The sequence below is a fragment of the Gopherus evgoodei genome, chromosome 8 (assembly GCF_007399415.2).
Source record: "Gopherus evgoodei ecotype Sinaloan lineage chromosome 8, rGopEvg1_v1.p, whole genome shotgun sequence".
In the NCBI taxonomy this organism is placed as follows: Eukaryota; Metazoa; Chordata; order Testudines; family Testudinidae; genus Gopherus; species Gopherus evgoodei.
The window spans coordinates 107,040,147-107,102,684 of NC_044329.1; the positions used below are offsets into that span (position 1 = coordinate 107,040,147).

At 44.1% G+C, this 62,538-nt stretch overlaps 2 protein-coding genes and 1 pseudogene across 2 annotated transcripts in view; all 3 read right to left on the bottom strand.

Moving 5' to 3' along the window:
• The window catches only part of LOC115656665 (cytochrome P450 4B1-like), a 21,882-nt gene extending 21,613 nt beyond the window's left edge, over positions 1–269 (bottom strand). Inside the window, exon 1 of the mRNA XM_030573702.1 lies at positions 84–269. Coding sequence (XP_030429562.1) covers positions 84–269 — 186 coding nt within the window. The remainder of the gene's footprint in view (positions 1–83) is intronic.
• An 8,418-nt stretch (positions 270–8,687) lies between these two features.
• LOC115656677 (cytochrome P450 4B1-like) lies at positions 8,688–27,540 on the bottom strand. Its single transcript, XM_030573719.1, has 12 exons — positions 27,317–27,540; positions 24,593–24,734; positions 23,014–23,058; positions 20,869–20,996; positions 20,286–20,410; positions 18,993–19,144; positions 17,247–17,353; positions 15,310–15,500; positions 13,665–13,798; positions 11,834–11,898; positions 11,065–11,147; positions 8,688–9,129 (listed from the first exon to the last, which is right to left on the bottom strand). Exons 1-12 carry the CDS (start codon positions 27,524–27,526, stop codon positions 8,961–8,963), a joined length of 1,551 nt encoding a protein of 516 aa, XP_030429579.1. The 5' UTR covers positions 27,527–27,540; the 3' UTR covers positions 8,688–8,960.
• Positions 27,541–35,534: 7,994 nt separating this feature from the next.
• LOC115656797 lies at positions 35,535–56,430 on the bottom strand (annotated as a pseudogene).
• Between the last annotated feature and the right edge of the window lie 6,108 nt (positions 56,431–62,538).

A 62,538-nucleotide genomic window follows, 5' to 3' on the forward strand; every position in this document is an offset into this window, starting at 1 on the left:
ATTTACCTTTCCTCTGCCTATTCTCTGTTGAAACTAATCGAGATGGTGTGTATATAGCTGCATAACCCCACATCTTTCCCTACCTGAGAGCTGTGGCCGTACAGCCAGTGGCTGGGGGGACCTGGGAAACTCTCAAAAGCTTTGAGGAGCTGTTGTCTCTTGTGATAGAGCTGGATTGCTTTCAGCAGCACGTAGATGAGGCAAAATACAGCAGCCGGGTACAGAAGCAGAGAGGAAGGGGTCGCTATTTTCTCCAGCGCAAAGGCCATGGTCGTGCAGCTTCTGTGGCAGTGACAGGCTCTGAATCTCTCAGTGTGCTCACATTCCTTTTGGGTCTGGATTAGCCAATAGTCAAAGCAATATAGCGCCCTCCCCTTTCCCACACAAGCTTGTGTGCAATGCTGTATGCCGAATAACCTAGTGGAAGGTACAGGAGAAAGTTCTGAAGTTCTCACCAGCACTTGGTCAGACTTTGCTCTGCAGGAGAAGACCCAACTGTCCTGTTTGTTAGTTCATCTGTCTTTTCCCCCTACTACAGACATTTAGCAGTGCCCTAAAGAAACTTACTACAGAGGATTAAGAAGAAACTTCCCATGTGGACAGGTTATCCTATCACGGCAGGATTTCTTGCACCCTTTCTCTGAAGTCACTGGTGCTAGCCAGGATTGCCAGAGGAGGATGCTGAACTAAATGGACCTCTGGCCTGATCCAGTCCATATTCCATCCAGTCTAATCTTGCACGGTAGAAGGTGCACAAATGTCCACAGTGCCACCTAGTGGTCAGGTGGGGGTCAGCAGGCAGTCTTCCCATTGAAAAAGTGGTCCTGCCTTTCAGCGCCCTGCCCCAAGGACTACCTATCCTCTCTGTCAGCACAGTGATTTGGGGAATGAGCCCTTGGCCAGTCAAGGTCTATTTCGGAAGCACTATCGCCTTAGATCAGTGGTCCCCAAACAGTGGGGCATGCCCCCCTAGGGGTCCTGCAGGAACATTCCGAGGGGCATGGTGAGGTCTGGGCTAGCCCCCAGCTCCACTCTGGCCTACTCCTTGCTGCAGCTCCAGCCTCAACTGTGGGCTCACTCCTGGCCCTGACCACAGCCCCACTCCCAGCCACGGCCCCAGCTGCAGCGCTGCCCCTGCTTCCAGCTAGAGCCCTCGGCTCCCGGACCTACTCCTGGGCCCAGCTCCTGACCTTGGCTTCTAGGGGAGGCATGGACCAGGTAAGGGGGTGAGGGTGACAAAGTTTGGGGAGCACTGCCTTAAGTGAAGGTCCCTGGTGCTGTAATGTTCTCTGGGAGTGGATAGGAGAGCCCAGGCCTGTGCTCTCCACTGGGCTCTGGATCAGGGCCAAATGGTGGGCAGCTACACTGGACACCTTGGGGTGTCAAGCCGCTTCTCCTTCCTATCCCTTTAGCTTCATGGAGTAAGTCACTTCAGCCAAGTCTCTGACCTGCACACTCTGTCATTTCTCTCTCCTTTGCAGGTTTCCACTGGTTAGTGCAGTCAGGCCTCAGGCAAGGAGCTCCTGGGCAGTATTTTCCCCTCAGAGCACCAGTCTGCTCCCTTCCACTATCTGCCACATCTGAGCCGCTCTGCTCTGCTTCTCCATTTAAGCTCTGCCTCCATCTGTGCAGGCTTTGCATGTGTGGCTGGTTAGGGCCGCTTGGCCTTACATTAGCTTCATGGAATGTTAGCGCTTTATGCAACAACCCTTCCACCAGTCAACCTAAGAGAGGCACAGCTCTTGTTGCAAGAGAACTGGCCAGGCATCGGGTTGACATTGCTTTGCTCAGTGAACGAAGGTCAATTGGCAGAGATGGGTGCAGGATACACATTCTTCTGGGGAGGTTGCCCAGCCTCACAGCCAGGACAACTGGGTGTTGGCTTTGCCATTAGCAACTGCATTGCTTGCAAGCTTAAAAGTCTACCTAAAGACATAAGTGATCATCCAATGGTTTTGTAGTTGCCATTGAAACATAAGCGGTACGTTACCACCATCAGCGCCTATGCTCCTACCATCACAAATAATGAAAACGAGAAAGAAAAGTTCTCTGGCGACTTAGACAAACTCATTGTGCTTACATTGGCATCAGATAAATTTATTATCCTAGGGAGACTTTAATGCAAGGGTTGGCAATAATATCTGCTGGCCTGCCATTGGACAGCATGAGCCTGGGAAAAAGAATAGCAATGGAAGACTGCTACTTTGTGAGTACATCAAGTGTCAATTAGCAGTCGTGTGTACCTTTTCCTGCCTACCAAACAAAAGGAAAATATCATGGATGCACCCAATATCCAAACAATGACCTCTTATCTGCTACATCATTGTCCAGTGGCAAGGTCTACACACAGGATGTACAAACCACTGCAAGCATGGATGGGCAGACTTCTGGAAAGACCATCACGTGATCTCTCCAAACTGTTATTAGTCATTCAATCAGAGCATCGCAAGTCATCATCTAAATCAATCAGATGGCTCAACATAAAGTGATTACAAGATGAAGTGGAGCTCTGTAATAACATTACAGCAGCTATGTCTGACCCTGCTGGACTGACAACCAGTGTTAATGTAAACAGTGAGTGGGCAATTTTTCTAAACATGGTATATCAAGTCACTTTTTCTATCCCGAGTACAGCAAAACAATATCGTCAAGATTGGTTTGATGAGAATGGTGGAACACTATGGTAGATGAAGTCCAAGGCTATGCCAACCACCAGGAGACCAAAGATTTCTCTGCTGCTTTTAAAGACATGTATGGTCTGACACATACCCTTACGGTGTCCTTGAAGAGCGTGGATGGCCTAATGCTGATCACTGACAAAGGAGAAACATTTCAGAGGTGGCAACAGCATTTCAGTGATGTTTTGAACACGCTGTCTAACATTACAGACAAGGCACTAATAAGAGTAGTAGATCATCCAATGTGTAATGACAACAAGGACACAGCCACATCTCTTGACGAAGTCAGCCCTTCAATCCGTGCCATGTACATCTGCAGGGCTCCCAGATCTGATGGCATTCCTGCAGAAATATTGGAATATGAAGATGAGATCCTGCTGAGGAGACTTCATTAATTCATACTCAATATATGGAGTACTGAAGACATATGTAGAGTATGACTTCCAAGTTACCACCATTGGTTTGTTAACCCAGAGTTTGAGTGTCCACAGTCATTTATAACCCTAGGTTGGGAATTGTAGAACCCTGTGTCCCAAACTGGGACTCCAGTGTCTACACTGATTTATTCAGGCTTGAGTCCAACCACTCATAGCCCAGACTTCCTAGTGCCTTTCCAGAATGTGGCCATTCTAGACCTTTGTTCATGGTGCACTGTGGGAAAACTTGACCGTCCACCAAACTTGACTGCCCAGAGGACAAAGAAAGTCAGCCCAAGGGATACTTCTGGGGGACTCCTGGAGCACAAATCCAGTAGGGCTGTGTCTACACTGCAAAGCAATATGGCCTGAAACCTGGGTCCTATCTTGATTTAGGCTCTGGACCTCCACCCCCATGGGGTGCTCATATCCTGAGTCTGAGCGTGATTTGTGTATAGATGGAAGGAGGGTTAGGCTTGAGCCTGAGTTCAAACACTGAGCTTACATGTCAGTGTAGACATACACTAAAACAACATTAATTAACTCTCACACCCATGGTGAGGCTTAAACATACATTCCTGGGTTTGGGGGAGTGTTTGAAACAGGGGTTTTGGTTTTGGCCCACTGTAAAAATAAGGTCCATTGGTGCATGGTGGACCCTGATCAAGTTACAGATCTGCGGCTTGTCTGTTTTATTGATGGGTAAATTGAGGCACTCAGACACTGGATTCAGCTATATTAAGGCCAGAAGGGGTGTTGGATCATTTGCTCTGATCTCCTGTATAAGACAGGGGGGAGAGATAGCTCAGTGGTTTGAACATTGGCCTGCTAAACCTAGGATTGTGAGTTCAGCCCTTGAGGGGGCCACTTAGGGATCTAGGGCAAAAACTGGTCCTGCTAGTGAAGGCAGGGGGCTGGACTCAATGACCTTTTAAGGTCCCTTCCAGTTCTAGGAGATTGGTATATCTCCTACTGCTATTATTATATATTATACAGGCCATAGCATTTTATCCAGGGATTCCTGCAGTGGAGGGAACCGATCTCCCCAGCTATGTACATAGACACTAGTGAGGATGATAGGCTTGCAGTTGAACAGGGGTGACTTTGATAAGATTGCTTACACAATGGGAAAAAAAATCTCTGACCTTGCCTTCTGGTACCCCCAGTGCTCTGATGGCTTATTGAAGCAAATCAGTCACATTCCTCAATGAGTGTGTTTTACCAGAGCAGCTACTTCTCTGACCTCTTGCATTAAAGCCCCAGGTCAGTATCCTGAAATTCTACAGACATACAGAGCCAAATTTGGTGTACGCACCCTGTTTGTACCAGGGCGGAATTGGGCCTGTAGTGCAAAGAGCATTGAAATATTTTGCTGTTACTTGTGTTCTGTTCTTGTTTCAATAGAAACTGTGAGGTTATCAGCATGAATATTTCTATATCGTTGCAGATATAGAGGGCCAAAAACTGAGCTGAAGATCTGACTCAGAATGTGCCTGCATTTACAGCTCTTAGCCCCCATAAGGGAGAGAAATGTACTTCTAATTGGAAAAGGACATGTTTTTCAAAACATACAGAAAAATCCACACTAAACCCAGAGCCTTGGAGTGACCAGGAAAACTGATCCATCAGTTACTGAACATAGCAGCTTTCCACCTAGTTGGCTTCTTTGTTTGTTATGTAACTAGTGATAGTTTATGTAGAAGCTAAGACAAACAGAGATAATTTGTATTAAAGTCCAAGGGTGATTTAAATGGTCTTTTCAAGAAGCAGAAGGAATGACGGAGACTGAAGCCAGTCTGTTCCAGAAAGTGTTATTAGGAGCTTAATATTTGCTAGGTATCTCTATGGTATGTTACTCATTTTGTATCTGCCAACTAATTGGTAGCTTATGCTGTATGTTCTAGTTAAATAATACCATACACTTGAGTTTAAATGATTAAAGAATCACTGCCCCTTAACGTAACCACAGATGCACTGGCATGTGACTGTTCCTTGGTAGTCACATTTCTTGAATGAATTCATAGAATCATAGACTTTAAGGTCAGAAGGGACCATTATGATCATTTAGTCTGACCTTGTGCACAACACAGGCCACACAATCTCACTCCTGTATCAAACCTGTGTCTGAGCCACTGAAGTCCTCAAATCATGGTTTAAAGACTTCAAGGTGCACAGAAACTTTCAGCAAGTGACCCATGCCCCACGCTGCAGAGGAAGGCGAACCCCCCCACCCCAGGGCTTCTGCCAATCTGCCCTGGAGGAAATTTCCTTCTCTACTCCCAAAATGGCGATCAGCTAAACCCTGAGCATGTGGGCAAGACTCACCAGCCAGCACCCAGGAAAGAATTCTCTGTAGTAACGCAGATCCCACCCCATCTAACATCCCATCAGGGAGCATTGGGCATATTTACAGCTAGTAATCAAAGATGAATTAATTCCCAAAATTAGGTAATCCCCTTATACCATCCCCTCCATAAACTTATCAAGCTTAGTCTTGAAGCCAGATATGTCTTTTGCCCCCACTACTCCCCTTGGAAGGCTGTTCCAGAACTTCACTCCTCTAATGGCTAAGAAACCTTAGTCTAATTTCAAGTCTAAACTTCCTGATAGCCAGTTTATATCCATTTGTTCTTGTGTCCACATTGGTACTGATCTTAAATAATTCCTCTCCCTTCCTGGTATTTATTCCTCTGATATATTTATAGAAAGCAATCATATCTCCCCTTAGCCTTCTTTTGGTTAGGCTAAACGAGCCAAGCTCTTTGAATCACCTTTCATAAGACAGGTTTTCCATTCCTCTGATCATCCTAGTAGCCCTTCTCTTTAAGGCACTTTACAGAGTCCCAAAGAATCCAACCTGTTCCAGCGCACTTTACTGTCGCGGAAAATTGTGTGTGTGAGACAGTAATGATTTACAATGAGTGTATTTGGAAGGTAGGTATAACTTGATGGCTAGATGTAGTGTATATTCCTTGGATGATACAGCCATCTCTCCTTTCTTGTAGTGTTCTTTTGTAAGAGGCACCCTTGCTCACAACTCCAGTTGAGCACCTTCTCTTGGTTACTCACCAGACTGCTGTGAGTGGATCAAGCCGTGGAATCCCCTGGGTGTCCTAAGCATCCAGAGTCTGAACAGAGTCCAGCACTGTCCTTATCTTAGGGTCTGGAGTCCTTTTTGTCTCAGTGCCTGACTAGCATCTCGAAACATGGAGTCTTCTCCACCCAGCTCTCTATTCTGCCCTTGGCCGCTCCATCCTCTCTCCCTTTCCTGCCCATAACTATTCTGTGGCTCTCAGTCATCCCCCTGTGAGTCCTTTTCTAACCTTTCAGGTCCTTGGTCAAGTGACTCCTAGAACAGCCTTAACAAATGATAGACCTCTACTAGAAAACTTCATTGCCAGACATCCTCTGTTCTGAAAAACCAGTTTTCCTGGTTGAGATCTAGACTATTGTTTAATATGTTTGTATTTGACTAGAGGACCATCCCAAATTAACAACCCTCTGTTGTCAGCCCTGTTAGACTTTCAGTTCAACCTGGAGGTAAAGAGGGAACAGAGAACAGAGCACTCAAAGATCACACATTCAAAATGGAGATTGCTGCTGATAAAGATATGCCCAGCGAGTCCATAATCTCACACTGAATCCACAAATCGCACAGATTTCCCAAACAGTCATACCCCGACAATCAGCGCAGTCCCTTGTTGGGGTGGCAGTGTTGTCTAGAGGCTAGAACACTACATTGGGAGACTTGGGTTCTACTCCAAGTTCTGATGCTGCATGACCTTGGGTAAGTTGTTTCTCGCCCCATCCTTTATCTGTCTTGTCTATTTAGACTCATCGGGACAGGGACTGTCTCTCACCATGTATTTATACAGTGCCTGGCAAAAGGGGCTCCAATCTTTGTTTGGTTCTCCAGGCATTAGAGGGATATGGACAGGGCCAGCTCTAGGCACCAGCATTCCAAGCATGAGCTTGGGGCAGCACTTTTCAAGGGGCAGCACTCAAGGGGTTTTTGTTGTGTGTTTTTTTTTCGGCAGCACTCTCCGTTTGTTGTTGTTGTTGTTGTTGTTGTTTTTGCTTTGGTGGCGGCACTCTGCTCTCCACCTCCGTTTAATTTATTTTTTTTTTTTGCTTGGGGCAGCAAGAAACCTGGAGCCGGCCCTGGATGTGGACATTGCATAAGGCCACAGCAAGAGACACAATCGGCCATGGGGTGAGAGGCGGGGATCTGAGAGCGTGAATCCGGATACATTTATATTTGGAAGCCTAATGTGCTAATAGGATGGCATGAAAATATTTTTAATGCTATTTAATTTATGCATCATTGACACAGCTGTGAAATCTCAAGATAATTTAGATACAAACAAGTTGATAAAAGGGGTTACACATGAATTTAATCCTTACAAACATTGATTAATTTGCTTGCTGGGTTGTTGGGATGCCTGATCTGCTGCACACAATTTTGCTCTACGGTGTACAGTTGAAAGTTGTGCCGCTTTGACTATGCCACTAATGGTAAAGTGGGACAACTCCCCTCCCTTGTGTGGATGCAGCTATATGGGTATAAGTGTGCTCTGTACCAGTATAGCTGTTTCTGTATGGCACGGGAATAACTATATGGCTATAAGACACCTTAATAATGGTGTCAATGCACCCACATTAGGGATAACACCAACAGTGGAAAATCACACCCCTCACCGACATGGTTATACCTGTAGAACTTTTCAGTGTAGGCCAGGATTTGCACTCTCCTTAATTTAGTTAGCTGAAGGGCTGAATCAGGCCGTCCCATGGCAACAGATAAGCCTTTGCATTGCCCTGAATGGAAGGCAGGGAAAGATTAAAGAGAGAGGCAACTTTTGTGCAACAAACCTGCCATTGATTTATGTCCTATCTAGAAGCATGTGGAGGGTCCAGTGCCCAAACAGCCCACCTGGGTCCCAATCCCTGATTAGGGTTCTAAGCACTCATGTAAATAAACAATAATTGTCATTACCACTATGTAAGGCTTCTTCCTATTAAGCATAGCATTGCCCTGGGGCGCAGTGGCACTCCCTTCCCTTGGTGGACTTCTGCAGTACCCTTTCTGGGGTAAACCAGTACAACTTCCTACCTACTCGTCTCGCTCCCTCAGAGGAAGTGGTCCCTACACAAGGGCTGGAAATCTGGCAGGCTTGTGTACAGAGCGTACAAGGGGACAGGAAGAGGAAGTCTGCTTACTCACTCCCGTCCATCCTTCACCCTTTGTGTCAGAATCTGGGCCCTCTGCAAATCTCCCAGAGCTGGGACGCTGTCCTCTTTCTCTTCTGTACAACGCTAAGCCCTTGTTAAACTATTATGATGATAAATAAAAATACACTGCTGCATCTCCATGGCCCTTCCCCCTGCCAATAACGTTTTAGTTAATCACAAAGAAGAGTTAGCAGGGAAACATCTGCAGAGATGAAACACAGCCTTTGTTTTCACTAGAACCAACTGGGAAAATTTTGACAGGAATTGTTGCTTTGGAAAGAATTTTGTTTTGAAAAAAAATCTATCAATGTTTTTTGACACCGGTACAAGTTTAGATTTGTTGATTTCAGAACGACTTTTTGTTTTGTCTTTTATATAAAAGTCAAAATCAGAGTAAAAAGTTTTGATGATCTTGGAAGAATTTTTGAAATTTTATTTAAATGATTTTTAAAAATTCATTTTGTGGGAAATTTTGAAATTCTGTTGTTTCCTTTGCAATTCTGAATGAAACCAATTTGAAATCACAGAATTTCCCATGAAAAGGAAATTTCAGTTCCCACCCAGATCTAGTTATTCAATCAAATTTAGATTAAACTCTGCCATGTATCACACTCCCGTCTCAGTGATCTAAGTGTCACTGAAGTTTCTTCAGGTGCAGGTGAATCCCATTCTTGGAGCGCAAAACGAGCTGAGGTATTTTGATGGGGGGCTTGGCTGGATCAGGGGAGAGTTCAAAGCGCAGCAGAGTCTGCACAAGAGCCACCTTCAATTCGTTCATGGCAAACTGCTGCCCGATGCAGTTCCTGAGCAGAGAGAAGTGACAAATATTTCATCTCTAAAGTTACCAAAGACACTTAATATAGTAAACAGAGCACAAGGGACGACCACTGAAATAGTTAACGGGATTCATTTCTAGCCAGTGGTTAGTAGAAAGGGTTGGAAAATGGAAATTCCTTCCCACAACAAAATTTTGCATTTTTGTCATTTTTTTTTCCATCTCAAATAAGCCTGGAAATGTGACAGCCTGGGGAGCCAACCAGCCCCAAATTCCCTGAGTAGAGTGTGGTGCAGAGAAGCAGCTGGCAGCTGCTCTTTCTTCACCAAGTAGACAAGAGATAGCAACAGAGCTGTAAACATAATTCTTATCTGATGTTAAACATCTTCCCCAGCTAATGCCTGCAGCCAAAGAACATACCTGTTTAATTTAACTATGTCGGGCAAGAAAAATACCCAAGTGCTGCACTTTCGTCTCTCCAGTCACAGTATAAATTGATTAGTCTCTAAGGTGCCACAAGGACTCCTCATTGGTTTTTATAGTATAAAGACCAGGTCTGAAGCCAGTTTAAAGTGGCAAAGAGCCATCAACTTTTCTATGTGGATTTAGATTGGCTAAGCATTAGCTTTGTATGGGTATTTGTTTTGGATAAACTGAGTGGTGAAGCTGGTTGGGATTTTTCCACTGGAATGATTTTCCAACAGAAAATGCAGTCTTAGCAAAAATGAAATTTTTCTAAAGAACATTTCCAATTTTTGTTGGAAAACTTTGAGGGAAATCTAAATGAAAACTTCTGTAAGCCAGGCAGGCAGCTTGGGATAACTGGGGAACATTCATTTAGATATTCCAAAGAAAAATGTCAGTTTTGAAGAAATTGCCCCTTCTGCCAGAAAATTATTCCAACAGAAAATTCTTCACCAGCTCTACTGGATAGTTTATCAGAAACAAACATAGGCAGAGGTCTGGTGTGAATCAGCATAGATTCAGTGAAGCTGACGAAACTATGCCATCTATACTGGCTGAGAATCTGGTCCCTCTGGTGGAACAGGAGAGAACAATTATCAGCACCTAACGGCGTTTCTCTTGGCTGATTTGTAATTAAGCAAAAGGTTTGCTCTTTTGTTGCAGGCACTTGTCAGGGAAGAAGGATTCTAGACACAAGTGACAATTACATGTATAGTTCTGCTGTGAATACAGCAGGAAAGCTGCCACCTCCTCTCTCCATAGTGAAGAATATGTACAGGGTAGTTCTTCACAAGTCTTGCCCAAGGTCCCACAGCACATCAGTGGGTAAGCCAGGCATAGATGCCAAGTCTCTAGACTTACCTGTCCACTAGACCACCCCATGTCCTAATTGTGCAATAGAGCCTACAATGTGCTAGACACTTGGCAAGATAGACAACAAAGGACAGTCCCTTCCCCCAAAGAGTTGACAAACAAACAAGCAGACAAAGGCCAGGGCAGGAAAATAACAAAATAATTTTCTATACCAATCAACCAGGTTCCCTACAGGCAGCACAGCAAAAAGTGGGACATAACATTGGAGAGAAGCAGGGGCCTTGCCGATGAGTTCAAGGTCAAACCACGTATAGGAGACCACACGGAAGATGGTATGGAGGTATTGTTCTGACATGCTGTGGATTTAAACAGACATAAGCCTGAGCTGGATCCAAGTCTAAGAGTTTCCTAAGTTAGAGGATGTTTGAATTTGGAGTTTTGCTTCAGTCCCAAATGTTCCTTTTTAAGCGCACACTGTTGAATACCTTGAGAGCACATGTAAAACAAGAGCACACTGATATGGCACATGGCAAAGACAAAAGGTGAAATTCTATTCCCCAATGACAAAACTCCCACTAACTTCACTGGAACTGGAATGTCACCCCAAGGTGGGTGTGATTCATCAGTGTCCAAGGAAAATTATTTTATTTAACTAAAGCAACAGATAGAATTAAATATACTCCACCTGGGTCCAGCTGCAAAAGGCAGAAAAGCATAGGAATGGCGTCCAGCTGAGTTCTCTGGTGAGAATCTCAAAGGGTCGAAGACCTGTAAAGAATAATAAAGACACATAGTTATGAAACTATCGCTTAGTTTGGCAACCGAGGTTAGCTAGTAAGGGCCAGATTCCACTCTCAGTTACCCTTGCACAAGCCCACTAAAGGCAAGTAAACAGCCTTATCTTAATGACAGGGGACAATGTGTACCAATGGTTTGGGTAGGGAAAAGGGACACAATTTCCATCACAATCTCTCTCCATAGCTAACACCATGTATTAGTATATGGCTCCCAGCCTACAGCAGAGAAAAGGCCCGATGCAGAAGATCCTTGAGACATCTACAAACTTCCCAAAATGAAAACGGGTGAGTGTGGCCCAAACAAATATGGGAGGTGTCAGGGCAATGAAAGGTATTTTGTCAGCTTTAGGATTTGGCCTAATGCATGGGTGAACCTGGTTTTCTCTCCACTCTTAATTAAAAATTCACATAGAAACAAAATTTAGTTTTCTCTGGACCTTCCATATCCCACATATCCCCTAAAATCTACAGTTAAGTGGAGTCTTCATACAGCATGAACATTGTGTTATCTACGTACTCCTAGTGAAAAATGGTCATCTACCCAAGGAAAGGGCCTACTTGCTGCTTCCTGTGCACATAGGAACTTCTCATTGATCAGACATATAGCTATCCCATATCCAAAAATATCTTATCAGTCTCAAGTAAAAACAGAAGTACCTCTGGATCGTGCCAGACTGTGGGGTTTCTGTGAAGACCATAAATATTCAGTGAAACCAGGGATCCTATTAAGAATCACAGAAATAAATCATCATAAGACAGGAAAAACGTGTCCTAGACCATAGTGTTCTGTCCACCGACACTTGTGGAATCCTGCAAAACTAGATTAGTATCAAATCCCCTTTTGAAGTCCTATTTTCTTCTGCCACCCATGTGTTTATTGAGTAATAGAGTTCCATCAGGGGACCACCTCATTCTTTACTGACTAATAAAACAAAAATTGTCCAAAAATGTTAAAGAATTTCTACAGACGGTGAAAAAAGTCACTTCAGGTAAGCATCAGGAGAAGGGGAAATGTTGAGGTGGGTTGGGGGAAAATCCAAATGATGTTAGAGATGAAAGAGTCCTGGTGGACGTGCTCCATGTCCTTATCAATGCAAAGTTTTTCCTTGTGGTTTATTCTCCTGCTCTTTGTCTTATCTGCTTTAAATAAGTCTACACCTTTTACCTTTGAAGATTTTGGAACAACTTATACATCACACCATTAGGAATTGACTCTTGGTATTTAATTGTATAGCTGCCACGTTGAGGAGCCCCAACCATAGCCCAGGACCCCACTGTGCTAGGTGCTGTCCAAACACAGAACAAAAAGACAGTCCCTGCCCCCAATGAACTTACAGTCTAAGTATAAGACAAGAGACAACAGATGGAATCAGACAGACTGATGGAGGAGTTCGCAGAAGTAACATTCATCATCATGACAGGCAGCTGTCTCAGCACATTAGCAGCCTAGTTGTGATTTTTTTGTAGGGTTTATGGCAAAGGGAGAGTTTTAATGATGGTTCCTCCCAAGTGTGAGGAGCAGCATGGCAGAAAGCATGAAGATGCTTCTTGGAAAATTTAACAAGTGGGCAATGGAGGCTGATATCATGGCCTGGCTGGAGGTGGGAGTTGACCTTTTGATACAGAAGGAGGGATGATAGGTAAGGGTGAGGAATGCGATAGGTCATGAAGGCCCTACCAAGTGAAGACAAGTAGCTTATGTTTGATACAATAGAGAAGAGGAAGCCAGTGGAGGAATGCAAAAAGGGATGACAAGGTCAAAGTGACTTTGGTCACAGGCTGGGAAAATAACCTTTGGAGCAGCATTTTGAATGCACATCAGTGGGGCAAGATTGCATTGTTCAAGGCCAGAGAAAAGGATGTTGTCATGACATGTGAGATAATGAGAGCAGGGCTACAGTTTTAGCTGTGTGGCTGGATAGGAAAGTCCAGATTTTAGAGCCATTATGCAGAAACAACCTCAAGACTTAGACATAGATCTATCTCTAGGTTCTCACATCCAGGCTGAGTAAAGATGATGTCCAAGTTACAGGCCTCAGTGATGGGTAACAGGGTGGTCAAGAAAGGAGGTAGCAAAGATGGTTTTGGAGGGAAGAGTAAGAGTTCTGTTTTGTCTATGTTAAGCTTGAGCTGATGGCTAGATATCCACAAGGAGATGTCAGAGACAGGCTGAGATTTTTTTTGGACAGAAGGAGACGGGTCTAGAGTAGAGAGACAGATCTGTGAATCGTCCACACGCAGATGGTAGTTGAATTTGCGTTTGTGGATGTTCTTGATATTTAGCCTAAATCAAGTATCACACTATTACTCCAAATAATAGTCCGTGTGTCTCCCTAAACAATTCCCCTCTCTCCTTTCATTCTCTGTATATAAAATGCTTTTGGAATGAGAGGCAAAATACAAATAAGAGACATGAGCATCACTGCCATTGATGTACAGGCACACAACAGCCTAATAAGCATTTAAAAAGGAGACAGACTAGGCAGACCTTTTGGTAAGGTACGTCCATCAACAAATGTTACAGGTGCACTGAGTTCTCGTCCTACGAGAGGCACTGGAGGGTAAAGACGAAGAGCCTCTTTGATGCACATGGTGGTGTAGGTCATCTTCCCAAAGTCATCCCTGAAAGGAACCAGAGGCAGAAATTAGGGACAACTGACAATGGCCAAAAAGATATTGTTCGTATTTTTTACAGAGATTCACCCAAAGGCAGAGCTGTGACCTGGAAAACAGAAAACTGAAAGGTGAACGTTATAACCTGTAAGTCAAGCAAATTGCAAGCGGATGAGAGTTCTCAGTGCGAGAGCCATGGAGGAGGGAGAGCGGTGCGGAGGTACTGCTTATGCAAGCCAAGTAGAGGAGGGAGAGTTCTCCCTCTGGTTTTATAAGAAAAGGGAGAGCTGTACTCTGCCCAGCTCCCTTAGTTTAAAAGGAGCTGAAAGGGGAAGGGTGATTAGAATGGACACACTTAGGCAACCTTCTCTACCTCTCCATCTATAATATATAGAGTTATTAGGGCTTTAGGCAAGAAGGAACGATTAGATCATCTAGTCTGACCTATATATCACAGACCATTAAATTTCACCCAGATCCCTCTGAACTGAGCCCAGTTGTGCCCAATATCTTATGTCCGACTAAAGCATATTTTCCAAAAACATACCCAACCTTGATATGAAGATATCTAGAGATAGAGACTCCACCGCTTCCTCTCATTCTTTGTTCCAATGGTCAATCGCCCTCACTTTTAAAAATATGTCCATTTTCTAATTGCAGGATGTCTGGCTTCAGCTTCTAGCCACTGGCTCTTGTTATGTCTTTCCCCACTAGATTAAAGAGCTCTTTAGTACCTAGTATTTTCTTCCCATGAAACACACTGTTGTCAGATGACCTTTCAATCCTCTTTTTGATAAGCTAAATAGACTGTGCTCTTTAAGTCTCTCATTTCAAGGCATTTTCTCCAGCCGCTGAAGCTGTAGTACAGGACTCGACGGGAGAGCGCTTGGGGATTGATTTATCACGTCTAGATTAGACGCGATAAATCGACCCCCGCTAGATTGATTGCTGCCTGCCAGTCTGGCGGGTAGTGTAGACATACTGTAAGTCTCTCATTGTAAGGCAGTTTCTCCAGCCCTTGAAGTGTTTTGATGTTTCTTTTTAGCACCCTTTCCAACTTTTCAACAACCTTTTTAAAACATGGACACTAGAACTGGATAAAATATTCCAGAATCTGTCTCACCAATGTTCTATGCAGAGATGGGACAGTTGACTCATGTCAAGCAGCAAATGCCATTCTATTTTTTGAATGCTATTTTGACTATAAACTGCTATATGCCCTCTGGGTTGTACTGTGGCCTCCATCTTGAGCTGGACTACCCAGGAAGTGTTGGGAAAAATCTTTACATCTAGCACAGGGGCTAAAAATGAGAAACCATCAAGAACCATCAACCTTGATGGTCCTGCATTCAAGTAAGTTCACCCCCAGAACAAAAGGCTGCCTGCAGTCCAGGAGAACTAGCTTTCCCAATTGGGAACTGGGTGGTAGGGCGAGAGACAACTGGGGTTAATAAACTGATCACCTGAGAGGGGTTTCAAGTTATTTGGGAGATCACTTGTAAGGAATATTAAGTTCTCACCATTGAACAGTTTCTCTGTCTCCCAGAATCTCTTTGATCTCTTCCCTGCATCTCTGCTGGTGCTCTGGGTGCAGGGCCATACAGTACAAGAGCCAGGAGATCCCACTGGCCGTGGTATCGTGACCTTCAAACATAAACGTATCCACCTCGGCACGTAGGTCTTCATCGGATAATCCAGCTCCATTTTCATCCTAACAACACACGGCTTCTATCAGGTTTCATGGGTTTTCCCAGGAAAGAGATATGAGGCTTCCTGCTGCTCAGAGTTTAAGTGACAAATGTGTTAGAAAGGAAACCCTGGAACATTGATCCCAGTGGGTCAGACCTTCCCTTTAGGTTGGGGAGAAATGTAAGAATCCCCGCATGTGAGATGAACTCCTGTGACGCAGAAAGGTACAACTGCCGTCCTTGCTGTCCCTCGAATGCAGATACTGCTTCCTGCTTGCTCACTCTGGAGGACAAGAAACCTCCTGGAGGGATGGTGAGTAGTAAGGAGGAAGCTGGGACATACTTGTCCCCTCCCCCTTCACTAGCCCATGGAAAGGCTGAGATGCACCAAGGGAAACACATTGCATCCCTTAGAAGGGATATAGCAGTGGACTTACTAGTACCCCCATGTACAGTGCAGCAGCGGGCGGAGATTTCTCTCTCCTCTCAGTGCTTCCCCAGCCTAACACAAAGCTGAGCTTAAATCAAGGGTGGGCAAACTATGGCCCACTGGCCTCATCCAGCCCATAGGACCGTCCTGCCTGGCCTCTAAGCTCCTGGCCCAGGAGGCTTGCCCACAACCCCTCCCCTGCTGTCGCCCCTCCCTTGCAGCCTCAGCTCGCTCATAATGCTCTGGTCTGCGGGGTTGTGAGCTCCTGGGACAGTGGAGCTGCAGAGCCCGGCCTGACCTATGGTGGGTGGTGGCGGTGGTGGTGGCATGGCCTGGCTCCAGCCGGGTGGCATGACTGTAGCGCCACAAGGTAGCTGTGCTCCAGGCAGCGCGGTAAGGGGGCAGGGAGCGGGGGGGGAGGGGTTTGGATAGAGGGCAGGGGAGTTCGTGGTGCTGATCAGGAGTGAGGGTGTGGATGGTGGTCAGGGAGGAAATAGGGGGTTGAATGGGGGCAGGGGTCCCAGGGGGAAGTCAGGAAGGAGGGGGGATGGATGGAGTGGCAGGCAGTAGTCAGAGGCGGGGAGTCCGGGGGCAGTCAGGGGAGAGGGAGAAGGGGTGGTTGGATGGGGTTAGGGTCCTGAGCGGGCCATCAGGAATGAGAGGATGGGTTGGATGGGGCAGCAGGGGTGCAGGGGCAGTCAAGGGACATGGAGCAGGGGTGTGAGGATGGGGCAGGGGTCCCAGAGGGGCTGTCAGGAAATGGGGGGGGTTGGATGGGGCAAAAGCTTTTGAGGGAGAGGGCAGATAGGAGGTGTGGGCCGCGCCATGACCCCCTCCTATAACCGGCCCTCCATACAATATACAAAACCCGATGCGGCCCACAGGCCAAAAAGTTTGCCCTCCCTGGCTTAAATGGTACACACAGTCCTGCATAATTACATTGCCACCCAGTCACTGCTGAGTTAAAATGATCATTTCTATAAAACGATCACTCTTTCGATCTACAGGAGTCTGCTTATGTCTTGCCAGTGACTATACTTTGTAAAAATGAGACTAAGTGTGGTTTATAACCTGGACTGCACATGAACAAGCCTACAGCGTTTGTGTGGCTTTAACTATGCACACAGGACTCTGCAGTCACAGAGTTGGGGCAGAACCCATCCCTTGTGTCAAAACTATGCTTCTGAACATTGATGAATCCGGCCAATCAATTTTAACCTTTTCCCTGAACAAAAAATATGTTTTTTGGAAGCTGCTGTCCACAATGCCCAGGCCTCTCTCAGTGCTGCTACTCGAAATGCTCACATACTTGGCTCCAAACAGTTCTTGCAACACTCACTTTAGCACTCAGAAGGATGTCCAGAAAGTCCGGTTGGCGCCTCCTCTGGATCTTTTCATGCTCTTGCTCATCTTTAAGGGACTCCTTTCTTTCTCTGATCACTTTATCTGCATCAGGAAAACATTAAAGTAATTATATCCCATTCGGAGCCATATGTGCACTGTGATTTTCCAGCAGCAAAGAATCCTGTGGCACCTTATAGACTAACAGATGTTTTGGAGCATGAGCTTTCGTGGGTGAATACCCACTTCCTCAGATGCATGTAGTGGAAATTTCCAGGGGCAGGTATATATATGCTAGCAAGCAAGCTAGAGATAACGAGGTCAATTCAATCAGGGAGGATGAGGTCCTGTTCTAGCAGTTGAGGTGTGAAAACCAAGAGAGGAGAAACTGGTTCTGTAGTTGGCAAGCCATTCACAGTCTTTGTTCAATCCTGAGCTGATGGTGTCAAATTTGCAGATAAACTGAAGCTCAGCAGTTTCTCTTTGAAGTCTGGTCCTGAAGTTTTTTTGCTGCAGGATGGCCACCTTAAGGTCTGCTATAGTGTGGCCAGGGAGGTTGAAGTGCTCTCCTACAGGTTTTTGTATATTGCCATTCCTAATGTCTGATTTGTGTCCATTTATCCTTTTCCGCAGAGACTGTCCAGTTTGGCCAATGTACATAGCAGAGGGGCATTGCTGGCATATGATGGCGTATATTACATTGGTGGATGTGCAGGTGAATGAACCAGTGATGGTGTGGCTGATCTGGTTAGGTCCTGTGATGGTGTCGCTGGTGTAGATATGTGGACAGAGCTGGCATCGAGGTTTGTTGCATGGATTGGTTCCTGAGCTAGAGTTATTTGGTGCGGTGTGCAGTTACTGGTGAGAATATGTTTCAGGTTGGCAGGTTGTCTGTGGGCAAGGACTGGCCTGCCACCCAAGGCCTGTGAAAGTGTGGGATCATTGTCCAGGATGGGTTGTAGATATTTGATGATGCGTTGGAGGGGTTTTAGCTGGGGGCTGTATGTGATGGCTAGTGGAGTCCTGTCAGGATTGAACAAAGACTGTGAATGGCTTGCCAACTACAGAACCAGTTTCTCCTCTCTTGGTTTTCACACCTCAACTGCTAGAACAGGGCCTCATCCTCCCTGATTGAACTGACCTCGTTATCTCTAGCTTGCTTGCTAGCATATATATACCTGCCCCTGGAAATTTCCACTACATGCATCTGAGGAAGTGGGTATTCACCCACGAAAGCTCATGCTCCAAAACGTCTGTTAGTCTATAAGGTGCCACAGGAGTCTTTGCTACTTTTACAGATCCAGACTAACACGGCTACTCCTCTGATGTGTGATTTTCCAGAACCCTAATGGATCCCAAAATACCCAGGAACCAGAATTCTTTGATTCTCATAATTTCTGAAATGAGATGGATCACTCTGCATGGCTTCTGGGGGACGTAAAGAATCTGGGCCACTGCGGAGGTGCCTGAACTAACTACACCGATGGGTGCTTCTCTTGTTGGTGTAGGTACTCCACCTTCCTGAAAGGCAGTAGTTATATCAATGGGAGAAGACCTCCCATTGACTTAGGGCTGTCCACATCACAAGTTAGGTCGGTATAACTACTTTGCTCAGGGATGTGGATTTTCCACATTGCTGAGTGACGTAGTTATACCGACATAAGTCTGTAGTGTAGAATAGGTCTTATCTTGGAGCCTGGTACAAATCCTGAATGAGAGGTGAGAAGAGGATAGCAGGAAATACCTGTATGCTTATGTGCTAATCTGCAGGCCTTGCGGAATTGACGCCCTTGAGAACTGAGCCAGTAAACGAGATGGTTGTGATGCAGGGGTGTCTGGATTCTCTGTTGCACCATCAAGCTGAGGTCCATGACTGTTTGGATATATAAGTTCTCACTACAGAGAGAGAGTCAAGAGAGAGATGGATAAAGACTGGGCAGCGAGTTTGAGTGTATTGGGGGAGAGATTGCAAAGATTTCAGAGTTGTTGATTTTAATGGCAAGTGTGTGGTTAGTGCAAGACTAAGGTCACCCAGCATGACAGCAATGTGAACAAGCGGTAACGTAGTAAAACTGCCTCAGAGAATGGCCTTTTCCTTCCAAAGCATTCAGGCCAGCCTGCACAAGGCAAAGCAGTGTTCCCGGGGAGTAACTTGAGTGCTTGTAGTTGAATGTCTTGGTTTGCAGCACTTCTTCCTGGCCTTCCACCCCCAGTATAAGTGTCTGATAAGCCATGTGCCCAGTCCTATGAGGTGCCAAGTGCCCTCAGCTCTCCTTTATTGCAATAGGTGTGGCAGGCACTCTGCGCCTTCCCAGTTCAGGCTTTTGGGTTGTGACACTGAGGAACCAAAAGTCACTAGTCACGTGAAAACTTAGGGCTAATCTCGAGCCCATTGAATTCCATAGCAACCCCCCCACTAACTTCACCAGAGCAAAATCAGACCGAGGTGCTGGAACAATTTGTACAGTGGGGGTACTGAGAGCCATTGAACCAAACTGTAAACCCTGCATATAATGGAAACCACTTCAAGCCAGTGTGTGCAGGACCACCTCCAGAACCCCTAGTTCCAGCACCTCCGGATCAGACTCATTATGATTTTAGCTACTCTTAGATTCGAATAGCTGTATAATATGATTGACTGTATAGGAAGCAGCTTTCTTGGTTTGCCTTGAAACAATGCTGCTTGTCTCAGTTAAACAACAACAATCTCACTTTTGTTACCACCCCCATCAAACCACACCGAATTCTCATAAAGATCAGCTGATGGCATCAATATATTAGTAGCTTCTGCATTTAAAAGACACCAGCACATCTAGCTCCTGAGGCAGGCTGTAAGAGGAGGTAAAGTGGGTCCCGGCACCCCAGATCCCAATACTCCCCTGTATTAGTGACATGAAGATCAATAGGCTAATGCATCCACTACTTCTATCACATCTGTGTAGTTCCCAGTTCGGACATAATTGCACCACACTGAATTTAAAGTCATTTAAGGCCAACAAGGACTTTTCATCAGGATTTGACACCAGCCTGTACTGACCTGTCAGTCTGGCAGTTGCTCTGGTAACTAAAGGCACATTTCATGATGCTGTCAAGAGACATCAAGCTGACATGTTCAAAGAGCTCCACTGACTTATCCTGTGTGATCAGCTGTTCCCACTTATCCTATTGGAAAAGAGTAATGAGAAGGGAGACATTTTCTTGGGAGTACAGAATCCTGGTTACAGCCATTCACTTGGGTCTGGGCCACCTCTTGCATCTGGGGATGTTGGACCTGTGGGCAGGTGGCTGTGATTTTTAACAGTCCAGCCAGTTTCACTGACAGTCTTGAGATTAAACCCTGGGTTGCATGGGAGGCTGAGAAATGGCAGGAGCGCCTTTAACAGGGCTCATTGTCTGCCAAGTCATCACAGGTCACTCTCTGGAGATGTGCAATGAGTTAGCATGGGCTCTCTTCTGCTCACTGTGCTACACTGCTGCAGCGCTGGCAGCCGATCCAACATGCACCAAGGAGAACACTCTCAATGTTTTTAAATCTTTCTAATCTACTAGGTAAAGGTTCTTAAAACAGGAAGGGGCACTAGGAGGTTTGAACTCATGACGGTGCCAACAGCCATTCCTACCAGCATCACGCGGACAGAATCTGCCATCATGGTCACGTAAGGTTTCAAAAGATCATAGTGAAACCCTGGTGTCAGCAGCCTCCGATGCTGGAACCACTTTGGCCCATTTAAGATCAACAATCCTTGCCCTGTGAAGGAGCACAGTGCAAAAGAGTTGGTTAGATCACTTCCTACTAAGCAATGGACCATTTCAGGTGCCATAATACAATCCAGCCAGAATATGAATGAATATCTGCTCAGTTCTATCCAGTGTATTCATCAGGAGGAAGAGAGTTTTTCTTTAGAACATAAGAACATCCATACTGGGTCAGACCACTGGTCCATCTAGCCCAGTGGTTCTCAACCAGGGATACGCAGAGGTCTCATCAACTCATCTAGATATTTGCCTAGTTTTACAACAGGCTACATAAAAAGCACTAGTGAAGTCAGTACAAACTAAAATTTCATACGACTCATTTATAGTGCTTTATATACTATACACTGAAATGCAAGTACAATATTTATATTCCAAATGATTTATTTTATAATTATATGGTAAAAATATGAAAGTCAGCAATTTTTCAGTAAGTGCTGTGACACTTGTATTTTTATGTCTAATTTTGTAAGCAAGTAGTTTTAAAATGAGGTGAAATTTGGGGCTACTCAAGAGAAATCAAATTCTTAAAAGAGGTACAGTCTGGAAATGTTGAGAGCCACTAATTTAGCCCAGTACCCTGTCTTCCAACAGTGGTCAATGCCAGGTGCTTCAAAGGCTATGACCAGAACAGGGCAATTATGCAATGACAATGTCATCTGCTCCTGCCTTCTGGCAGTCAGAGGTGAGGGACACCAAGAACATGGGGTTGCATCCCTGAGCCTCTTTGTTATTAGCCATTGATGGACTTATCCTCCATGAGCTTATCTATTTCTTTTTTGAACCCAGTTAGACTTTTAGCCTTCACAACTTATCCTGGCAATGAGTTCCACAGGTTGACACTGTGTACTTCTTTTGCTGAGTAACATCATTAAACATCTTTGATTTCATTTAGAGCTTTTTGGAGAACCAATATTTTTTTTTCCCTGTCAGAAATTTCAAAAGAAAAATCTTTGTTTGAAAATTTTTAATCAACAATTTTCAGTTTTCCTGAGGGAACCAAACCAAAATTCATTTTGAATCAACCTTTCTGTAATTAAATGCAAGCTTTCAATTTGTTTAGACTTAAAATGTCATTTTGTTTCAACTAAAACAACCAAAAGAAAATGATATTTTAAGACAAAATAGAACATTTTTCATCGAGAAATTTCCTACTGAAAGCTGAACAGTTGTGTCAGAATTGATATTTTTCCATACACATTTCAGTTTCAACAAAGCCATATTTTTTTGAGGAGAAAACGTTATGTACCAAAACGTCTAATTTCAATCCAGACAAGGAAATGCAAGGTTAAGGCTCAAAGATGACCTGATACTTGTTTATGTATTACCACTTAATATCACATGTAAAATATTGTATCTAATGTGCTCTCAGCTAAACCTCCGAAATATCTAGTTACAATGATGACATGAGTAAAAGGATGGAGCTTAACCTCCATTTCTCAATCTGAACTCTGATTTCTCCACTTTCCTGCATTTCATTCACACCTTCCAGTTACTGTCACAGTCATTTTTGTCAGGGCCGGCACTACCATTTAGGCAGCCTAGGCAATCGCCTAGTGCGCCAGAATTATTGGTGGGCGGCATTTTGCCAGAGGGGGCAGCAGGCAACTCCAGTGGAGCTGCCGCAGTGGTGCCTGAGGAGGGTCCGGTGGTCCGCGGCTCCGGTGGAGCTGCCGCAGTCGTGCCTGCGGACGGTCTGCTCCTCGCGCGGCTCCGGTGGACCTCCCGCAGGCATGGCTGTGGCAGCTCCACTGGAGTTGTGGACCACCGGACCCTCCGCAGGCACCACTGCGGCAGCTCCACTGGAGCTGTGGGACCAGTGCGTGGGGCGCCGAAATTGCCGTCTGCCTAGCGCGCTCAAACCCCCAGCGCCGGTCCTGGTTTTTATGTTAGCTATTAAATGCTATCGCTCTGTATCTATGTGGTACAAGAAATGGTGCTGCTTCCCTCATGAATATCACCAGCAATATTGTTACATGAGGTAAATGAGAATGAAATATGATAATACAAACCAATCCAGGGAACCAGGAAACTGTATATCACAAGAGACTTAGGGTCTGTAGAATTCAATAGAGAAGAGAAATATATTATTAGGGTAAAATGATACTGAAGATGAATAAGGTGCTACTCATGGTGAGTAAGGCATTAAAATCTGGTCCTATGTTAGTCAAACATTATTAGAATAACTTCTAAGCTTTAATCATGCTCTCGTTAGTAGCAAAATCTGTATTGGGAAGGACAATCTCCATACAGGAAAACTCTTTCATTTTATATCAAGGTTCCATTGATAGATTCTAAAGGGTTAATAAATGTCTGACAGACATTGTAAGCGTGTAACAGAGAGGAGTAATAGGTGTTGTTATAGGGGGTTATAGCCACATCAGAAAAAGGCACAACAGATGGCTCTAAGCAATCTACTGACCTCTTGGACTCCTCTATAGCAATTGACAAGCCATTTGTTAATACATCAATTCTTTCTAATCATTGAATATTAATAAATAGACCCTTACTAAAAAAAAGGTGACCACAATTCTCTCTATTTAGAGCATGCTTTTCTCCTCATTCATCCTTCTATCCAGATTCATTCCCATCACCATAGTATCAGAGCACTGGGGAAAGACCAAATTGGTTTAGTTAAGCTTAAAACTCCTTCCAATAAATACATCACCTCCCAGTCTGCATTTTTCAGTTTGCGCCTGCTTAGACTTGCTCTTTTGCTTAGGAATATTGACTCATTAGCCTCTGATTCTCATTATGTGTAAAAAGTACAGAGATTTTTTAATACCATTATTTAATTCAGGTTTTTTCTTCAGTGCGGCCTTAGCTTGGGTTATAACGAGTGTTGCCCCTAACTCAGGTCCCATCTGCACTGAAAAAAACATAAGTCAAGTGTAGTGGTGCTTTCATCTGAGCAGGCTTGGCCCATTGAGGAAGAGGCTACAGCTCTAGTGAACACAACCTGTCATTTTCCAGGTATGTGCAATGAGCAAACCTTTCTGGAGCGTGGGCAATACAGATTGAAATTGACATTAATGGCTGCCTTTTCAGATTGGTCTAAATAGGTCTACCTTTTTCCACTCACAAAGTTGCAGGCATAAGTAATTGCAGGCCCTGTGTAGCTGGTGTAAATTGCATTCAGTGCTTGGGCTTCAGCACTTATTAATTGCTCTTCAGATGGAGAGTGATCATTTTCTGTGTGAGTATTGAAAACAATTGATCAAAATGCTCACAAAATACACTGATTTCATTCTGTGCCAGTTTCCATCTTAAAACAATGGCATTTTCTTTGAATAGGTGCTTTTCATGTCCATTTCTGAGACCTCTGCTTTACAGATAATAGCATTCAGTGGCATTTGCAGTATGGAATGATATCACTAGCACTCAGATATAAGAGGTGTTATATTTTTGGACCCAGCAGAGAAGGAGATAGACACAGTGGGAGCTGCTAGAAACACAGCTTTGTGCTGTGCTTGCTTTATTGTTCTAGCTGAAAAACTGAAACTAACAAGAAAGTGAGGGGCATAGCACTGGGAAGGAGGGAGTACTTAAACATTTAGAGGGACAGGACATCACAAGACGCAGTATCTTTACCTCCTCTGCTGTAGACTGCCTTAGCATATTCAGGGTGGTTGATGGACAAAAATCCTAAGAAACCGCCATACCACATGTGGTGACAGTGTGGATATTGTTCTGCCCAGGATGCTGTATTGTCTAGTTCATCCTCTTGTTGAAGCTGTGTTGTAAATTAAAGGTAGATATAGTTCATTACAGATATTTAGCAGCACTATCTGAATGAGAAACAGTCTGGGGAGTTAGATAAGACAATAGTTAATAGGCCAAGTATGTGTACATGTCTGCATTTTAGTAGTGCTATTGATTAGGCTTTTAACATCACTAGAAGTGCAGAGATTCCTTGTTTGTTAGAAAGGCAGATTAAGGTGAGTAAATGTGGGTAAGGCCAGGGGAAATCATAAGAAGTAGCCCAGACAGTTTTTATTTAAGCAATTCCTCTTTCAGCCTAGTCCCTTTCTCCTTGTTCTGCCTTCAGATACCCATCTGGACCCTGACCTCCACCTCCCATTATGTTTCCTCATCCCATCCCCACAGAACACCTGGCCGAGTCTGTCCTGGGCCTTTGAGCTTTCTGTCTGAGTTCTCCCATATAGCACATCTAGAATCTAGTTCAAATGGGCATTGAGGGCCAGAACCTCAGCGGATGGAAACCAGAATAACTCGACTGAAGGCACTGGAGAGATGCCCATTTACACCAGCACCTGGGATTTAAGCGCAGACCCAGCTGTGACTGACAACTTGTGTGAGGGTTGTCTAGGTTTTCCTCTTGTTGAAGCTGCATTGTTAGTTAAAGGGAGATGTAGTTCAAGGGAGATCTTTAGCAGCACACTCCGAAAGGGGAAGAGCCTTGCTACAGTCAGGGGACTGGATGAGTCAGATGAGGCAATAGCTAACAGGCCTAGGCAGGAATGCATGTTTGTATTTTTGTAAAGCTGCCTTTGTACAAGTTTTTGAAGCCACTCCAAGTGCAGAGATTCCCCCTGTTCATTAGAAAGGCCAGTAGAGGTGAATGAATGAGGACAAAGCCATGGGAAACCATAAGAAGTAGCCCACACAGTTAAGTGTTGCTTAAGGAATCCCTCCTTCAACCGGTCCACTCACTCCGAAAAGGAGAACTCTGAATGCCAACAGTTCTCCCACTTTTAAATTGGATTCTAGGTTACAGCACCTTGTGGATCAGCCATGCAGATCCAGGGCCGGCTCCAGGCCACAGCGCGCCAAACGCGCGCTTGGGGTGGCACACCTCGGGGGGCGCTCTGCCAGTTGTTGGGAGGGCGGCAGGCGGCTCCGGTGGACCTCCTGCAGGCATTTCTGCAGCTTCGGTAGACCTGCCGCAGGCGTTTCTGTGGACAGTCCGCTGGTCCTGCGGCTCCGGTGGACCTCCCGCAGACACGCCTGCCTGCAGCTCCACAGGAGCCACGGGATCGGCGAGCGGCAGAGCGCCCCCCGTGGCGTGCCGCCGTGCTTGGGGTGGCAACATTGCTAGAGCTGGCCCTGTGCAGATCCCACTGGTTTTGGCAACCGCAAGTTCTTCCATCTGAGAGCTAGTGACCAGACAGCCTGCTTAAACCAATGTATAGTTTAATTTTAACAGCAGGAATGAAGCATAGCATAACATGGCCAGGATTTTAAAACAATAGTCTATGTGAATGTCTAGCCTACCTAAACGCTTCCCATCCTATGATGGAAGCCTTAACTTCCTCAAGACTCCTCCAGCTCAGGCATTGTCCCTCAGCCACCCAGAAGTGAGTACTGGACGGCAGTGTTTAATTTGTGCCTCTAGGCTTGGCAGTTCATAGCCCTGGCACCTCTGGGCTTGCTGCACCAGTTATGAACATAAAAAGGTTGCTTGAGCCCTGGCACCTCTTTCATTACAAATTAAGCACTGTTGGGAGGTGTCATATCTCCAGTTGTTGTTTTGCCTTCCTGGCTGTTTCCCAAAGAGCCTGATGAGATATTCTGATGTTCTTAATGCACCCATGAAAAACTTCACAGGTGTGCCTTTTCCTACCTCACAGGACCTAGAACTCATTGGAAGCGGCCCAGGACAAGCTGTTCTTATGGCTTGGGAGAATTTTCAAAACATTGCCAGACGCCTCTCTTTGTTCTTAGCCGTGTGCTGGTAACTTGAAAGAGAGTGACAATCCCTCTACAGGCCACAGAGCACGCATGCAGAATCTGAAGTGGCCTTTTCTGGAGGGTTTAATAGGAGAAAACAAGTCTCTGCCTTAACCGCAGAAAGCCTGTGACCTCTCTCTAGCAAACCTGACAATAGACTCCTATTAGTGGGAGGGTAGAGGAAAGTAAAGAAACTTTGTACTTATGTAAACAAGGAAGCCAAGTGCCCAGGAGCAGCGCCAGGGTTTTTGGCGATCTAGGCGCAGGGCCAGCTCCCCAGTCCCACGGCTCCGGTGGACCTGCCGCAGGCATCCCTGCGGACGGTCCACTGGTCCCGCGGCTCTGGTGGATCTGCCGCAGGCATGCCTGCGGATGCTCCACGGGAGCCGCGGGACCAGCAGACCCTCCGCAGGCACGCCTGCGGGAGGTCCACAGGAGCAGTCTGCTGCCCTCCCAAATCCTGGCACCCTAGGAGACCGCCTAGGTCGCCTAAATGGAAGCGCTGGCCCTGCAAGTGCCCATTAGTCTAATAGTTGAGGTAGGTCTATGACATAGTACAATCCCAATTGCTATCTTACTGTTCACACACACACACACACGCTACAGTCCCAGTTACTACTTTACCATTTGAAGGTGGCCATACAGCCAGTGGGTGGGAGGTCCTGGGAAACTTTTAAAGATTTTGAGCAGTTTTTGCTTCCTCCAGTACAGCTGGATTGCTTTCAGAACCACACAGGCAAGGCACACCACAGCCATCAGGTGAAACATCTGGGAGACAGCTCTGTTCAGCCATGCCCCAGAAGGGTTCATTACTGTCTGCAGTACAGATTTCATGCTGCTGCCCTCATTGGCAGGTACTGTATAAAAAAGCCCCAACCCTGTCAGCTTCTGCTGCACTCTGTACTTCCTGTATGCACAGAGTCAGACACACTCTTATCACACCGGAGTGCAAAGATTAGACTTTCAGCTGCTTTTCAAATGGATTACAAGCACCGCCCAAATCAGAATAGCCGTGGGTGAAGTTTGCTGAAAGAATAGCCCTAGAAGGCAATGAGCATGTTGTGGGAAGCTTGTGTCTGACTCTAATTCATGCAAAACAGGCTGGATAATTGTATAGCCAATAAAGCTCTGGGTAGGTGAGGTAGGAGTAACCATTTATCTCTGCCTCAGAACATAAACATATCAAAAAACGCCCCCATATAGCTCTGCATGGCAGCGTAAATCTTGCATGCAGAGTGTAGCTGTGTTGGTCCCAGGATTTTTAGTGTTTAGGAAAGTTAGAGTAGTATGGACTGAATAGAGATACTGGATTTATGACTTATTATAACACTCTATAACCCATTAAGTCCCTGCCCCCAGCTTTTTTGCCCTTATAACTGGAGAGGTGTTAAAGGGCCACATCACCTTGAAATAGTGTTAACTCCTTATGCTGAACCATCTGTTCTACCTTGTATTTAGCTGTGATACTTGGAGTGCATTTCCCACACCTGAAGGAGAGCTTTGTATAAGCTTGAAAGCTTGTCTCTCTCTCACCAACAGAAGTTGATCCAATAAAAGAGATTACCTCCCCCACCTTGTCTCTATAGTAAACACTATGAACTAGATCCTCCACTGCAGCTATGCTGATTCACAAATGGAGCAGATTTACAAAATGGTAGAACCATTAGCAGCCCCAGTGAGTTCAGCTCTTAAAAATCAGGTGACAGACAGGGTAGATTAGGAGATTCTAAGGGCAGCAGGGACCATTAGATCATCTAGTCTGCCTTGGGTGCCCACATGTCCCAATTTTATGGGGACAGTCCCGATTTTGGAGACTTTTTCTTATATAGGTACCTATTACCCCCTACCCCCCGTCCCAATTTTTTGCACTTGCTGTCTGGTCACCCTAAGTCTTCCCTCCTGTATGTAGCCCCTGCAAGTTTGGGAGCTTTAGAGGTGCTGCTCCTACAAAAAGTAGCACAGAGGCATAAACTGGAACTGTCTCTGAGACTGCCTGGTTTGGCTGTGCTGGAGGGAGACACCCGGCCTGTGGCAGGAAGACAAGCCTGATTGGCAATGCTGGGTGACCAACGGCAGGTCCCCGAAGAGGCTTCATAGGGCTCGGAGGGGACTGTGTGACTGGGGGGAAGGAGCAGAGAGCCTGAGGGAGAAACCGTTGGTTGTTTCTCTCCACAGCCACCAGAGAGGCAGCCATTTTTATTCTCTTGGTGACAAGGTCTGAAGCCGACCCAGAGCCCCCCGATCCACAAGAAAGGCCGAGTCCCCAGAAGATGCAGGAACTGTGGAAGTGGAAACCCCACAGAGACCCCAGGGCACTGGCCACCAGGACTCGATCCTGCCTGGGACACCATTCAGCTCTTTCTTTATATAGCTCCCTGTTCCGAGCTACAGTTTCCTGACTCGCAGGTGCTCAGAATTCTGATTGACAGCTCTGCCCTTTAAAACAAGTTGTGACCGGTCTGAGCGGGTTCTGACCAGCTGGAGGTTTAACTGACTCTCCCCTCAGTCACTCCTTACTGCCTATGCTCAGTGGTGGCCAATCTTGCACATGCTCACCGATGACCTTCACCTCAGAGCATGCTCAGGGTCTGCAGCGTCCATCTCAGATTGGAGAGATTTTTGCTTATTCAGTAGAAACTGGAGACTTTTCTCTGGTAATAACACAGGAAAAGAAGAGGTTAAAAGCAGCCAATGAGAGAGCGGCTGCATGGAGCAGCCAATCAGGGCCCGGAGGGCTCACATATAAGAAGAGCCGCAGGGCAGAGCCCAACCCTAGTCAGTTGCTGCAGGGAGCCCAAGGAGAGAGGACTGTGTTCCTAGCAGGCAGTAAGAAGGTAGCACCTTGGATAGAGCAGTTGCTGGCAGGGACCGGGGAGCTGGCTGGCTGGCTGCTGGGAAGTGCTGGCTGGAGGTCCTGAGAAGAGGGTAAAGAAGGTGCTGTGGCTGCAGGGAAGTGGCCAGGAGAATTGAAGTGTTATTGTCGGAGAAGTTAAGGAGAGGCAGCAGGAGGCTGCTATCTACAGGGTCCCTGGGCTGGGACCCGGAGTAGTGGATGTGCCCGGTTCCCCCCGACTAGCCGCTAGGGAAGTGGCTGGACTATAGAGCTGGGAGATACTTCCCTCCTCCCCCCAGAAGGCGGAAAACGTGGCTGGTGGTCTGGACGGAGGACCAAGTCATGAAGAGGACTCTATGGAATCAGGCATTTCTGCAGACAGAGAAGGCGGCGGGAGAGGCCTGACCAGAAGAGGGGTGAGAGAGCTAATCTCTAAGATGGCCAGCCGGAGCTGCCGCTCTGGTGAGTGAATCCTGTCATGGTGCCCCAGAGCTGTTGAGAGCTCCAAATGACAGAAGTTTTATAGAGGAGGGAGTTGTCTGCTGGCATTTCTTGGTGAGCCAAGGGAAATGACAGGATGGGGAACTGTGGTCAAAATTCAGTCAAATTTTAAATTTGGGGGTAATAAAACACTGTTATCTCTGTGGGTAACAAAAGAGCAGGAGAACTGCACCAACTATGCCTGCAATTATGGGTCATCCAAACCATCACTGCAGTCTGGCAAGGTTGGGTACTGGAGCCCCAACAATATGACAGAAGGAAGAGGGGCTGCTATCTTAGGTGGCAATGCTATCTCTGGTGGCAAGAACTGTGCCCAGTGCTATTTCACTGATCTGTCTCTGAAGAGTGGTGGAGAGGTAGCTTTCATGAAGAAAACATGGCTTTGCAGACAGTGGCAGACACAGAGGTGTTATTGAGCAGGTGAGCTGACGAACTCTAATGAGGTTTTTGCTACCCAGCAATGAGATCAGTTCAGCTGGGCGAAGTGGTATAGCTCCCGGACCAGATCTGGCAGCGCTTTCCACTGGGGCTGGAGATAGACCTGCCTGAATTCTGCCCATGGGGGCTGGGTGCAAACAAAGAACTTCGGAACCGTTACGTTGTTAAAAAGCACAGATCTGTTGATCAGACGGGAAAAGACAGGGCTTGCAGGAAAGCAGACAGAACTCAGGTCCCTGGAAGCAGGGTGTGTGCCTATGAAAAGTTGACCCTACCCAACTCTTGAGGGAAGAGTCTTTGCTTTGAAGAAGCTGTTTGCAGTCTCTGTATCACCTACTAGTCACAGATGCTGAAGGGAATCCATGCAGGTGGCCAAACGCAATCAGGACAATGAAGTAATCACAGTTGGTGTATGAGTGCTGCAGCATCAAGATCCAGGCTAAAAGTGGGGTCATTTGTGGCAGTCCACTCTGAGAAAAATGAAGGCGCAGGGCCAGTCACTTGAACAGGTGCCCACAGAGAAACCGAGGTCAAAGGTATAGTTAGTCTTAAACTATGAGAGAGTGTTCTAGGATTTTACAGGGGTCCTCCGGGTCTGCTGCTGACATATCCAAATGCTGCTGGAGCATGTGGCAGTTTTTCTCCATTACAGCTAATTGTGTGACTATTCTTATTTTCTTTTCCTTTTTATCCTGTCCATTGCAATTTTGCAGGCTTCCCTTCCAAATAATGTCCAATTGCTAAACACATCCATTTTCATGTCCATCTGCTATGGACAGGAACCTGATATGCAGCCACGTTTATTGTTTTCTCTGGAGCATTCTCCCTTCCTCCCACTATTCTTGGTTTCTGATTTCATGGCTCTGCAGGAGCTGACACAAACCTGACACCAGGATTGGTGTGTGAACATAAAGAGATAGAGCCAGAACTGTGCAACTTTCTGGCTGTATTCCTTCCTCCACATTGAGTGTATATTTATACTGCAATAAAAAACCCACCACTCCACATTTCAGAGCCTGGGTCAGGTGATGTGGGCTTTTGTTGTGGGGCTAAAAATTGAAGTATAGATATTTAGTGTCAGGCTACATCTTGGGCTGTGAGACCCTCCCCCTTCATGAGGTCTCAAAGCCCAGGCTCTAGCCTGAGACCAAACATCTCCACTACAGTTTTATAGCCCAACATGCCCCCAGCCTGAGTCAGCTGACCCAGGCTAGCCGCAGCCATGCCGCAGGGCTTTCAGCACTTGTAATACTGACAGATCCTGGTTGTTGGCAGACGGGATTGAACCTGGAACCTGCATGAATCTGTACTACATGAGCTAAAAGCCATATAGCTGCTAGTTCAGGCTATGGAGCAGACTCATTAATCCCTCTCTAAGTGGTCTTGGTGCCACTACATGGGGCAGATCACCACACCTGGAGATGTCTGGGTTAGAGACTTAACTAGAGTTTCCTGGATCTTCAAGCAGTAGTCTAACTTCCAACACATAATCATAGTGTAGCACCTCCTGTTGGGAAGTTATTTACCATAACACTATGTTTCTACAGCACCTGGGCCCCAATCAGGCCCCTATCTCAGCAGGAGCATCTTGGCACTACGGTAGTACAAATGATACTATTTCAGCTTTCCAGACCCTAGAGGGGTTTAGGATATCACATTAGGATACAGCAGGAGCGCCAGTTTCTCATGAGATCCATAGAACAGATCTGAGAGCCTGAATCCTGCTCAACTTTTATTTGGAAACCTAAAGTGCTAACAAGATTACAGTAGAATTTGTTTAATACTTGCTATTTAATGTGTGCATCAGTGACACGGCTGTGACATCTCAAGATAACTGAGATAGATCTAAGTTGGTAATAGGTTTCGCACTTGAATTGAATCTGGACAAACAGAGCAGATCTCTCATGTTAATGAAATTGCTCACTGAACATTTGAGGTACGGGTTCTGCCACACACATTTCTGCCCTATGGCGGGACTTGCATACACAAGTTGTAAGAAAGTTGTACTGCTTTGACTATTCTGGCAAGCAGTGTTTTTCAACCTGGGGTTAGGGAAGAAAAATCCTGTAATGCAGACAACTCATTTTATTTGGTAAAACTTGGTAATCTAATCATAGGTATATTATGACTATACCTCAGATGATGGTATGCAGTAAACAACATTATTTGGAAAAAGGGGTATGTTATTTGAAAACCACATAGAGTGAAATAGCGCCCCCCACCCCTAGTGTCAGGTACAGTCATATCAGTATAAGGGTACTCTATACTAAGGGCTGGTCCAGACTGGGGGGGGGGAAATCGATCTTAGATACGCAACTTCAGCTACGTGAATAACGTAGCTGAAGTCGAATATCTAAGATCGGATTACTCACCCGTCCAGACGGCGCGGGATCGATGTTCGCGGCTCTCCGTGTCGATTCCGGAACTCCGTTGGGGTTGATGGAGTTCCGGAATCGATATAAGCGCACTCGGGGATCGATATATCGCGTCTAGATTAGACACGATATATCAATCCCCGAGCAATCGATTTTAACCCACCGATACGGCGGGTAGTCTGGACGTGGCCTAACATAGCTACTCCCATACGGGAAGGGGAATAACTACAAAGATGATAAATACAAATTAACAGACTTGGCCCCAAGCCCACTTCTCATTTTCATATTTTGGGTTAATCACACAGAAGAATTATCAGAGCTGTGTCTGCAGAGCTAATGCGTTGACTATTTTGACAGCATTATTCAATCAAAATTAAGCCTATTGTATTTCACACCCCTGTCCTGGGGAGCAAATTACCTCACTCTCAGCATAGTTTGGTTTATGCTGCTCCATAGCTGCCTACTGTAGGGTTTCTATGTAGAAGCAGGTACTAGCTAGTGTGGGAGTCCAAATACTAGACTAGCTGGACCATTGGCAAAATGTAGAATAGGATCCTGGTTGCAATTTTAACCATGGAGAGGCTACTGGGTCTGCATAATGGACTGAAATTAGACCATGAAGTAAAGAAATGCTGGAAGAAAGTCCCAGTCCTTAAACTTCAACAGGTGTATTAGACATTATTGTAAGAGGATCTTGCAGAGGTAAGCAAATGAGCCATGGGATAGTTCACAATTATTGTTAGCCCTCTTTAAATATGGGAAAAATTAGACAGAAAAAGAATGTGGGTGAGGTTTTCCGAAGTTTCTAAGTAACTTAAAAGCAGCAAAGAGTCTTGTGGCACCTTATAGACTAACAGACATATTGGAGCATGCGCTTTCATGGGTGAATACCCACTTTGTCAGATTCATGTAGTGGAAATTTCCAGAGGCAGGTATAAATATGCAAGCAAGAATCAAGCTAGAGATAATGAGGTTTGTTCAATCACAGAGGATGAGGCCCTCTTCTAGCAGTTGAGGTGTGAACACCAAGGGAGGAGAAACTGCTTTTGTAGTTGGCTAGCCATTCACAGTCTTTGTTTAATCCTGAGCTGATGGTGTCAACTTTGCAAATGAACTGAAGCTCAGCAGTTTCTCTTTGAAGTCTGGTCCTGAAGTTTTTTGGCTGCAGGATGGCTACCTTTAAATCTGCTATTGTGTGTCCAGGGAGATTGAAGTGTTCTCCTACAGGTTTTTGTATATTGCCATTCCTAATATCTGATTTGTGTCCATTTATCCTTTTACGTTCCTTTTAAGTAACTTAAGAGGCTAAGTGGTGCTGATTTTCTATGGGACTTGTGCTTATAAATCACCTAGGTACTTCTGAAAAGTCCCACTCTGTTTGGCATAGGCACCTTCGTTCAGTGGATCAGGCATGAGTCTGGGACTCAGGTAGCTTTCTCCATAATGGTGCAAACAAGATGGAAGCATTGTCCTCTATACTGGTGTTGCAATTCTCCTATATCATTGTTCAGGGAGAATTCAGAATCCATGCCAACATGGACTTGGATGTAAAAGTCACTCATCATTAAATTAATTTATTGCTTGCTTAGGACACTCATTGGTCATTTCTGGCTCAACCCACACAGCTGGCCATACCTGACCCACAGGTTTCAACCCTGATGTTTATAATGTTGTTTCTGAACTTGGGTTTTGATCATTGATGTTACTTTGTTGTCCTGCTCCCCTAACAACACAGGGTTTTGCTTCCAGAAAAATCTTCTGGCCTGAATCAAGTTGTCAGCCCATGGGTAGCCCCTGAGTACAGCAAACATCTCAGCATTTTCCATTCCAGAATATGTCACTGAGTGGTTGAAGATTATTAATGTGTTTATTGAAATGCTCTCAACAAAACTTGGATAAGTATTTGAGTATTTAAAAAACACCACAACTCTTTAGTAAGGAGTTCAACTACAGAAGGCATTAACAGATCCATTCCTGATAAAACTGCATCCGATTTGGTAAATATGGATCTCCACAAGCAACTTTTATAACGCACAAACCCGGTTCTCTGTTTCAAACCCAGAGCAACACCACTGAGATCAATGGATCAAAATCTGGCTTTTACCGTTGATTAAATCAGATTGCATTTAACAGGAAAATCTTGCTCCCACCAGTTTCTTCCTTAGCTCAAAGATTAATGGGAAGATCACCTCCTAATGCAAAGAGGAAAATATTCCCCCCTCCTACACTGGGAGACATAATATTAAGATCCTCATTGCTTTGTAAGGTGGGAGAGAAGGAATAGACAAAGGGCATTGGAAAAGCCAAAAGAGAGAAAAGTTTCTCTATACAGAATATAACTATGCCCTCACTGTACTGGATTTCAGAACCAGTGATTTCCTGTTGTACTTTTGTTCGTGTCTCTGTATGTGGCCAATCTATAAACATCATTGACCAAATTCTCAGCTAGTGTATTTTGGCATAACTCCAAGTCAATGAAGCTATGTCACTTTACAGTGGCTGACGATCAGGCCCCATAAGAATGTTTCCCCCCAGCCTCACCCTTAAAGAATGTCTCTACCCTCTCACACACTAGTACAGTAATTTACTGTTCCTCATATTTAAGATGAGCAAATCTACTAAGAAAGTCTTGTGACTTGTAAGCTTTGCTGAAAAAAAATATCAAAGATAGTTTCAGCATGAAATAGCAAAGATATTAGGAAAGTTTCTTTAAATGCAAATGTATTCCAGTCCTGGAGCGCAGGATAAGCTCAGTTACTTCATTAGGAGGTGTAGTCAGGTCAGGTGAGAGTTCGAAGCGGAGGAGGGTTAGGGCAAGGGCCACTTTCAACTCAGTCATGGCAAACTGCTGCCCGATGCAGTTCCTGAGAAGAGAAGGAAAAATACTCAGTCTGTAAGGGAGATTTATGGGCTAAGTCATTAATGGTCTGACCCAAACCCACTGGAGTGTGAAGAGAGGAAGCTGCTCTAGTGGACAGGGAGTCAAGGGGACCTGGGTTCCATTACTGATTCTGCCACTGACCTGCCATGTGACCCTGGGCAAGTCACGTCCCTGTTCTGTTCCCAGTTTCACCTCCAAGCCTTTGACTATTTTGATTGTAAGCTCTTCCAGGCAGGGTCTACTGTGATGGCCGCCACCTTGACTGACACATCGGGAATTGACTCAGGGACACCTAGAGCTAAAAGCATGAGCTGATACATCTTGAGATAAATACTTGGGCTCTTTAAGTGGGATTGTGACAGACAAGTAGCTTCTGCCGATTGGGCAGAGAGGGGAACGTCTAACACACTCTCATTAATGGTTACCCTGTCTCTTTCTATGTGTATGTACAGGTCCTAGCACAGTGGGGCCCCATAATATTGGTTAGTGCCTTTAGGTATTATTGTAATAAAAATAATATCTTTATAGTTAATGGACTTGGGATCAAGCAGTAAAGGACAATCTATCATAATCATCACTTCTGAGAACAATTAGAGGTACACGAGATAATTTTCTCTCCTCTCATTGTGGTTTTCGGTTTTCTGGCTGTAGGTTTCACACAATTAATTAATTAATTAATACGTCACCGTGGCCAAGCAGCAAAGGGCATAAAGGCGAAGGAATGCTGATCAGACAAGTTGTCTTGTGAAAATCTCAGGGGGTCAAACACCTGGAAGAAAAGATCACTTGTACTCTAAAGACATTTAGTGACAAAGCTACCGCTGGGTTTGGCAACTGTGTTCACTCAGCAAGGTCCCATCTCTTCCATCGGCTAGTTAGATAATCCCCCATCTCCTCTGTAACTGAGGGTACAATTGGGCCCCATCCTGCACTGACTTGCATCCGGGGTAGGCAGCACCATGTTGTACGACGGACACTTGACAAAATTAACGGACTGAGTGACGGACATTTGTGAGGGGTGAGGGTTATGTCATTCAGTCATCATTCAACCTGCAAAATAACCACCATTTTCCACACTGAAAAAAACCAGCAACTTAGCTAGCTAGTTAATAATAATAATAAATTTAACTCACTTTAATGTTTTTGAATGTACCTCACCACTGCAGTCAATATTTTTTTGTGGGATGGGGCATTGAAATAAATATTTGTCCTAAAACCATATATCCAGTGCATTGTTGCCAGTGCTTTTCTATTGGTTTCAGAGTGATAGCTATGTTAGTCTGTATAAGCAAAAACAACAAGGAGTCCTTGTGGCACCTTAGAGACTAACACATTTATTTGAGCATAAGCTTTTGTGGGCTAGAAACCACTTCATCGGATGCATGGAGTGGAAAATACAGGAGCAAGTATAAATACATGAAAAGATGGGAGTTGCCTTACCAAGTGTAAGGTCAGTCTAATGACTCAATTCAATTAACAGTAGGATACCAAAGGAGGAAAAATCACTTTTGTAGTGATAATGAGAGTGGTCCATTTCAAACAGTTGACAAGAAGGTGTGAGAAACAGTAGGGGGAAATTAGTATGGGGGAAATTAGGGTTTAGGTTTTTTAATGACCCAACCACTTCCAGTCTTTATTTAGGCCTAATTTGATGGTGTACAGTTTGCAAATTAATTCCAGTTCTGCAACTTCACGTTGGAGTCTGTTTTTGAAGTTTTGTTGTTGCAGAATTGCCACTTTTAGGTCTGTTACAGACAGCCCCTCAACCTGAAGCAAATACTCACCAGTAACTACACACCACACAAAAAAACACCAACCTAGAAACCAAACCCTGCAAAAAACCCCAGTGCCAACTCTGTCCACTTATCTATTCAAGGGACACCATCATAGGACCTAACTACATCAGCCACACCATCGGGGCTCATTCACCTGCATATCTACCAATGTGATATATGCCATCATGTGCCAGCAATGCCCTTCTGCAATGTTCATTGGCCAAACCGGACAGTCTCTATGCAAAAGAATAAATGGACACAAATCCAACATCAGGAATTATAACATTCAAAAACCAGTAGGAGAACACTTCAATCTCCCCAGTCACTCAATAACACACCTAAAAGTGGCAATTCTTCAACAAAAAAACTTAAAAAACAGACTCCAATGTATTTATACCTATCCTGTATTTTGCACTCCATGTATCTGATGAAGTGGGTTCTAGCCCACAAAAATACATTTGTTAGTCTCTAAGGTGCCACAAGGATGCCTCTTTGTTTTTACTTTTTTATTTCTATTGTTTAAATGTCTTATGAGAGGATGTGTGTGTATGTGGGCAGCAGGAGGATTAGCATCTCCTACTGACCAGGGTACATCATTTATCCCATGTCTGGGACCAAAGGGTCCCTCTCCCCTGTTTGTGTCACTTACATGGGAGATTCCCCATCATGTCACAGGTTGTGGGAAGTGGAAGCCAGGGGTTGATCAGTGGAGCAGCAGGGTTTCCTTTTCCCTTCACTGTGACTAGGGCACCCCCCCCCGGCAGGGGTTATCCCAGGGTGGGTGTGCATCTCCTCTGCCTCCTGACCAGGGCATCTCCTCCAAGGGGCAGGCTCCAGCTGTGGGCAGGGGTCTGTTGTAAGCAGGGCCATGGTGGAACAAATTCTTGGGGGGGGGCTCACCTCTGTTGTCCTTCATCCCTGCTGTTGCAGGGAAGCTAGGCTGAGAGGGCCTCTGCATCCAGGGAGGTGGAACCAAAGGGCTGGAGCTAGGATGAGGGGGCTGTGCAGTGGGGGGCAGCCAATGGGCTGGGAGCTGCTGGGGGCGGAACGAAGCTGCACTCCAGAGGCAGCATGCTGCAGAGTGGCCAAGACAGACACTTCACAGCACAGAGGGATGCGGGGAAGCCATTTGCATGGGTGGGGAGTGGGGCGCTACCTCATAGTAAAAATGTTGAGGTCCATGCCCATGTACCTCAAAATTTTTACCATGGACACAGTGCCGACCCATGCCTGTATCTTATATATTCAATCACACGTGCAATGTGCCAAAACTACCTGAATGGGATATAAATTACTGCCTGATGTACAAAGCCATATGGTGGAGAATGAGGCCTCATGTCACTAAGGAGAACCTTCATTGACTAACCTAATTGGGATGATGGGATTTTAAAGGTTCAGAGCAATTACACCTTTTTAAATTAATAGACGTCTGGATCCCATCTTCATTATCAGTGCAGATAAAGGGCAAGAGATTCTGATCTCAGTTGAATTGGTGTAAATCCTGAATAGCTCCATTGGGGTCCATAAATGTATTCTGGATTTACACTGGTCTGATTGAGAAAAGAAACTAGCCCTAAGCCTACATCCAAAATAATCAATCCAATAAAGAACTTCCGCATATATAGAGGCCAGACTGTACTTTTAAGGCCTGGCCCAAGATGCTGGTGGTATATAGCCACACTGCCCCAATGGAGGGTGGGGATGGATGCTGTAGCAAGTTCCTTCCATTGTGCCCAGGCAAAAAGAAACTAAATATCACAAGAAGAAAAGTAACATACCTCTGGATCTTTCCATATCTCGGGGTTTCTGTGAAGAGCGTAAATGTGCAGAGACACTAAGCTACCTGGTAAGAATGAGAGAAAAGATCTCATGAGAAGAAAATCACCTGCTACAGTATTTTCTTTCTATTTATATTTTTGTATTCCTGCCCCACCACCAGGGCCGGTGCAAGGATGGTTCATGCCCTAGGAGAAACTTCCACCTTGCGCCCCCCCTACTTCCCCTCCACCCTGAGGCACCCCCCCTTGCTGCAGCTCCCCACCCTCTGCCCTGAGGCCCCCCCCTTGCCCCAGCTCACCCCTGCTCCGCGCCCAAGCACCTCGAGCACGCGGTGGCTGCTTCACTTCTCCCGCCTCCCAGGCTTGCAGCGCCTAAGCTATACATCCTCCCAGTTGGACAGTGAGCCATTAATAACTACTCTTTGAGAACTGTCTTAATCAGTTGTGCACCCATCTTGTAATAGTTTCGTCTAGATCACATTTGTTTGTGAGAATGTCATGTGGGACTGGATCAAAAGCCTTACTAAAATCAAGATATATCAAATCTACTGAATCCACCCTATCCATTGGGCCAATAACCTTGTCAAAGAAAGAAATCAAGTTGGTTCCGCATCATAATTTAATAATTAGTTCCATAATCTTTCCAAGTATTGAAACTCGTCTCGTCTGTTGTTTCCTCTTTTAAATATAGGTGCTATACTTAGCCTTCTCCAGTCCTCTCGGACTTCACCCATCCTCCATGAGTTCTCAAATATAATTGCTAATGGTTCCAAGATTGCATCGACTCTTTAAGTCCCAAGAGTGCATTTTGTTAAGCCCTGCTAAGTGTGTCCAATCCATCCACCCAAAGTATATGGGGTTGCTGCCTTATTTTTACTGGTATGCACACATCTATTTATTCATCTCTCTAGGCATGTAAGTCATGCTGAGCACCACCTTGTCTGAGCAACATACAGGTTGCTGTATAAATGGAATATAATATAATATAATATAATATAATATAATATAATATAATATAATATAATATAATATAATAAAAGGATAAATGGAAACACAGAAGACAGCTACAAGAATTACCTGAGGTTTGAAAAACACGCCTTATAGTGGGAGATTTACTAAGTTTACTACTTCATTTATTGAAGAGAGGGCTAAGAGATAACATGGTCACAGTCATAGAATCATAGACTCATAGAAGATTAGAGTTGGAAGAGACCTCAGGAGATCATCTAGTCCAACTCCCTGCTCAAAACAGGACCAACCTCAACTAAATCATCGTCATTTCTCCTCTCTCATTTGTAAGGCCAGGCTGTGAACACATCCCTGCAGAGGAGCCCTCCTGTTCACATACCCAGACTGCTTAGTCTTAGTCTTCTCTTGCATAGGTGCGATTCCTAGACAGTTCTGGATGAAGTCCACACACGCTGTACCAGGTTAAAGTCACCCTCTTTATGGGGTTTGGCTTAATGGTAACACCAATTACAATGAAATGACATAAAATTAGGCATTTTCCCTAAGCCCAGCTGTTCCAAGTCTGTCCAGCAGGACCGCTGTGGCTCTGCAGTTAGTTCCCTCAGATCAGAGAGTCACACCCCACTTCTTACGCCTCTTGATGGAGTTAGCAAGCTATACTTGTCCCAGTACTTTAGGTCTTACTCAGCAGCTTTATGTATGGTGCTAATTCCTGCCCACAGTGTAGGTCAGCTGAAAAGCTCATCATCTCTCTTTGAGTACATTGATCTTGTCAGCTAGCAAAGCAAACTCATCCACCTCCTATGAGTGGGCCAGATCATTCCCCACATCCTCTGGAATTAATGTCCTTCCCAGTCTCTGACTTCTCTTTTTCCTCAGTCACTTCATGATCAAAGTGCCATTGTTCCTTACAGTAGATCGTTGTGGTCAGAAGGATATGTAAAATATGGCTGAGACAACTGGCTGGTGATTAGTTAATGACTGAGACAGATATGGATGCAGGGAAACGCTTCCTGGATTTTTGGTTCAGCTGACACTATTAGCCCATCTCTGTTTTGTGTGATTGCAGAATATTTATCCTAATCCATTTTGGTTATTGGTGCACTGCTGACCTTCCTAACTGGAGTAAACCAAAACTCTGGAGTCAAAACCCCTGGAGCTTTAGAGGATTTCTTAATCCTGATCCAAATGCCATCACTTGGGTCCATAATTAACTGATACACACACATACAATGCCCATTAGCTACTATATATAAAGTTGCAACCCTTAAACTTATAAAGAATACAGGAAAAGGGATAGAATCAGACCTTCTGGCAAAGTCTTCCCATCGAAAAATGTGACTGGTTCATTGAGTTGTCGATACACTTGAGGTACCGGAGGGTAAAGGCGGAGGGTCTCTTTAATGCACATGGTGGTGTAGGGCATGTTACTAAGGTCATTCCTGAAAAGAAACCAAAGATATGTCTGAATGTGGGAATCTCCTCCCCAATGCAGAAATACAAGGCTGCCTGCACAACCTGTTGTTTCTCTAGGTGAATCTTTTAGATTGTAAACCCTCAAGGGAATCTACAGTCTGAAAGAAGTTCCCTCTTGTTCTCTTCAAATGGAAGGCTTCTGACTAAAACTGGGAAATGCTGTTATGTTTTTCCATACCCAAAGAGCAGTGAGGCCTAAATTCTGCTCTCACCAGCAGTGTGTTCAGCTGGAGTAATGCTACCAACTTCAGTGGGGTTCTCAATCTATAACTGAGTACCTGTTTTCCAAAAAACAGGATCAGTTACTTATCTGATACAGCAGCTCAATATTATTTCATTACAATATTTTTAATTAAAAATGCTTTTTTGGTCAAAACGAAAGCTTTTGAGGAAAATTTTTTATGGGTTGACCAAAACAAAAAGTGTTGATGAAAATTTATTTTTTTGTTGTTAAAATTTTCTGTTTTTTCAAAAGGAGAAACTAAAATCTGAAAAAATATTCAATAAAACTTTTCAGGTTATATACATTCTTGGGTTTTAGCTCATGAAAATGAAATCTTTTACTGACATTTCTTCAAGATTTGTTTTTGTTTTGTCTTCAAAAATCAAAGCAAAATATGGGAAATGTTGAAAGTAATGTTCTTAAATTTTCCATGAAAAATTATTTGCATTTTTCAACCAGCTCCTGTTCTCTTGTCTCAGAAAGTCTATTTGGGACACCCACAATGTCCTAGTTTTTCATTTCATCCATATCAGACATTTGGATTTTTTAATAACTTACAAATGCTTTGTCCAAGACTTATTGCTACATCAGGTACTATTTGTTCTTTTTTTTACCAGAAGCCCCAGTCCAGTGGAACTAGTGTTCAATGTAATGAATGCTATTTGCAGTGAAAGGAAAAGTTAAAAAGTGCAGGTGCAATCAAAGCTGTTCTTTTGCTCAAAGTGTATGTTTAACAACTGTGGCAAACCCACAACAAATGGCTACAAAGGGAGGGGTAGCATTTAGTCCCGGGGGTTAAAAGGCCTCTCTCAATCCCCTGAGGAGAGATAACCAGGGGGAAATAAGGTTCAGCTGGAAAAGGGGTTACCAGGGAATTAATTAGGTTCAGCTGGCTCCAACTGCTGGACACCTTTTTAAACCCTCCCTGGCATGGAAGCAAGGGGGAGAGTGAGAGAAGCAGCCAGTAAGTCAGGTGCAGCAAGGTGCTGATCTCTTCCAACAAGGAAGGCTGCCCTCTGTCCCTAGAAGGGGAGAAAACAAGCATAAGGGACTGACTGAGGGAAGGATTAGCCAGACCCTGTGCTACCTAGAAAGGTTTGCTTTGCCCAAGCCTGTGTCTCCAAGGCTAAAAAGGACTGAGCCTGCTGAGGAGAAAGAGGTACTTTGCCACAAACACTCCTTCAAGGTTACATAATAAACTCATACAGGGCAATAAGTTACTGGGAGGGAAAGTCCTCCACTCTGAGACGTATGTCCACGTAGCTGTGGAAGTAGACATTAGAACTAGGTAAGATCAGTACACATATTAAAAAATATGTAATTTGGATGAGTATTTCACAATTCCAAACAATGTCATCACAAAAGATTCTGACTTTTATATTTATTTTTAAAATATGGTCACCTTGTCCCTCTAACATTATTGGATGTCTTAGATTTTTTTGATAAAATGCATCCTTTGTAGAGCTGGTGGGAAAATTCCTGATAAAACAAGAGTTTAATTGGAAAATGCCAGTTCATCAAGCCTACAATTTTTCACAAATGAGATTTGGGTTAAAGGAACATTGCTGAATCTCAGGCTGTTATGTTGGAAAACTACCAGGGTCCCTACCAGGTGGAACTACCCTTGGAGACTGCCCTGGGGCTGGGGAACTCAAGAACAAATCGTGTCAAACTAATCTGATAGCGTTCTTTGATAGGATAACGAGCCTTGTGGATAAGGGAGAAGCAGTGGATGTGATATACCTAGACTTTAGTAAGGCATTTGATACAGTCTCACATGACATTCTTATAGATAAACTAGGAAAGTACAATTTAGATGGGGCTACTATAAGGTGGGTGCATAACTGGCTGGATAACCGTACTCAGAGAGTAGTTGTTAATGGCTCCCAATCCTGCTGGAAAGGTATAACAAGTGAGGTTCCGCAGGGGTCTGTTTTGGGACCGGTTCTGTTCAATATCTTCATCAACGATTTAGATGTTGGCATAGAAAGTACGCTTATTAAGTTTGCGGACGATACCAAACTGGGAGGGATTGCAACTGCTTTGGAGGACAGGGTCAAAATTCAAAATGATCTGGACAAGTTGGAGAAATGGTCTGAGGTAAACAGGATGAAGTTCAATAAAGATAAATGCAAAGTGCTCCACTTAGGAAGGAACAATCAGTTTCACACATACAGAATGGGAAGAGACTGTCTAGGAAGGAGTATGGCAGAAAGAGATCTAGGGGTCATAGTGGACCACAAGCTTAACATGAGTCAACAGTGTGATACTGTTGCAAAAAAAGCAAATGTGATTCTGGGATGCATTAACAGGTGTGTTGTAAACAAGACACGAGAAGTCATTCTTCCGCTTTACTCTGCGCTGGTTAGGCCTCAACTGGAGTATTGTGTCCAGTTCTGGGCACCGCATTTCAAGAAAGATGTGGAGAAATTGGAGAGGGTCCAGAGAAGAGAAACAAGAATGATTAAAGGTCTTGAGAACATGACCTATGAAGGAAGGCTGAAGGAATTGGGTTTGTTTAGTTTGGAAAAGAGAAGACTGAGAGGGGACATGATAGCAGTTTTCAGGTATCTAAAAGGATGTCATTAGGAGGAGGGAGAAAACTTGTTCACCTTAGCCTCCAATGATAGAACAAGAAGCAATGGGCTAAAATTGCAGCAAGGGAGATTTAGGTTGGACATTAGGAAAAAGTTCCTGACTGTCAGGGTAGTTAAACACTGGAATAGATTGCCTAGGGAGGTTGTGGAATCTCCATCTCTGGAGATATTTAAGAGAAGGTTAGAAAAATGTCTATCAGGGCTGGTCTAGACAGTATTTGGTCCTGCCATGAGGGCAGGGGACTGGACTCGATGACCTCTCGAGGTCCCTTCCAGTCCTAGAATCTATGAATCTATGAATAATAATATACTATGTATGGCCTGAGTATAAAGGCAGCAGGCGAGCTGAGGTTTCCCTCCTCTTTGTTAGCTGCTATGATAAGCCCCTAGAAAGGAGTGTATTATTAGTTACCATTACACACTTAGTCATGAGGCCAAAGGTCAAGTGAGTATCTTCTATCACTCCTGGCACAATCCATCACAATAATAAATAGTGGTGAGCACAACCAAGGCTGCTTATGGTTCCACAAAGCCTCTTCAGTCAAGGATCTATCAACCATCACACTTCCACTGCCAATCAGGATGGAGTGAAAGAGTGTTTGTGATGGGGAATCACCCTATTCCTGTTCCTTGTCTAGCCACAAACTGCTCGGAGACCTTCTTCTGGTCAAACAACTTGTGCAACATATTTACAGAGTTCTTCCCACCAGCCTTAAAATCTCATGCAACTCTGTGTTTACAATAGCGTACGCTCCTTAGCTCACTCAGCCAAGGAGGAGGGAGAAAGAAGGTATTGTCCACCCAAGAAAGCTTTCCTGGTCCTGGCTCTGACTCTGAAAAACCTGCCAGTTTCTCTTCCCTTCTGAGAACTTCCTTCCACTGCCTTTCTACTTTCGACTTGATTAGCCTTGTAGCTCTTTCCCACCCATCTCTAATCTATCAATTAGGCTCAGTTTTGCCCCTCAGATTTACTCTGGGGTGATTTCCTTGGTGATCCAGTGATCAGAGTGCTGGTAGAGCTGCAGTTGCCCAGCACTCTGTCACAGAATTCTATACCCATGTTCACCAAACATCAAAATACATTCACTGCACCCTGTTTCCACTAAGCCACTTCAAATGGGAAAGAATCATTTCAAATCCTATTCCTCAAAGTGCAGGGAAGACTGATTTTATAGGGATTCTTTCTTCTCTTTTTAAGTCACAGATGCCAAAGGTCGGAAGGCATAAGAATATCTGAGGAGTGGGCTCTGCGGAGAAAATCTTCAATGGATCAAACGCCTGAAACAAAAATAGTCGGTTCCATTGTAAACTAAAAGGAACATTTCGCTATAAAGTGATCATTTGGTTTCACAAGTCACCCTAATCTTCTTGTCGTTTAGTAAACTGCTGCCCACTTGCTGTAAAACTGGGATTATAGCATTGTAAAGCCATCAATCAGACTTAGCAGTGAGAGCAGGCCATAAAGGAGAGAGTTTTCCTGAAGACTTTTCTTACTATTATTTCTTTGTATTCTGGTCGCACCTGCAACAACCCAGCTGAGATCAAGATCCTATTGTGTTAGCCACTGTACACTGAGTAATTGACAGTCCCTGCCCCGGAAAGCTTCCAGTCTAAACAGATAAGACAAACAAAGACTGGGGGAAGGCAGTGCTATTATATCCAGCTCGCTGAGAGGAAGCTGGGACATTAAGTGATGTATTGGAGCATAAGCTTTCGTGGGCGAATGCCCACTTCATCAGACGCATAATCCACTAACCTATAGGATAAATTTCTTCGGGTAGGGAAATAAGATTTGGGTATAGTAGGTTGGGCTTGAATTACAGAGTGTCAGGATCCTATGAAATACCTTGTATGGAAGAAGTCAGGAGTTTTTTCCTAGTCCTTTTTTTGGAGGTTCTTTTTCTTTGAGTGCTTTTTCCTGTAGCTCTTTCTTTTCTTTGTTCTCCTACATTCTATAGACTATCCTTTTATCTATCTTCTATCACACTATCAGCTCAGGTTGTGCAGTATAGTATAACTACTCAACATTCCTAACTGTTGGGGAAGCCAGCACCATCCTGTTACCGGGCATACCAGGTCCTTCACCTCCTATTACCGGGTCCTCAAGGAAGGGTGTGAGTATGTTAGGTTAAGGTACTTACAATAGGAATGTTTTGGAAAAGCAGGAGTTTTGGAATTCTTTTACTGTTTTGGAGTCATAAGTTTCGTAGCATTTATTATTCTTTTGTTAATCTCAATAAAGTTTTATCAGTTTGGTATTGTCCTCGGTGTCAGTGTTTTTGCCAAGCACCTCGAGAGTCTTCTCCTGATATAGAACTCTCTGAGTCCCTGAACCCTGTAGTCTGAATTGGACAAGAACCTATAAATCTTCTGGTCAGATGTGATCAGTGGCAAGCCATAACAACTAACTCATCAAATTCAGGTCAACAAGCTGACTCAGATGCACTTGTTTCTTGTAACTGCTGTCTTCCAGATACACTACTGAATAGGCAGTAACCACTTTACAAATATTGCTGTGTCAGGATTCAATATTGGGAACCAGACACTGAACAAGATTGTTTTGAATAATGTGCCTCAGTTCGGTTGCAGTGTCACTGACCCCCAGTTACGACTGGTAATAACAAAGAATTTGTCTGCACAATTTGGAAGGTTGCCAATTTACCATTGTTTTTGTTATACCCTGAGGGCAATCCCAGTTAGCTATTTATTACTAATAAGGTCAGGCAACTTTCCTTTTTAAAATATTCTCTGATGAGTTAATTATGGTAGCTACTATGCAACTCTCATAAGCAGTACAAATAATTTCTTTACCAATCCAGTTTTTCCTTGCCATCATATTGTTTGCTGCAATTAGCTTGTTCATTTTTACTTGTGTTTGATTTAATAGTTTAGCAGTATGATGCACGTTGTAAATCGTGTACTGTTTCTTTGTTAACCAGATCATCAATATCATGAATTATAGATTCAGAGACAGTTTCCACTACCTAGTGGTCACAACAGTTATATATATTTCATGTTACCTCTGTTCCAAATGGATATTCCAGGTTTAAATAATCTTGAAATTTAACCAATAATTCCAGCTAGATTTTGGAGTCTCGTATTTTGAAACATATCATGCTGTAGAATAGTCTTTTACGCAGCCCTTGAGTCTTGTGCATATTCCTGATAAGATGCTAGTATGTTAATAAACAAAGAAGTATATGGTAATGATAGATTTGCTTTTGCACACTAACCAAATTCAGCCATATTTCAGGGAGAAATATTTAAAATGACCGGTACATGAACTCATTTTGCTTAGTAGCACACTGTTTAACTAACAGACCTGGCCCAGCTTGTGGTTTATAGTTGTTTGCAGTTAATTGTCCATATAGGGTAGGTTGAGATGTGCCTGACCAGTCTGTTATTTATAAAGCACTTTATCTTTTCTTCTTCTTCTATCTTGTGGTGTCTTCAATATTTCAGATGCACCCTTAAACAGCTTAATATTGTTAACACAATCAAGTCTTTTCATTTGACATTTTTCTTGTTTTCAATAACCCAAGTTTAATACATGTTAACTTAGCTTGTTTACAATATAGTAGGGATCAAGTCTTCTATAGCACAAGCTGTGCTTTTGTTCTGATTTTCCCAATTCTTTAGCTTAAATATACCTGTTTTAGATGCTTTTACAGTTGTTGCATAGATAGGCATTTTCACTTAATGTGCATTACTCATTTTTTCATAATAAATGTAGTGCTTGACTGCTAAAATAGATGCTCACTACCTTCTGTGAGAAGATGTATTGCTCTCCCCTGCTGAGCTTTCTGTTTTAGCAAAAGAGTTAGTAACAGAACTTTGTAGTTACTTATTTATAATAGCAATCACCTTTTGTTAACGGCTTGAAAGCACAAACTTTAACAGCCTCTACTTCTTCTTAACATAACATAAAAGAAAATAGCATAAAAAATTAAACCCAAATGAATTTTAAATGCAAACTCCTGGAAGGTATTAAATTTTCATGTCACTTGGTTGTGTTTGGGAGACAAATGTGGAAACCTGCTGAAATTGTTTGGTTCACTTGAACATTTTGCAATATAACCAGCCCTAGTCAATATTTTTATATTTTTTGACATTTTGGCTATAACATTCCTATAACTATATTTGAATATTTAATAAAGGCACAAACAAGTTTATCAAAACCCCGGAAAAGGAACTGACATTTTGTTAATATGAACTTTGCATTAATGTTGAGGTTTTTAATTTGAACAGAAAAGCTTTTGATTAATAAAAGAGAACCCTTTTTGTTTGTAATTAAAGTATTAACTTAGGCACAAATTTATGTACCTATATCTAAAACTGAGGCCTTTTGGGGCATTGCAAAAATTAATTGGGATTATGATAGTTATAATTCAACCATAATATTAAAATAGTGTGATACCACATATAAAAAATGAGTATCAAATTGGCTTTTGTTGCAACAAAATAAAAACAAACAAAAAATTAGGCATGTAACACACATAACATATGATGAGAGAGGACAACATACATGAAATACAGGGCAAACTTATAATTAAAGATGAACGGTGCCAGAATTGTATTTATATCTGTACAAGATAAGGCTTTATGAGCTTAAACTTATTAAGGCAATGCATTTTAGAAAGCAGATAGGTAAACAAAAGAGTTAAATATTTAGATAGGCAAGTTATTACCCTTTTATTTAAAACTTTTAATAAGAATTGATACAAATGCCTATAAAGTTCTTTGCGCACTTTGTTATATTAATTACTTTAACTTATGGCAGTTTCCATTGCTTCATAGGACTTTTATTGTAAAAACGCTACTATGTGGAAATAAGGAAAACCCATGTTTCAAATATTAGTTAATGACTAAGATTAGAAGCAGAGTTAATATTTCTGTTGCTTGGCAACCATATCATCAAGAAAGTTAACACTTCAGGAATGCAACAGCTGGAAATACTCTTAAAATAATGAATTTACTGGAGTTATTTGAAGTAATGTTACCACCTTACGCATTTTGATTATTGCTTTTGGTTTTTTCAGTTGCTCCATTTCCTTCTGTGATGGGGGTTCTGAACCCTGTAATAACTATGACTTTTAATAGTTAAAACAAAGAGAGGGTAGAAATGAGGAGAGGGGGTGGGGAGCAGCCTAGGAAGGGAAGGAGACCTGAGCCAAGCAGCAGCAGCTGTAGCAGTGAGTTTAGCCAACTCACAGAGGATATGAAGGAAAGCTTAAGTGGTGTGCAAAACTATCTGAGAAAAATGGTTATATTATGAGCTCTGAGGGGGCCTCCATGGGTAAGAGCAGGGGGCTGGCAACCCGGAGTCCTGGTTTTGATCCTGGCTCTCACAGAAGAGTGAGGGTTCCTACCTACTCCTGAAAAACCTGAATTTGTTCTCCGCAGTGTCTGTTGCTTTTGTCTGCCTGCCAAATGGATTGCTGGACTGGCCTTCCCGGCTGCAGTTAACCATTTCCGGGCAGCACGCTGCCTCAGTTCTAGGTGCTAACCCACGCACTCTTGGGTTTTCACTTTAAAATCCTTTTCTATCCACTCCCCGGCGATCGAGTCACAGCCCCTGTTGCCTAACGTGCACTGCTGATTGTTCCATTTCCTCCTCCATCTGATTTGCCAATCTAGTATTGTTTGCTTCTTCCCCCTCCTATGCACTTGCTTTTCCCATTCCAACAGGTACCATGCTAGGTTTCGATTTAGGATTTGCCAGAACCTGCAGTCTCTCATCATAAGGTGGCATTTGGGGTGCAGAGGCCCCCTGCATGGACTACCTGATGATGATTGGTCTGGGTCATTTCACATGTCCCCATTTCAATCATCCCAGGTTCCATCTTTCAGTTTTCCAAGGCCACCTTTTTCCATTTCTGTCCCCATCCTCCGGGCACAGTATAAGTACCCAAAGCCTGTTGCTGCCCACCCAGATTTATAGCAGGGAACGGCACTTCTCTTTTTGCAGATTCTCTACAGCTGATTCCAATTTTCTGTTCTGTTCCTGTGCTTGCTCAGCATACCATGTATCTGAACTGCTTACTGCCCTGCCAGCAGCACTTGTGTTTTCCAGTGCTCCATTCCTTCTGTTGCCTCTTCTCTTTTTTTTGTTTCTGTTACTTGCCCTGCCAATTTTGTGGCGTGTTATTTCAGTCATCTAATGGACCTACCCATAGTTTGCAATATTCTACATTTTTTCTTCTTATTATTATTTTTACTCTTCTTCTTCTTATTATTATTATTATTCAAGGTTACAGTCTCTTCAATAGCCTTACAGATTCCAGTCCATGTTTTCCTGCTTTCTTTTTAAATCTCATATGGGTCATCTTTGAGGATCTGAAGGGAGAGGATCAGGTGATTTCCTAACTTGGAGTTTTCTGCCATCTAAGGTTGCAACTCTAAGAGTGGGTAGCTTGCCACTAACCAAAACAACCATCGACTTCACCACGTCCATCGAGTTAAGACCGCTAGGTGCTGCTGTTTCCAGATCTCCGATGTCAGCTGCACTAGCAGACAGCGCAGCTGGCTGATTCAGCAGACCTTGATAAAGAAAGATCACAGGCTCAATTTGGTGGCAAAAGAGCTCAGCCAGGTTTATTGGTGACGAAGCACGGTGCTAGTGCCCCAGCTCAGTGGGCACTAACACTCGTATGCTTGAGACAATGGTACCAGCTCCATCAGCACATCAGGAGGCTGACCCCTCGGCAAGTACAAAGTTGCCCCTCCTTTGTCATCTCCTTTTATACATTGATACAAATACACTCCAGAAGTTGTTTGTTACCACCCTACACCTTGTACCTGCTAGTTCAAACAAAACATCCTCATCCATTATCCTGTCACCTTATCCTTATCTTATGAGGGATCGGTGTATTCCTCTACCATCTCTTAGGAATGTGTTTACATACATCCATAGAAGTACTGGAGGATGAAGGTGAAGGTTCTTCTTAATGCACATAGTGATGTAAGGCATCTTGACGAGGTCACTCCTAAAATGAACCAAAGACAGAGATTGTGAATGAGTGGCACCTACCTCTTAGTACAGAAAGTCGAGTAGGCAACACATGGCCAACACCAGTACATAGAGTGCAATGCCATTTGCAACTTGCAGATCTCTATATTGACATGGGTTCTGTTCAAATGACTGGTACACCTGATGAAGAGCTCTGCCTAAGCTCAAAAACTTGTCTCTTTCAGCACCAGAAGCTGGTCCAATAAAAGATATTACCTTATCCACTTAGTCTCTCTACTACACCACAATAATTTATTTGTCTCCCAAACAATTGTAAAGACTATAAAATACAGTACTGCGTTTCCGTCTCTTCTTTACATCTGAGGATGGGCCCCGAATCAAAACCCCATCTCCAAACCCCACCAAATCTTCGGGTTATTCAATATCTGAACTCAGATTCAGATAAAAATTCCACAAAGAGAGCAATGATGATTAGATAGCTAACTCTCCAGGTCACATGGCCAAACAGCATTTTGTGCCCACTGTCCAAATTTGGAGCCTGCATCACACACATCTGAGGAGTGCAAATTTAGAAGCAGAGATGAGGACACTCTGAAAGTGGGGCACTCAACATCTTCACATGGGTTTTTAAAATGTATTTTTTTTAGTTCTTTTGAATTCATTTTTAGTAGCTCCCTTCTCAGCTTCTGGAAATCACTTGGGCCAAATCCACAGCTAATCTAGATTGGTGGCACTCCACTGATGCCAACAGAGTGCCGTCTGTCATAAACAGATAGCTAAGGGTTAATGTCTCTTTCACCTGGAAAGGAGTAACCTGAAACACCTGACCAGAGGACCAATCAGGAAACAAGACTTTTTCAAATCTGGGTGGAGGGAAGTTTGTGTGTGAGTCCTTTGTTCTTAGTCTTGTGTCTGTTCCTCTCGGCTATGAGAAGTGATTTTTTCTGTTTCCTGCCTTTCTAATCTTCTGTTTCCCAGTTGTAAGTACAAAAGATCAGATAGTGATTTATATGTTTTTTTGTATTTACATGTGTGTAGTTGCTGGAGTGTTTTGAATTGTATTCTTTTTGAATAAGGCTGTTTATTCATATTTCTTTTAAGCAATTGACCCTGTATTTGTCACCTTAATACAGAGAGACCATTTTTATGTATTTTTTCTTTCTTTTTATATAAAGCTTTCTTTTTAAGACCTGTTGGAGTTTTTCTTTGGTGAGGAACTCCAGGGAATTGAGTCTGTAGCTCACCAGGGAATTGGTGGGAGGAAGAAGTCAGGGGGAAATCTGTGTGTGTTAGATTTACTAGCCTGACTTTGCATACCCTCTGGGTGAAGAGGGAAGTACTTCTGTTTCCAGGACTGGAAATAGAGAGGGTGGAATCCCTCTGTTTAGATTCACGGAGCTTGCTTCTGTGTATCTCTCCAGGAACCCAGGGAGGGAACACCTGGAGGGGAGAAGGGAAGGGAAATGGTTTATTCCCCTTTGTTGTGAGACTCAAGGAATTTGGGTCTTGGGGTCCCCAGGGAAGGTTTTTTTGGGGGGGACCAGAGTGCCCCAAAACACTCTAATTTTTTGGGTGGTGGCAGCTTTACCAGGTCCAAGCTGGTAACTAAGCTTGGAGGTTTTCATGCTAACCCCCATATTTTGGACGCTAAGGTCCAAATCTGGGATTAGGTTATGACACCGTCGATATACACCAGCTGAGGATCTGGCTCATGGTTTTTAGGTGAAATGTGTGCAGGAAAAACAACATGCCCCTTTGTTATGGAGTCCTGTCCTTTGCTGATTTATGGGCCAACAATCTGCCCAAGGAATAACCCACATTACAATCCAATCTCAATTTTTAGGGAAAGAATTTGAAGTAAAGGACCCAGAAAGTGCTGCGTGATCATATGCCAACCTTTCTGTCACATGATCCAGGATGGGCTGGAAACCTATAAAAAGCTCTAATACTGAACAATAGTTAATAAAAGTATCATGGTACTGTGTGGAGAGGTGAGAGAGGAGATCAGTATGGTGAATGGAGGGAGTATGGCAATCTGGAAATATAGAATTTTATATATTCAAAATTGGGTAGGGCAAGATTTTGTCCCGCTTTCTCCAGTGTTTTGTTGAGGCTGGGGGGCAGTAGGGACTAGCTGGGGGAGAAGGAAGCGTATGGCATAACCCTCAGTTGTACTCCAGAGTCTCAACTTCTGTTTAAAAGCAAAGAAATTGCATGATAGGGTTGCCTGTGACAGTGGGGGACTGGACTCCATGACCCAGCAGGTCCCATCTGGTTCCATTTCTTAGGTAAGTCTCTAGCTTTTATAGAGGAAGAAACCTTCAAAATGTGAAGTGAGAGTGACTGACACAGTAATGAGTTTGCAGAGAGCCTGAAAGAGCAGCTTGGAGAGGTGTGAACTGCCCCATGTGTCTCACTGGTGCGGAAGGTGATACTTTAAACGTCAGTGCAGTTATCTATTTCACTGCTCATCGAAGCATGTAAAAAAAGAGAGGAAGGGTCATAGCATAAAGCTGCGTTGCTCAGATTGTATGGAAGGAAGATAGAGGCCTGACTTGAGAGTTGTGGTAAAAGGTCACAGGACTAGTCATGGAGAGGTGAATAGCCTGGAGAGTGGGCCCTGATTCAGGAGCCAGAGGAACTGGGAACTATGTGCTGCTATTGACTGTTGGGTGGATGACCTGACGGTGATGGCCCCAGAGAGGGGGCCGGAGAAAGCTGTCCCTTTAGATGTTGACTGTGGGAACTGCAGAACACTTTTACTGCAAGGCTTTTGGGGAGCTGGCAGGTGGGAACGCATTGTGCCCAGCGGTGAGCTTTGTGCTGTACAGGGAGGCCGAGATTTTCAAAGCGATGAAGGTGTCACTGGACTCAGCGTTGCAGCACCTAACAGACGTAGAGGCTACATTTCATTTTCACAAGGGATTTACTCCCCTTGGAGCCAGAATCCCATTGACAGTGAGGCCCTGTCTATACTACACAATGAAGTCGACCTATCTGACAGCAACACACAGCCGCCACAGCAATCACACTGCTTATGCATGTCTACACTTTGCTCCTTGTGTCGGCGGTGCATACCCTTACCAGGAGCCTTCGCATCAATTGAACTGTCAATGCGGGGCATTGTGGGACAGCTTCTGAATGCCAGCAACAGTTAAGTATCAGAGGGGTAGCCGTGTTAGTCTGGATCTGTAAAAGCAGCAGAAAATCCTGTGGCACCTTATAGACTAACAGACGTTTTGGAGCATGAGCATCTGACGAAGTGGGTATTCACCCCCGAAAGCTCATGCTCCAAAACGTCTGTTAGTCTATAAGGTGCCACAGGATTCTCTGCTGCAGCAACAGTTAACATAAGCAACAAGGTCTCTACACTGACACTGACAATCTAACTACATTGACCTTGACTCTATGCTGCTCTTGGAGGTGAAGTTAGTAAATCGGTGTAGTGGAGGACCGAAATTTGAATGTAGACACTTGCAAAGTTCGTTCGACATAAGCTGCCTTGCATTGACCTAACTCTGTAGTACAGACCAGGCCTCAATAGGATTTATGTTGCTAAGTGTCTAAATCACTTTTTAGAATAAGATGTAAGCTTTTAAATGAATTAGGTGGTGCAACATTGTGCAGCAACACCTAAATACCTTTAAAAACCTGGGTCTGGGAGATAATGTTCCCTTTGTGGTCGAACAAAAAAGGGAAACTGAGGCTGGGCACATCTCTGGTGCTGTGGCTTGAGACTGGAGGGTGCTCCAGGAGGGGTCACCCTATGGCGGGTTTGCAGGGAGGTGTGGTTGGTTCTGTTCTCCTGAACGAGACTCAAGGCCCAAAAGTTTGAGAACCACAATCTTGCTCACGTTGGTGAGTGCATCCCACTGATGTCAGTGTGTCTACTTGTGCAAGCAGCTGATCTTGCCAGTGTGACAATTCCAATGTGCTTTGTTCTCAGGGTAGGTTCCATTATTATGACTGTTATGTAGAAGCTCCATAGTACAATTTCTTTCCCTTTACCCATTCTGAGCCCTCTCGGAAGCAAAAGGAATACTGCCATTAATTTCAGTGCCGGCAAGATTGTCATTTTCTGTCTGGAAAATGTTTCCCCCTCACCCTCCACCTGCCAACTATGTTTTAAACAGGTTTACCATTTGCTCCCCAATTTGTAGCTCAGTGCTGCTGATGGTATGAGCACTATTTGGGGAACAGTGGTTGGTAAATGGTTCTGCAGATCCAGCAGAGGGTGTATAGAGCACACAAATAATGGTGTGTGAGTTTCATTGAATTAGTAGCTGGTTTTTTTATTTAATTTCTCATTGGTGGGATAGTGAGATTTTAAAGACAGATACACAAAATCCAGGGAATGCACCTCTCTGACCTGTATTTTTAATGTAGGATAAACTCTGGGCCTCCGCTGTTTGACTTAATCCGTTTGTACCTGAAATGAGCCTAGTAGCACTCATAATTAGGAAGATGAAAGTCCTATGAAACTGATGACAACATACAGCCCTTCAAGATGCACAGTGACATAAAGCATCCAAAGAGATGCTGAGCTTCTTGGTTTTGTGAATAATGCTCTCAAGAATAGATCAGTCCCCTGAAAATGATCTTAGGCGGGAAAGTCATCAAATACACTGTAAGATTTCCCCACTGAACTGTATCCCGGTCTCCCAGAATCTGCTTGATCTCTTCCCTGCATCTCCGCTGGTGCTCTGGGTGCAGGGCAGGCAATGTACAAGCCAGGAGATCCCACTGGCTGTGGTATCGGGACCCTTGCACATGAAAGTGTCCACTTCAGCACACAGATCTTCATCAGATAATCCAGCTCCATTTTTATCCCAGTAAAGCAAGGATACTGCTCAGGGGTGTGAACCAGCCAGCCATTGGACACTATGTTCACAGATCTTGCTGGATCTCACTGTACCGGTCATGATGGTGACAAGGGCTGAGTAAAGTAAGAAACAGCCAAGAATTTCACTTCAGATTTGACTCAAACCTAAATTCTCCTGACTACATAATCGTAACAGTCTCTTCTGGCCTTAAATTCTGTGACCTAGGGCCAAGTTCATCCCAGGGCTGGGATGGGGAGGAGGTGACTTCCCAGAACTGCATGGGGGTGGGGATTGTTTCACTATAGGCTGCCACAAGCCTTGCAGCCACTGGGGAATGGGCCAACATGCAGCATTGCCCTCACACATCCCGTCCTTCCCCAACCATGCCCCCTCACCCACTCTGACGTGCCCCACAGTACTGCCTCCTGGTAACCGACTCGGAGATTTCCTCCAGCTTCTCCTCTGTGATCAGTTCCTCTCATTTAAACTAAAAAAGGAGACAGGGATAAGTAGGGCTGCCCAGAGTGGGGGGCAAGTGGGGCAATTTGCCCCAGGCCCCGGGCCCTGCAGAAGCCCCCGCGAGTCCTGGCCCAGCGGCAGTCCGGGTCTTCAGACAGCATTTCGGCGGCAAGGGGGCCCTTCAGTGCTGCTGAAGATGAGGCGTGACTGAAGGGTCCCCCCATCACCAAAATGTCACCAAAGACCCAGACTGCTGCCGGGTGAGTACAAGCGCTGCAGCTCCCCCGCTTTGCCCCAGGCCCCCTGAATCCTCTGAGGCCCGGGCATAAGAGGGGACAAGATGATTTGGTGAGATGTCACTGTCCTTTCATTTTTAAAATATACCAAAGGTACCTTCAGCGTTTATGCCACAAAACTGGGAAGAAAGGAGAATGATGCCTCAATATTTAAATTTTAAATATACCATCTTTTAAATAAGAATAAGATGTGTGATTGCATCTGGCATTTATGGTAGAGGCCCAAAGGAATTTTTCTTCCTCTGCCTGAGTTAAATGCCAGCTACTTTGATAGTCAGATTAGAGCAGACTTTAAAGTGTAGTTTTGACCAGAAAAGTGACTCCTTCTTACTTGATAGATCTTGTGTGTCTAAGGCTACGTCTACACTATGAGTTAGATGTAACCAGTGGGTGTGTACTCAGCACAGCTAGGTAGTTCTTCCTCTGTCATTAATGCTGGTCTACACTGGGGGCGGGGATTTGGGGGGGAAGATCAATCTAATACGTGAATAACATTGCTGAACTCGACGTACTTAGATCTACTTATCATGGTGTCTTCACTGTGGTAAGTCGACGGCTGATGCTCTCCTGTTGACTCTGCCTGCACCTTTCACCCTGGTGGAGTACTGGAGTCGACAGGAGAGCGCTTGGTTGTCGACTTATTGCATCTAGACTAGACACCATAAATCGACTTCTGTTGGATCAATCGTGGCCCATCGATCCAGCAGGTAATGTAGACAAGTGTGCCACCTTGGCTACACTGCTATTTATAGTCGCACTAGCATGATGAGAGTTGGTGCAAGTATGCGTACAGAAGCAGGGCAGTCACACCCCTAGCTCGTAATACAGATGGAGCGTTAGAGTCACAGCCATTTACTTAATGACTTTGGGGAGCATTTTCAAAAGCACCTAAGTCCCAGTTTCAAAAGTCCCATAGGCACCTAGCCTAAGTTACTGAAGCGCTTTTGGAAATTTTACCCTTTATGACCGAAATAATTTTTATCTTCCCTTATCCCTGTAGACTCCATGCAGCTGTGGAAGAATGAGCTGAATCCCATTCTGCCTCATCCATCGGCAACAAAATTACTAGCCAAGGTCTGCTTGCAGAATCTCTATTACTGGTGCTTGATTTTTTTTAAGTCCCACATCATTAGCCAGTTACAAAAATAATCTTTAAATTTGAGCAAATTTGTGATGGAGCCACCAAGAGGGTCTAGAAATACAAAGCTACTTATTGAGAGATTCCAGAGGACTAGAAAAGGGCAAATATAGTGCCAATCTATAAAAATGGAAATAAGGAAAACCCGGGGAATTACAGACCAGTCAGCTTAACTTCAGCATCCAGAAGGATAAAGGAGCAAATAATTAAACAATCAATTTGTGAACACCTAGAAGATAAGAAGGTGATAAGTAACAATCAGCATGGATTTATCAAGAACAAATCATGTTAAACCAACCTAATAGCCTTCTTTGACAGGGTAACAAGTCTTGTGGGTAGGGGGGAAGCGGTAGATGTCGTTTATCTTGACTTTAGTGACACTTTTGATACTGTCTCACATGTCCTTCTCATAAACAAACTAGGGAAATACAACCTAGATGGAGCTACTATAAGGTGGATGCATAACTGGTTGGAAAACCGTTCCCAGAGAGTAGTTATCAGTGATACACAGTCAAACTGGAATGACATATTGAGCGGGGTCTGCAGGGATCAGTTCTGGGTCCAGTTCTGCTCAATATCTTCATCACTGATTTAGATAATGGCATGGAGAGTACACTTATAAAGTCTGTGGATGATACCAAGCTGGGAAGGGTTGCAAGTGCTTTGCAGGATAGAATTAAAATTCAAAATGATGTGAACAAACTGGAGAAATGGTCTGAAGTAAATAGGATGAAATTCAATAAGGACAAATGCAAAGTACTCCACTTAGGAAGGAACAATCGGCTGCACACATACAAAATGGGAAATGACTGCCTGGGAAGGATTACTGCACAAAGGGATCAGGGGGTCATAGTAGAGCACAAGCTAAATATGAGTCAATAGTGCAACACTGTTGCAAAAAAAAGCAAACATCATTCTGTGATATATCAGCAGGAGTGTTGTACGCAAGACACGAGAAGTAATTCTTCCACTCTGCTCCACACTGATTAGGTCTCAGATGGAGTATTGTGGACAAATTGGAGAAAGTCCAGAGGAGAGGAACAAAAATGATAAACGGTCTAGAAAACATGAGCTAAGAGGGAAGAGAACACTAAGGCCTGGTCTACACTAAGCTGTTAAACCGATTTTAACAGTGTTAAATCGATTTAACGCTGCACCCGTCCACACTACACTGCTCTTTATATGGATGTAAAGGGCTCTTTAAATCAATTTCTGTACTCCTACAAAACGAGAGGAGTAATGCTAAAATGGATATTACTATATCAAATTAGGGTTAGTGTGGAAGCAAATCGACGTTATTGGCCTCATTATTTTACAGTAGCTACCCACAGTGCACCGCTCCAGAAATCGACGCTAGCCTTGGGCCATGGACGCACACCACCGAATTAATGTGCCTAGTGTGGACGTGCACAATCGACTTTATAATATCTGTTTTATAAAATCGGTTTAAGCTAATTCAAATTTATCCTGTAGTGTAGACGTAGCCTAAGAGGGGACATGATAACAGTTTTCAAGTGCATAAAAGGTTGTTACAACAAGGATGGAGAAAATATGTTCTTTTTAACCTCTGAGGACAGGACAAGGAGCAATGGCCTTAAATTACAGTAAGGGTAGTTTAGGTTGGACATTAGTAAAAACTTCCTAACTGTGAGTGTAGTTAAGCACTGGAATAAATTGCCTACGGAAGTTGTGGAATCTCCATCACTAGAGATTTTTAAGAGCAGGTCAGACAAAGATCGGTCAAGGATGGTCTAATAATACTTAGTCCTACCTTAAGTGTAGGGAACTGGACTAAAAGACCTCTCGAGGTCCCTTCCAGTCCCACAATTCTCTGATTCTATGATTGATGATCTCCCCAGTTTCCCTCAGAATTGTCAATGGTCAAGAAAGTGGATGATGGTTTTAGCCCAGTGGATTGGTACACATATTATGTGCTGATAAATAAGATTACCCTTGGGGCCTGTAAATGCCAAAAGATTATTGGGTGAGGAAAATAAATAACAATGTATTAGGGGCTGAATGATACACCAATTGGCTGCACTGAACTGTCAGTGCTAGAGCTGCTTATAATGGTTTGGTTGACTCTTACACAGAGATCCCCCTTCCCAGGAGAATGAGAAAATTCAAAAGAAATGAAAAATGATCACAGAAAAGCGACAAGCGCTAATCATCACAGTGGCTAAGTCCAAATTAGAATTAAACCTATCACATCAGGGTTTAAACCAATCTCTCTCTGAAGGAACTAGGAGCAGACCTGAAATGGATGACAAATTATCCCACCTCTGCCGATGTGAGGATTTTTGCACCTTCATCAGGTGCCAACTGCTGTCAGACAGGAAACCAGAGTTGATTCAGAGCTGGGTTTCTTTTTAATTGCCTCAGCGCAGTTTGAGGGTGGAGGATGAAAGATCATCATGGGCAAACTGGGTGTGGGTTTGCTTTACGTTTTTCAAAACGTCATTGATTGGTTTAATAAACTCCAAATGGGGGCTGGTTTGGATCTGGGTTCCATTTTACCCAAACAGGCGAAGTTCAAAGGTCTGGAGGGAAGATTCCTGTTTAGGGACATATCTGTATGTAGCATTCTAGAAAATGAGGTTTGCAACAAAGCTATGGCTGCTACTGCAATGGAAGGGGTGACTGGGGGTCTTTCCTTGAAAGACCATGGACTCTTCCAGGATAGATAATATGCTGACAGTACTGAGCTTGCAGCAGTGAATGGTTTTCAGACAGCTGCACACAGCTGGCTATAGGGAATAGTGAGCAATTTGTAACAGATTTGGAGAACCATGCTGTCCTATGAAGAGATGGATCTGCATGATACTTGGGCATTTCTGAGACCATTCAATGCAATAATTCTTACCTTCTCTGGCAAATATGGCCTGAGCATAATCAGGGCAGCTGATACTTAAATACATTGAGAAACTCTCCACCCAACAGAAAAGTCATAGAAGTATTTATGGCTCCAAGTCACGACTTTGCCTATGTCATTTTCATCTTGCTGAAACGGTAGCAATAAGGGGGTCGGTGGGGATGGCAGAGGAAAATAAGGTTGTTGACAAAACCTCCTTTCTACAGAGTGTAAGAGTCTTTCCAGAGTCAGACAAATGATCACTAGAGGCTATTACAAGCTGGCAATGGTTCATTTGGCATTCAGAGACCAAATTGATGAGTGAAGTGTAAAAAACCTAAATAGAATAGAATGACTTTATTCCGTAGTGCATTAAGCAGCTTGTCTAACACCTTTCTTGTGTTTGTTCTCTCATTGTCTCTTCAGGAACAGAATTGTTTGTGGCAGGGTGTTTTGTTTTGCTATTGTTTAATAATAAACATACAGGTTGTTATGTGTTTATGATCCATCCAAATATGTCTCCATGTTAGTGCTGAAATGCCAGCTGGCATGAGAGTATTGCAGTGCCACTTGGCATTTTTAATCAACTCCAACACTCTTTTTAATGATCATTATTTATTATTTGCGTTAGTGGAGCACCCAGGCACCCCAGTCATAGGCCAGGACCCCATCATATGAGGCACTGTATGAACACAGAACAAAATGATAGTCCCTGCGCCAAAGATCTTACAGTCTAAGTATCAGACAAGAGACAACAGATGTATACAGATAGGTGGGGGTGTACAAGGAAACAATGAGACAATATTGGTCAGCATGATAGGTTGTGACCTCAGTATACCATTGTGACGTTATTGATATAAACTGGGACCATATAGAACATAGTTTGCAACCAAGGTTCTGTAGTGGCACCAAATCTTATGTAAAGGGGGTCATATAAGGTGTCTAAGACCAGGTTACGGATTACTGGTTATGATTATGCTGTCTGTATGTCTGTATCATTTTGGTAGTTGAAGTTATGAATATTGGCTGTATGCTGTCTATATTTCAAACTTGTGCTGTGTTACTGGGAAAGATCCCAGACAAGTTGGTGTCAGCTCTGTTTAGCCTGCTTGATGGCCCATTAAGGACCATCACCTACACAATTGTCCCTTCGAGAGAAGGCAGTTACGCCCTGTGACTCAGCTGGGTGTGCAGAAACTGGCCCATTAGACTGCAAACTCCATTTTGCTGTAACTTTCCACAGCAGGAACAGAGGAGTGTTCTTACACCTGGAAAAGCCTATATAAGGAGGAGGCCTCATCTCCATTTTGTCTTCAATCCTGCTTCTTACCTCTGGAGGGACTTTGCTACGAACAGAAGCTCTGCACAAAGAACTGAATGACCTATCCCAGCGGGGGATGTTCTCCAGAGACTTGATTTGAACCTGCAGTTTACTCCATCACTACTACAAGCCTAAACTGAGA

Coding starts and splice junctions, on each gene's coding strand:
- LOC115656677 (XM_030573719.1), bottom strand. CDS start 27,526: ATGAAATCTGTACTGCAGACAGTAATGAACCCTTCTGGGGCATGGCTG. Junction 19,145..20,285: donor AGCAACTGCCAGACTGACAG/GTCAGTACAGGC, acceptor CTCTCTCTGTAG/TGAGAACTTATATATCCAAA. Junction 17,354..18,992: donor ATTAGCACATAAGCATACAG/GTATTTCCTGCT, acceptor TTCCTGATGCAG/ATAAAGTGATCAGAGAAAGA.